The 72089-nt window shown below is 42.9% G+C and overlaps 1 protein-coding gene across 1 annotated transcript; it reads right to left on the bottom strand.

Annotated features, from left to right (window-relative positions):
- Positions 1 to 45460: 45460 nt before the first annotated feature.
- On the bottom strand, positions 45461 to 71748 carry IL20RB (interleukin 20 receptor subunit beta; the record flags this gene model as incomplete). The annotated part of the gene is made up of 7 exons (XM_084232604.1): positions 71670 to 71748; positions 60979 to 61105; positions 59333 to 59523; positions 54663 to 54787; positions 52667 to 52817; positions 49410 to 49552; positions 45461 to 45568 (listed from the first exon to the last, which is right to left on the bottom strand). Exons 1-7 carry the CDS (start codon positions 71740 to 71742, stop codon positions 45461 to 45463), a joined length of 918 nt encoding a protein of 305 aa, XP_084088730.1. The 5' UTR covers positions 71743 to 71748.
- Positions 71749 to 72089: the final 341 nt, after the last annotated feature.

Below are 72089 nucleotides of genomic sequence, written 5' to 3'. Positions count from 1 at the left end.
CACACACTGGCACATGATAGCATACTTCTTGACTTTTCAGTAGCGTTATTCTCTGGTTTCCCAGTATGAAAAATGAGACTTTTTTTTTACCACTTTCTCCAACCCTACCACACACACATATTTCCTATCCCCATTCAGCCAATGGAGTTGATTTATAATTTTAGTTAAGTGTTATCATTTTTAAATTATTATGACATAAGTGCTATTCACAACTGAATCATGGGATTTATAAACTAAGATTACTTTCTAATACATATTGTTTTCAGTGGAGTTTATGATTGTCTTGGTCTTTCATTTGCAAAATTTTCTGTATCCTTATTAATTCGACTGTGAACTCTTCTTCATATATGTAAATCTCCTCTCAAACCCATTAGCCCTTTTATCCTTATTATCATCTTGAATAATTCTCTCCCAATGTTCTGACCCAAGCCAGAAATCGGAATCGTTTGCTTGACTGCAATCTAGGGATTTCCTTTTGTCATCATCCTGGGATTCCTTTGTTTCTCTTCTGTGTTAGCGTCTGTTTCCCATGTCTCAATTTGTAGAGTCATCTTCCACTTCACCATTATTTGTATAAACACACTCACATACTCTTCCTGACTTTTGCTGCTGGTGCTTTTGCTTCCAGCACAGCAGCTCTTGTTCAGGGGACTGCCCTTGGGCCACTGCAAGTGTTTTGTCTATAGCTGAGATTAAAATATCTTGGAATTTTCACACACACACACATCCCAGACCACAAATCCCCAGAGAAGCTCTTAACTATTGATGGACTAGTGTGGGAGTAACAAGCCACCTCTGTTGTTTAGGTCTGAGGCAACTCTAAAGGAACTTATCCTCAGGATCAGACTGAAGTCATTTTTCGTGAAATTCTGCCTGAAATAACACCTTGTTCTATTTCCTCCGATCCCTTTGAGGTCTTCTTAATAAATCATTTGCTTAAGATTTATCAAGGTCATCTAGGTAGACCAACCTGAGATGCATCTGTCTTTTGCTTGTTGGAGCATGTCCTGGAGTAACTTTCTGAGAAGATTGTATAGCATATAACCATCTTGCAACTTTCCATACCTTAGGTGGGCCTCACCCAATCAATTGAAAGGATCTAAGAGCAAAAACTGAGGTTTCCTGAAGAAGAAGAATTTCTGTCTCAAGACTGCGGCAGTAATTGCTTCCTCCATCTCCGGTCTGCCCTACAGATTTCAGACTTGCCAGCTTCCCCACATTCATGTGAGCCATTTCACATTAACGTGAAACATTTATGTAAATATTTACAAGAATACATTTGTATGGTGTCAGTACCAGGCTTACACCAGCAGGGGGACCTGGGGTGGTGGTCGCTTCCGCCCAAAGATGAGTCACTTCCGCCCAAAGCGGAAGCTGATGCAACAGTAACCGGATGTTGTAAATTCACGTAAAGCGCATGCGCAGGCTTTCCAAGATATATATATATATATATATATATATATATATATATAGCCCCTCCCCTTGAATAAAGAGAGTTCTGCAGCCATCCATGTGAGTAGAAGCGTCTTTTCATCCCCAGCCCCTCCGCCGTGTTCCTGAACCCCGTCGGCCTGCAGGCAGGGCCGGGCGCAGTGGCGCCCGAAAGTGGGACACGAGTACGAGGGATCCTCTGAGGGACCGATCAATCAGTAAGGTAAGGATTAGGTAAGTGATCGGCATCATGGGCAATACCATGTCCAAGGGCCAACTTGTTAGAGCCCTACAACTTCTGCTTAAACATTATGGAACTCCCATTAAGGTTCAGACCTTAATGATCTAGTCTCAGTCCTCGCAAATACCAGCAAATGGTTCTTTCAGCAGGACACCGGCTCAGTAAGAAACTGGGAAAAGGTCAAAGCAGACTTCCTTCTTTACAGGGACCTTTACGGACCCCAAACTATCCCCCCCCCGTATTTTTTCTGTGTGGCAGCTAGTCCATGATGCCCTTAGTGATGGGGGAGCAGCTGCTTATGAACTAGTGGCTGAGGTATTGCACTCTGCAGCTCAGTCCGAAAGCAAAAAGCCCGCCACATACTCGGTCGCAGCAAACTCAGCCACAGAAACCCCCCCTTCTCAATCCTCAAATCCGGGGGTAGATTCCTCTTCAGACGAGGGGAATGTGGAGGACAATACAGACTATCCACCTCCCCATGATAGACCACCCCCATCAACCAAAAATCGGCGGCATCCCTCCCCCACCACTCTCCCCTCTGCCCCTCCACTCAACTCCCATGGCTCTGACCCAGACCTTCCTGGGCTTATACAGTCCCTAACTTCTGTTCTTTCGAGATTTGTACCCTCCAACTCTGAAAATTCTCGGGAATCCCTTCTGTCCTGCCCGGTCTCAGTTGTTCAAAATGATCAGGGACAGCAGGTCCGGCAACATTCGGCACTGCCTTTCCAAGACCTCAAGCTCTTAAAAGAATCTATCAGAGACTATGGACTTCAGAGCCCCTTTGTTCACCAAATGTTAGACACCTTTGAAACCTTTATTATGACACCCAATGACTGGAAGGACACTTTCCGCGCGGTTTTGAGCCCAGGGGATTATCTTTTGTGGAAGGGTCAGTTTACAGAACTCTGTGACCAGTATGCTCAAACCAATATTCAAAGAGGTTTTCCCCAACAAACTAAAGAAATGTTAACCCGGGAGGGTCCCAATTATAGTACTAATCAGCAACAATGTTTATATAATCCTGCTGTTTTTGCACAAGTAGCCTTGGCAGCAAAATCAGCTTGGAAGGCACTGGGATCCAGGGGACAGCCTCACCAATCCCTTACAAAAATCCTCCAGGGCCCCTCAGAGCCATTTGCTGACTTTGTAGCTCGCCTTCTAACAGCAGCCTCTCGAATTATGGGTGAGGGCGAGCCTACCTCTATACTAGTCAAACAATTGGCGTTTGAAAATGCTAACAAATGGTGCAAGGAGGCCATTCGCCCATGGAAGGATAAACAGGATATTTCTGGGTACATACGCTTGTGTAAGGATATTGACGGGGCTACCGTTACAAGCACCATCATGGCGGCAGCTCTGCAGCCATCAGCCCAGCACCCCCCCCTCCTTTGCAACATGATTCATTGGACAATAGTTAATAATCCCCCTTTCCTTCTGCAAGTTTCCAGAAAGGGGGGTATTGTCCTGTCATTCTTGTCTACCAATTCCACCACTGGACTCCCTTCTATAGTGTTTTTCAATCTATCGTTCAACAAACAATCCTCCCTCAATTGTACCTGTCACCTTTCCTCTTGTTGGTCCAGAACCCTCAGCAATTCCTTTGTTGTCATGCGTTTCCCTAAGGTCATTATTATGCCTGTCAATGTGTCTGAGTCTACTTCTCAGGTAATCATCTGAAATCGACAAGCAGGTCCGGCATTGGTTGTTGGCGCCTTGATCTCCGTCTTCTCGACGCTGGCAGCTGCGGCCGCAGTGGTCGGCGGCCTAGATCTATCCAACTTCGTACTCAATGCAGATACCAACAACTATCTCCAGTCGGACTACTCCAGAGTCTCCAGCACCTTTCTCACACAAAATTCCATCAACAACGATCTCGCAGTCGGACTACTCCAGTTGAATCCACAAGTTTCCTTAATACAGGAAGAAATTGACTTACTGACTTTAACTGCTCATGTTCCTTGTATTCCTACCTATGCCTTCATGTGTGTTACAACTGCCATCCTTTTCAACTATTCCTTTCAAGTTCATACCCTTAATGCCTATCTGCGCGGCCCGTGGAACCAAACTTTCTCAATTTTACTGCACAATTGGCTAATCAAATTCTAACCATTAACAACATCCGTGCTTCAGTACAAAATCCTTGGGGGAAGCAATATCACTCCTAGGTACAATCCTCTTCTGCCTGGAAATCATTTTCTACATCCTGTGGTGCCAGTGGAATAGACGAAAAATCTGCAAGTAGCTCTCCAAAATGTGCGCTATTCTCCATCACAGCCCACTGAAGATCCCAGGGTGTGGACAAACATTGCCCTTGACCACCTGTAGGCCAATGACGGGTAAGATGGTGGTGTACCCGTAGCAACCTAAGACGGCTCCACTACCTTACCTAGGATCCTGGTAGTGGGTGGCTATGACAGGTAAGCACGTGAGTACGACTGCCACAACCTAAGACAGGCCCAGTGTGTGTCCCCCCCCATCAATAAAGTAAAAATGGGGGAGATGTCAGTACCAGGCTTACACCAGCAGGGGGACCTGGGGTGGTGGTCGCTTCCGCCCAAAGCGGAAGCTGATGCAACAGTAACCAGATGTTGCAAATTCACGTAAAGCGCATGCGCAGGCTTTGAGAGAGAGAGAGAGAGAGAGAGAGAGAGAGAGAGAGAGAGAGAGAGAGAGAGAGAGAGAGGAGAGCCCCTCCCCTTGAATAAAGAGAGTTCCTGCAGCCATCCATGTGAGTAGAAGCATCTTTTCATCCCCAGCCCCTCCGCCGTGTTCCTGAACCCCGTTGGCCTGCAGGCAGGACCGGCAGTATGGTGAATGTGATGTATATAGTCCATTGATTCTGTTTCTCTGAAGAAGTCTGACTGACACAGATGGGCATCACAGTCATCTCGTCCTAGTATTTGATGATGTAATTCTATCATCCTGTACTAACTCCCAGTGTTGCTGTTTAGAAGTTTAATTCTATTCTATTCCCGGTCCACACTATATAACCTGTTTTTCCCCTCTGAATGCTTATCAAATATTCTTCATCACCATGTGTCTTGATGTTCATAACAAACCCCTTTCAGCCACACCTGAGTTTATGGTAATGAGGTGACTTTTGAAAATCATTCAAGGGTGGGGGCTGATTGCCAGAGGACGCAACCATGTGATTGAACAGTTGGAACTTCTGTTCTTACCCCTGTAATCTCCAAGGAGAGAGGGGCTGGATGTTGACATCAATGGCTAATGATTTAATCATCCCGCCAGTGTATTGCAGCCTCCATGGGATTTAGAGAACTTCTAGGTTGGTGAGCACAACAGAGATTTAGGGAGAGTGGTGCACCCAAGGGAAAGCATAGAGACTCCATGCCCTTTTCCCATTCCTTGCCATGTGCACCTCTTCATCTGGCTTTTATACCAAATGTTTCTCTGAGTCCTATGAGCCACCCAAGCAAATTAATCAAATCCAAGGCAGGAATTGTTGGAGCCTCCCATCTATTGCCAGTCAGTCAGAAGTACAGGTGACAAACTAGACTTGTGATTGGCATTTGAAGTTGGTGAGGGAGGCAGTCTTGCAGGACAGAACCCTTAATCTGTGGGATGTGACACTATCTCCAGATAGATTGTGTCAGAATTGAATTGAATTATAGAATACCCAACTGGTATCAGAGAATTTCTTGGTGGTATAAGGAACCCCTCCCCACCCCCTCCATTGGAATTGGATATAGAATAAAGAGAAGGATAACAGCTTTTTTTGTGCTTTTTTTTTTTCTCTCTTTTAGTTAGGCAGAATTTTCTGGAACTTGCAAGCAAGTTACCTAAGAGTAGTACCTTGTAAGTATATACCAGACAGGAAGGTTGCTGGACCAGGGACATAAGGTCAGATCCACTCCCACCCAATCCAACCTTACTCTCACTCTAAAGTATCTTAGGTCCATTCTCAGAAACTTGCAATGGATAATTATTTAAATCTTCCTCAAGATTCAGAGAATGTATTAACTTCAGGGAAAAATGAGAAGATCATATCTGGAACAAGGTGAAAAGAGAGACACTCCTCCCCCAGTCTCCTTCCAGATCATCCACATACATTTGCAGCATCCTTATAATGGCTTGCTGGGCAGGTAGCAGGCCCTCACAGGTGATAACTCAAGTATAGCAATAATAATAACACAGAAACAGTGAATTAGCTCTCCAAGGAAAGTTAGACATGCCCTATGTGCTAGAAAATTTACTATATGGAGTCTATGTATAATGACATGTTCACCACCATTTCTTTGTTTTGTCAAATAGTAGGTGTTTGACAAATATTTAAATGATTTTATAGGAAAAATAGTGCATGAATTTTAAAACTCACAGCTATTTACATCCATCTACATTTTTTCCAGACTAGTCAAAGCCCAAACACCATGTCTATGAAACTGTAAGAGTGACTATTCTAGTGTGCATTCTGCTTTGCTTGCATTTCCTTTAGCATAGTGATATAGCTACACCTTCACAAATAACACAGTTCAGACTCTTCAGTTTTACTGGTCACAGGGAATTCAGATACACACCCACCAGATACTAAACCATTCCCACTCCCTGGGCACTTTGCTTACTTTCTGACTTCCCCTGTTGTGAACATGCTGCCATAAATATCTTTATATAAATGACTTCTTTTTTCATTTGGATTATCACCTTAGGGTATATTCCCAAAAGTGGGATTACCAAGTCAAAGGGTATAGATGGCTTCATAGTTCTTATTACAAATTACCAGCTTGTATTTCAGGAAAAAATAGCAACAAATTAGAGAGGTGCCAGCAGTTGTGGGTTTTCTGTGCAATAACTAACATAACAGGTTTTATTGATCTTATTTCTTTTCATTAATTTAATGTTGGTACTCTATAGTTATTCTAATTTTCCTTTAATTATTTTTCAAGCTGAACATGTTTCATGTTAGTTTACTTTTCACAAAAAAAAGAACAAACTTTTTTTTGGCATCTTTGGGTGATTTTAATGGTTTATGTCCCAGATGGGTATTAGCATATTGGTAGGATATGGTTAATTCTTTTAATAAAAGCAGCAGCTGGGCCTCCCCTGGTGGCACAGCAGTTGAGCGCTGGGCTGTGAGGCTGCCCGCCAGTCTCTGCAGCGCCAGTTTGTTCCCTGGCCACCGGCGAGGGTCCCGCAAAAAAAAAAAAAAAAAAAAAAAAAAAAACTAAAAGCAGCAGCTACTGGATTGACTTGAACTGTTTCCTTAAAATGGCAGATTAGTTTTACAAGTGGTTTTTCTTTTTATTTTATTATTTTCTTTTATATATTTTTACATTATTTTTCATTTTTGCATAATGCATTTTCATCCTGGTTATGGTACCCATATAATTCCCACCCCCACCTTGTTTTGATCCAACTCCCTTCTCTCTCCCCTCTCTGCACGCCCCCTCCCCGTAGTGTGTTTCTGGTTTATAGTTGCTTGTTGATTTTGATTTTTACTGTATTATAATTAGTATTTCTCCTGGTCCCTTATTTAGGTTTTCTAGATTCCTGCTATGAGTGAGACCATCCGGTATTTTTCTTTTTCTTTCTGGCTTATTTCCCTGAACATGATCCCTTCCAGCTCCATCCATGTTGCTGCAAATGGCATGTGTTTATCTTTTTTGAATGCTGAGTAATATTCCATGGTGTATATGTATCACATCTTCTTGATCCAGTCATCTATTTTGGGGCATTAGGGTTTTTCCATAACTTTGCTATTGTAAATAGTGCTGCTATAAACATAAGGGTGCAGGTGGAATTAATGTTTCTGTGTCCTTTGGGTAAATACCTAGAAGTAGAATTGCTGGATCATATGGAAGCTCCATCTTTAGTAGGTTGAGAAATCTCCACACAGCTTTCCATAGTGGTTGGACCAGTTTGCACTCCCACCAGCAGTGCAGGAGAGTTCCTTTTTCTCCACACCCTCCTGAACATTTGTTGTTGCTGTTTTTTTTAATATGTGCCTTTCTCACTGCTGTGAGATGGTATCTCATTGTAGTTTTAATTTGCATTTCCCTGATTGCAAGTGATGTTGAACATTTTTTCATATGCCTGTTGGCCGTTTGCATTTCCTCTTTGGAGAAGTTTCTTTTTAGCTCTTCTGCCCATTTTTTGACTGGGTTATTTACTTCAAACAAGATATTTTAATAGGGCAATTCTATGCCCTATGAGGATATGGCAACACATAAATTGTAAAGACAATACTAATAACAGATACTTCCTGTCATTCTTTAAACAGTATCTTCATATCTTTTAATAAATTATCAAATAGAATCCAGGTCTTAATCATGCATTTGTGTAATTCTGTGTCTGTTTTGAACCATAAACCTTATTCATAATAACTAATTTTCTCCCTTTCATTTCATTAACTTTTTCATTACCGAAAGTTAAAAATGTTTTATAATTGGGCCTTCCTGGTGGCACAAGCGGTTAAGACGCAATTCGCAGCCACTGCAGCACGAGTTCGATCCCCGGCCAGGGAGATACCCACATGGTGCAGCAGACCTCTCCTAGCTCACCCGCTGCTCCCCTTAGCAGAGTGTTTCCATCAATCTGCCTGTTCTGCTCCCAACTCTGTCTCTGGTGAATCCTCTCACCACCCCCACACACCTTTGGCCTGTACCCCAGTTGTTATATACATAAATAAATAAATCTTTAAAAAAATGTTTTATGATCGATTTTGTTCAACTTATTTCTGATATCTTCTATTGCTTTAAATATCACAAGCAGGGCCTCCCTGGTGGCGCAGAGGTTGAGCGCTGGGTTGCGAGGCTGCCCGCGGCCTCTGCGGCGCCGGTTCGATCCCCGGCTGCTCCCCGGCCACCGGAGGAGGGTCCCACATGGCGCGCAGACCTCTCCTGCCGCCCACTGCTCCCCTCAGCAGTGTACTTCGGTCCTTCTGCCTGCTCTGCTCCCCGCTCTGGCTCTGGTGAATTCTCTCACCCTCCCGCGCTTGACTGTACCCAGTGCATGTATAAACAAACAAACAAATAAATAAATAAATAAACATGCCTCTATTAAAAAATTTAAAAATAAATAAATAAATAAATAAATGAATAAATATCACAAGCACATTTTTTCTCCACTGTAGAAATAAATATGCTATTTCATTCTCTGGATTTTTTTTTTTATGGCTTGTTTCATGATAATTTGTAAGGTACAAACCTGAAGTAAATTTCATTACTTCCGGGTGTAAAGACAGGACTGGACACTGAGCAGGTTTTCTATGATCCAGCAGACCGGGTAAAGGAGGAGTCAGAGTTCTCAGGGGTTTTGCAGGCTTTTTATTGGGATTACCAGGTACAAGGCAGGCAGGGGTGCTGGGGGGCCGGGAGGCTGGCAGGCCTCCCAACCCCCAGCAAGTCTTCACTCTATCTGGGCTCTCCGGAGTTCTCTCTGCTTCTCTGCTCTTCCCTTCGTTCTGCTGCTTCTCTGCTTCCTTGCTTCTCTCTCGGCTTCTGCTGGCGTCCCCATGATGCCGCCCTTAAAAAACCCGTCTCAGCCCAGGTGAATCCCATCTACCTATGCCCACACCCTACTCTAGGTGCCCGCCATCAGGCATGCATTCAGGACTGCCAGGATCCACCATCTATCCTGATGGCGGGAGGGCAGAAAAGCCTGACATTTTTCCTTACCCTACACCGGGCTTCTGACATATGTGGCTAAGTTCTTCCCCTAAAACATTAACTGAGGATGAGAACACACAGCCATGTAGCTCTGCATTTGGTGGGCTGGTAAAGAGAAACTCAGCTTGGGCTGCTACAGCACCATAAATTTTCCAACCCCCTGCAAGATTCCTTACTAACCAGAAACAGTATGTATAAATGTGTTCACAAGCATCATGAAGTGAAGAAAATATATACACACACGCACACAATTTTAATGTATTTCTGTATTATTTCTTACAGCTGAATATGGGCTGATAAGTCTCTCAAAACAAAAAGGTTAACTGGGGGGGGAAACTTAAAACGCAAGAAAATTTAGCGAGATGTTTTCTTTTAATTATATAACTTTCCAAATCTATACCCTCTCAACAAAAATCCAGAAACTTGGGGCATCGTTGTTTTTTAAGATCAATTCCCTGATACCCAGGGCAAGGGTCTCCAGGTGAAAGTCTTAATCCTCAACCTCCCATTATTTGAGAATCAGCTTTCAAACACCACAATGCTAAGACCAAAGGCAGATTTGGGAATGATGATTTTTAACCAAATTGCCAAATATTTATTAAAAGTCACAAACCATCTTGCTTGAAAATGGGGCACCAGCTGTCAAATAAACAATTTGTAGCACAAAATAATCATTATTTTAAAGCTGCAGTTTCTTCCCATTGCTACCTATAAAGTTTAATTTTTGAAGCCAATCTGTCATTTTGGTAACCAAGTGGATTTGGCATCCTTAAATTTTAGCAGGAATTTATCCCTTTCTTCTGGAAGCATCTCTGTGGTGACCTTTTTAGTCATGCAGAAAGAGATGAGGCAATTTCTTACCCCTTTTTCTGCAAACAGCCCTGAACCTGCCTGGGCTCTAGTTGTTAAGTATTCCGTTCACTAATGAAAATTTGGTTTATATTTTAGCAAGACTGTGCTCTAGCAAATAAATTATTTTAAAATATGAATTTTAACTGTCCAGCTCCTAAAAATTATTGCTTGTTTATGAGTAGAATTTCTTTTTTATATGTCCCCAGTGTTTACTGCCAGCAGCCCATGCCAGTAACATCAGGCCCCAGGGGCTTTTCATAGTGAGGAAGGAGAACCAAGCTGGGCCTGGCCAATTGAGACCCCACACTCGGAACTCTGCCCCTGCTGTTATTGCAGACTGTATGCTGGGTTCTTGGACCCTGAAACCATGCAACTGTTAGGAGCACAGGTGTGAGTGAGTCTGATCCCCAAGTCCACCACTATGCCCCTATGTGAAGTTGGGCAACTCACTTTACCTTTCCTGACTTGGTTTCCCCATTTGCAAAGTTGGAAAAAGTAATCTCCCCACACCCAGAGCACCTGCACTCCCAACAACACACACACACACACACACACACATACACAGAGTACTCTGCCCAGAGCCCCTTTACAGTCCCCTGTGCCATTCCCCATATTCCTTCCCTGTGGTCTTTTTCTTCTAAGAGTCCTCATCCTGCAGTTTTCAGAGCACAGGCCCTGAGCTGCTGGAGCCTTCACTCAGATACTCCCATGGAGAGAAGTGCCTGGGAGTTTTTGCCCTGGGCTGCCCACGGCAGGTGCATGACTGATACTGTCGAAGCCCACTGCCTTGAAAGACAAAATGAGGGATAATTTGTGCTCCAAAGAATGCCAGAGGATCAGGGGCCTCCCCTGGTGGCAAAGCAGTTGAGCGCTGGGCTATGAGGCTGCCCACAGCCTCTGCAGCGCCAGTTAGTTCCCGGCCGCCAGGAGGGTCCCACAAAAAAAAAAAAAGGATGCCAGAGGATCAGACTGAGCCTGCAACTTCACCTTACTTCTTCCTCATCCCTCTCCTCATTCCCCTCCCATGCTGCTCAGCCCTGGGAGCTCTTCCCTAACAAGTTGTCTGTTCCCTCTCATCTCAGAATTGGTTTCAGGGCAAATGGGCCCAACACTCACTTGTCACATTCTCTAATGAATCACTGGGTGGCTGGCCTGAGCCCTCTTATCCATGTGTGTGTTCTTTGATGTGTGTGTGTTCACATACCTGTGCACATTCATCTGGAAGGGATATGAGAATAGGCGTGTTGGTGTGTGTGTGTATATATGTGTACATAGGTATGTTCCTACAGAATGAGTATACACATATTCTGGATGGCATGTTAGCTTGCCTGCATTTGTACATGTGTCCAGATATATGTGTGTGTTCTCGCTTGTAAATGTAGGTGTAGGTTTGGAATGTGTATTTACTAATGTACGTGCAGGAAGGAGTGGTGTGTATGTGTACACAGGCACATATATTTTGTCTAGTCCTCCTATCTCCTACCAAGGGGTCAAGAGCAAAAGTAACTAAAACATCCGAACATCTCCACAGCCAGCAGAGCGTGAATCCTCCTGGTAGCCCAGCAAACACTGGGGCCCCAGGCCACTGTGATTTCTCCATAATATAGTCTCATCTCAATTAAGCAAACATCAGATCCACTTCCACACGATGCACTGACACATAAATGAAAAACTTAGAAAAAAGGGGGATCCTGTGATAAATGAACCACCAAGACTAAAGACACCCAAACCATTGACCACTTTCAGCACATTTGGGTGCCTGGGAAACTAATCACCCCTACTCCCACTGAAAGGATTTGGTAATCTCCCACTTAGTTTTATAAACTTAGGCAAGTTTCTCATCTCTTGTGTGCCTCAGCTTCCTCATCTGAAAATAAAGATAATAATAACATCATTGGGTAATAATAAGATACTTACTGAGCTCTCTTGTTGAGGCTACCAGAACAATGAAATTTATCGTCTCATGGTTCTGCAGCTTGCAAGTCTCAAATCCAGGTGCTGGCAGGGCTAGTTCCTCTGGGCCTGTCTGCTTGACCTATAAATGGTCATCTCCTCCTGCTGTGTCAGCTCATCGTCTTTTCTGTATGCATATCTTTATGTCCAAAATTGTCCATTTTATCAGAGAATGAATTTATTGGGATGGGCTCTAATCCCAACTAGTATCATATTGGATTAGGGTCCACCCCAATGCTCCACTTTAATTTGATTGTCTCTATAAGACTCTATCACCAAATAAGGTGATATTTTCAAGTACTATGGACTAGGTTCAGGGACACAACCCAAGGACTAACACTCACCTTATAGGGTTACTATGGGGATTAAAATGAGTTAGTTTTTGTAAAGGGCTTAGGTCAGTGCTGACATACAGTACGCCCGAGATACATTTTGCTATGATGATTAATCATATCAACTTCTGAACTTTTGTGCTGTGTAATAATAAACTATAGATGTGGTTGCAAAATAGTTGTAAGGCACAATATAAAATTCTTTATAATACAAAAAAAGGTGCAAGAAAAGACAAACTCCATCCAAAGCGTTTACTCTCTCTGTTTGTTATAAGACCAATTTCCACCTGTTTATGGGGTATTTGAACTTAATTTGTGTGCCACAAAACTGAACAGACAAGGTGGGTTGCTCTTACAACAAGTGTTTATACTATCACATCTACAAGATACACTTATCTGCTGCTGCTCCTTTTAAACAAGCAAAATCGACCCCAGACTGAAAATCATCAGTAAAGTGACAGAAATTGAGGCCTTGCCTCAAGAAATCTTTTTTCATTAATTCACAGTCCTGAGATCACAGAACCCAAGAGAAAGGAGAAGAGATCTTGGAGTGTATTGTTGCGTTTCAGGCTCAGGGGAGCTTGTAGGATAAATACTATAATTGTGTGTTTATATTTTATGGGCCGATCAGGAAGCCTGGCGTCCACTACCGGTCAGAAGAAAATGGAAAATACTTCCTCGCCAAGGCCGGCCAGGAACTTGGAGGCTGGGTTTGCTGGAGGAACTGCACAGGGTGGTGCTCCACGGCAGATCCTGGAACTGAATTCCAGTGTGCTTCATCCACAGCTCTTCCTCTGATCACTGGCCAGCACCCCTTGTTTATAACTATGGGTTTGAGGCACATTTGTACCCACAAGTCGGGCCTGGTGCTCAGTGTGGCCTTAGGCAACCAATGTGTCAAGGTTTGTGTGAATATGAATGCCGTTATTGAACGCAATTTTTTTTGAAGATTTATTTTTTTATTTATACAATAGCCGGGGTAGAGGCCAGAGGCTTGGGAGGGTGAGAGGATTCACCAGAGACAAAGTGGGTAGCAGAACAGGCAGACAGAAAGCACTGCTGAGGGGAGCAGCGGGTGAGACAGCAGCGGTCTGCTGTGCCATGTGGGAATCTCCCTGGCCGGCCAGAAATCGAACCCGCGCTGCAGAGGCTGCGGACAGACTCACAGCGCTGCGCTCAACCCACTGCACTACCGGGGAGGCCCGAACACAATTTTTAATGTCAATGGGTTATTTAGGATTTAGATAAATATTCTCTCAGATGTATTCAACTATAAATAATAGAAAATCTAACAGATTCAAATACATGCAGGCATTTATTATTTGCTAACAAGAAAATGGAGACGGCTGATCTTAGTGTTAGTTGGGCAGCCTACCGAGGCCATTGAGGAACTAGAAAGGTTACAACCTTTCCATGCTCCCATGCTTAGTTTGCTGGGTTTTGAAGCTCATTCTTTCAGCCTCACAGGTGCAAGTGGTTACCCTTGGAAACACCACCTCCTCCCTATGTCCCTCCAACCTAGGGGTGGTAGCAATTCTGCTACTTGCTAACTTCTGGGTTGTTTCAAACCACTATTTGTCTTCTCAGCCACTCTATCACTCGTTTAAATAATTTCCTGCATTGGCATATGAAAAACTGTTCAACATCACTTGTAATCAGAGAAATGCAAATCAAAACTACCATGAGATACCATCTTACACCAGGGAGAATGGCATATATTAAAAAAACTAGCAACAACAAATGTTGGCGAGGTTGTGGAGAAAAAGGAACTCTCCTGCACTGTTGGTGGGAGTGCAAACTGGTCCAACCACTATGAAGAGCTGTGTGGAGATTCCTCAATCTACTAAAGATAGAGCATCCATGTACTCCAGCAATTCCACTCCTAGGTATTTACCCAAATGACAAAGAAACATTAATTCAAAAGGGAGCCTGCACCCCTATGTTTACAGCAGCACTATTTACAATAGCTAAGCTATGGAAACAACCCAAATGCCCAAAAATAGATGACTGGATCAAGAAGACGTAGTACATATACATAATGGAATATTACTCAGCATTCAAAAAAGATAAGCTCATGCAATTTGCAGCAACATGGATGGAGCTGGAAGGGATCATGCTCAGCGTAATAAGCCAGAAAGAAAAAGAAAAATACCAGTGATCTCACTCATAGCAGGAATTTAGAAAACCTAAATAAGGGACAGGAAAAAGACTAATTATAATAAAGTAAAAATCAAAATCAACAAGCAACTATAAACTAGAGACACACTACAGGGGGGTGGGGGATGGGGAGGTGGGGAGAAGGATTAAGGTCAAAATAAGGGGGGTGCAATTGTATGGGGAATATAACCAAAACTAAAATGCATACATTGTGCAAAAATGAAAAATGATGTAAGAATTATATAAAATAAAATATTTAATAATAATAATAATTTCCTGCATTAAATTCCTTCTGTTGAAATAACTTAAGTGATTTTGTTTTCTCAGTTAAAACCCAGGGGGTCACGTGGCTAGCACAGTAACAAACACATCCCTAGGAAACTTTGAAAGTAGACATTTAAGAAACACACTAATAATTTTTGGTAGAAGTTGACAAAACTCAAGCAGGTAATACAAAAATGATACTGAAAATAAGACATGACTTTCTTAACAATGAGAAGAAGAGAAAGGCCAGCACCCCTTCTAGTTGGTTCTGCATGGACAAGGGGGTAAAGGGACCTCAATTCAGCCTATGCTTCCTTCACCATGCTATGCACCATGGGAAAGGCACATTTTTATGCACAAAATTTCTCTATTCCCATTGGCTTGTAATGACCATGTCTAGAGTTTCCAAAATTTGTGGCAGGCAGGAGAATGAAGAGAAACACAAAGAAATATCAACAGAGAATAAAATTAGGCCAACCTAGACCCCAGAGAGTTTTTAAATTTTCATGTCCCAAGACCACAAAGTTTGGGGACTTTTAAGAAAGAGGTTCCCTGTACAAAGACAAGGCTGAGCTATAAAATAGAAAGAGACCGTTCCTAGGAGAGTAAAGATGAAATGCTTCTGTAGATGCTTGTTTAGAAGAGACTTGCACCATTGACAAGTAACCAGCTCCCCAGGGCTATAACCCTCATTTCATTTCTTTTCTATTCCCAGCAATTTGGGAGGATGACCCTAAAAACTTAGAGTCAACTTTGACCACTCTGACAGACCTACAGTATACTCAGCTGCATTTGGAGGTCCTCAAAGGGAAAGTGCTGTGTACTTATAAGTTGGTCGATGCATTTTTCTACCAAGCCTCCTCCAGAGCCCACTTCTCATTTGTCCAAATCCCTTGCCCATGGAGCTACTTACAGAAGCCTTGCTTCCACCAGCCCACAAGGAATGCCCCCTTCCATGTCCTGGCACTAGAATGGGTGCTCCCAAAGTCACCGTCTTAACTACCCTCGCTGTGCTAGGTCCCATGCACATTGTGAACTGGTGTCCCCAGCTCTGTGCATCACCTCATCATCCAGGTCCCAAAGTAACTCCACCAGCACCCAGAGTCTCATCAAGTAGCCCTGTTTGAGTTGTTGTTGTTGTTGTTGTTTTAAAGAAAAGTCTTTTTTAAAGACTCACACACCTTGTGAAAAATCCTATTGGATGCAAGTCCAGAAAACTGTCAGGAGGACCACAAATGCTATAAATGGGAGTTTAAAAAATCTCTCAATCAATGTTATAAACTCAGTATTATATTCAGACTGAAGGGAGCTAGACAGGAGAAAATTACTCCTTTATAACTGGGAAAGGTCCATCCTAAGGATTTCTGGGATCGACAAGGAGGAATGCTTCCTTTTTATGCCAGGAAAGACAGACTCCCACCCTATCTAGAATATACTCATTTTCTCCCTCATACAAAGAGGCATGGTCTAGGATCTTAGAGAAAGGTAAGCACTGGCTGAGAGTGTGAAATTTCCCAAGCTGTTTATAAATACTATTAAGACACATCCTGGATAAGGTGAGCAAGAGTTAACAGCATTTATTCCAGTATAGGAGGAAGAGCCAGTGTTGGGTAAGCAAAAGCTAGTAGACTCTGCCTATGTTCTTAGGTTTCTTTGAGTTTTACCCTAACCTTAGCTAACACCCATATGTTGTATTAATAAGAGCTAACAATGCAATGCCTTTGGTTTTAACAGAGCATTGGTAAATCTTTCTGTTGAATCCTGTGACTCTGGTAGTCACCTGAATTGGAAACACCCTGCTTTTAGGAAGATGCTTAGAAATGCCCTGTGAACCTAAGAGGTAGCAGCAAATAACACAATAGTACTCCTACCTAATCAAGGCTTGGAGAGGAGGAGGTTGACAGTGGGAGGGGTCAAGAAAACAGCTACTTAATTAGACCCACTGACAACACATGTCTTGCTATTGATATCCCAAACCTGCATCCACCCATGCCTTTGGATTAAGAATAATATACAGAACTACCTTCTGTCAATTAATTCCAGAGTATAATTTGTAGCCTGGGCCCATCCTAGAAGATCCTGGACTGCTAACAAACCATGACACTGCTTTAATTTCTGCTTTGCCCCCATACTTTATTAAAACCTGGAGTGGATTCCATCAAATATCCCTTCAAGGGAAAAACAGACGAGAAGAGAAATAGAGTAACATTTGTCTCAATGCAATATGAAAGATTAGAGTTTGCTGGATAAAGAGGGAGAAGGGAGGGATAGGAATTCTTGAGAAACACATGCACGCACAGACATACACACACACACACACACACACACTCACACACACAATTTCTCTTTTGCAATGACCTCCTTATGCCCCATCCATCAGCCTGAGGTTGGCTTATTCTAACTAGCAGATTCCTTTATTCTGTATAACAGGCCCATCAGACACAATCTGCATGCCAATTACTAGCACAGACCCCTTGATACCAAAAAATGGAAATTAGCTGTCAAGGAAAGGCTTCAGCTGGCCAGGTCTCTTTCTCGCTGTTTCCAGCTCATATACACACTCACTCTGCTCTGCGCCTGGTTCTCACCAGGGAGTCCCCAGTGGAAAAAGTCATCTAAAAAATACAAACATATTTTATTGTTATTAGTATTAGTTGCTGACTTTCTCAGTACAATGTGAAATTCACCAGTGGGCAAAAGCTGCTTAGGGCAGAAATGGGTGAGAGAGGTTGATTTCTGATAATTGCATTTCTTTGGGAGCAGATCAAGGCGTCCCATGAAAGGACATTCAAAGAAATGTGAGGATAAGGGCAAAAGAAAACAGACAAGGAATGGGATTCTGTAACCAAGATAACAATCAGAACTTTCACACTTAGGAATGAGCCTAGGCAGAGTTGAGGGGACAGAGGTGAGACAAGCTCTATGAACAAGCCCACATTACTGCTTTGCATCTTAATCAGCTCTCACAAAGCCAGGCTGTGGCCAGCCTAGAGGGCTTCCTATGGACACAGAAACACTCCAGTATATTTTCAACCCAATTAAAGCATGCTAGCCACAAGGTTTCTATCCCGTTGCTCTCAGAATCTCTAAAAGAACATGTCTATTATATAATTCCTCTTCTCTTCTCTTTTTTTCATAATGAATCAGAGGGAGAGAGTTTGTTTTCCATTGTCAAAAGTTCAGGGTCCAAGTTGAATCAAATTTGGTAGAAGAAATGTATCCATATGGATTGCTCTGATTTCAGGTTTGTGCCCTGAAAAATTCAGAGCATTCCCCTTCACTCAGGAACATATCGAATACAATGTCACAGAGGTCTTTATGCTTAGATTTTTCAGCAAGGGCTATCCTTGTGTTTTATAATTGTCCACAGATAACAAGTTTAGCTTGTATGGATCCATCCTACAACAACAATTTTTTTTCATTATCACACAATTCAATACTTGATCAAAATCTGGGCATCTTCATTGACAAATGAACATACCTTTATTTCTAAGCAATGTTTCTCTTCTTCCCATTCATTCTAGAAGATTGTCAACCAAGCAAATCTGGAATTGCTCAGAAGCACAATTTTCAGAACATGTAAAAATGGTTAAAATGGTTTGATTCTTTAAAGATAAATAGACAGACAGATAAATAGATAAAATATGTATTGTATTCTGGCATCTACAACAAAGATTTGTGGAGAGAATGAATGAATGCCAGGCACTAAAAATTAGGTTGAAACAGGTTAATGAATAAAACACCTGCCTTGACCTTGAGAAGCTCAACTAGAGAAGCTAGTTGAAATCACTTATAACTTATTTCTTGTGCTCATATGTATTTCATCATTGATGTTAACAAATGATACTCCTTGGCTTCCACTGGAGGATACCTTACATGTTTCCTCACCTATTTCTTCTCCCAGATTTGTGTTATTGAATTTCCAAAAAGATATTTACTTTCTCACTGCCTTTAATTGCTCCTGACATCAAAACAAAAGCCACTTTGTTTAGGATCTTATGACTTTTTTTTAAAGATTTATTTATTTATGCAAGAACTGGGGTACAGGCCAGATGCGCGGGAGGGTAAGAAGATTCACCAGAGACAGAGTGGTAATAGAACAGGCAGACTGACGAAATACATTGCTGAGGGGAGCAGCGGGCGAGACAGGAGAGGTCTGCTGCGCCATGTGGGATTCTCACCAGCTGGCCGGGATCGAACCCACGCTAAAGAGGCTGCGGACAGCTTCACAGTATGACGCTCAACCACCTGCGCCACCAGGGAGGCCCATCTTATGTTAATACTTTTTTTTTACTTAGCATTTGATTTCTTTTTTTTTTATTAATTTGTTAACCTATTTGAGGTAACATGCACACTCATCAAAGAGTACCAATAGAGACAGACAATTCTTCAAGCATTAAATGCTTCTAAACCCATACCCTTCTTTTTCTTCATCGATGCTGCAGAAGACATTCCTACTTTTCTTCCTCTTCCCTGATCTTTCTCATTCTCCTTTGAAGATTCTTCTTCTCCTTAACAACTGGCATTTCTTGGGGCCTGTCCTAAGTTCTCCTTCTCATGCATTTAGCCTCCAGGACAACATAGAAGGCAAAGACAGTCAAAGTTGCTGGTGTGCAAGGTTGACATAAGATATGGGGCTGATGAGGTGGGGGAGGCTGGAGACAATCAGTGTTATGGCACAGAGACACACCGATGAAAGGGACCAGCTTTTCCCAATGATATCTGTGTGATACTCTAATGAGATCCTGGCCTCCAAGAAGCAAAGATTCAAGGCTGTCCCCTCAGTTTTGACCAAGTTTTCTGTCATTTCTCATCACTATCTTTGCTGGAAGTGTGGGTCTAAAAGAAATATTGAGTTTCTAAAGTCAAGTGAAACTTGAATATGCCATGTGCACTTACCGTGTGGATGTCAATCCAGGGTTGTCAAGTGGACACTGGCAGAAAGCACACTTCTCCCCCAGAGAAAAGAAAGATGTCAGTGAACATATCATGGGCTCCATGATAGGTGACATTAGTACAGCCAGACTATACAGACTACACAGCCTCAAGTGCCAATTTACATGCCAGCTTCTGTTGTACTAAATGAAAATCCTCCCCTTGTTGTGTCAATTATGTGGGTGAGAAAACTCCTCCTGCCTTGGGTCCAGCACGGGGTTGAACGTGGGCCCAGGGGCCACTTATCTACTTTCAAAAGTGGATTCTTTGCTGCTTGGCTCTAGAGGAAAATGCATCTTACATAAGGTGCTGCTGCATAGATAAGTCTGTTGTTAATATCCCTCAGACTGTCTTTGCCATGGCTATTATCACAGATACATGCGACGTACATCTTTTTTATCGGTGTGTATTGTATTTGTGGTAAAAAATAAAATAAAATAAATATAAAAAAGGAAGAGACCACAGGATGTCATTTGTTATTTTTTTAAAGAAAAAGAAATCACTCTAGATTCAAGCCATACCACATCTTATTCCCAAAGAATAAAGCTGGAACATGAAATATGCATTAATTCATTTATGGGTTTGTCAGAATGGACTTTTCCATAGTCCAGCATGATTCAGCAGTACTTGCAGGCCATCATGCCTGAGCTGAAAGAATTTGTTAAATACTGCCTCTTAGGAGTCTACCCTCTCATTATTGTTTAAAATATATGTTGTGCAAATGTTGGCGAGGTTGTGGAGAAAAAGGAACTCTCCTGCACTGTTGGTGGGAGTGCAAACTGGTCCAACCACTATGGAGAGCTGTGTGGAGATTTCTGGACCTACTAAACATAGAGCTTCCATATGATCCAGCAATTCCACTCCACAGAAACATCAATTCCAAGGAGCACCTGCACCCCTACGTTTATAGCAGCACTATTTACAATAGCTAAGCTTTGGAAACAACCCAAATGCCCCAAAATAGATGACTGGATCAAGAAGAAGTGGTATATATATACCATGGACTATTACTCAGCATTCAAAAAAGATAAACACATGCAATTTGCAGCAACATGGATGGAGCTGGAAGGGATCATGCTCAGCGAAATAAGCCAGAAAGAAAAGAAAAATACCGGATGGTCTCACTCATAGCAGGAATCTAGAAAACTGAAATAAGGGACCAGGAAAAAGAATAACTATAAGAAAAAAATATCAAAATCAGCAAACAACTATGAACCAGAGACACTCTATGGGGGGTGGGGCGGGCGGGGAAAAGAGGGATTGGGGTCAAAATAAGGAGGTTGTAATTGTATGGGGAATATAAAAATAAAATTTAAATTTAAAAAAAGCTGAAAAAAAATAAAATAAAATATATGTTGTGTTCCTTCCCCCACACACACAAAAAAAGAAATTTGATAAGGAAATCTTTGCGCTGAGGGAATGGAAGAGGACAAGCAGTGATGTGAACCTGGGTCATTTCTTTTTTAATACCCGGGCACTGATTAATCCAGGGAAACTGAGGCAGTTTGGCCTGACATTTGTTCCCATAGAAGCCAATGGCTCATTGTTAGGAAAACTCCTTTTCCTTCTTTGGAGACCTTCACCTGCCTGGGGGGAGATGGGGGAGGCTCAGAGTTGTGGGAAGCTGAACGCAGTGATCGGACAATAATATACTTTCCCATTTTCCTGCATCTGGGAAGGCAGAAACTTGAATGATGTCCAGTGATGACACCAATCAGGAGAGCCAGCGCCAGGTCCAAGGGCTCCTGGGACTGAGGAAGTCCAGGTTAATTAAGAGCATCCATCTCTCTAGACCTTAGTGTCCCCATCGATTAGAGGTACGGAGTGGAGTGAATGACCAATGATGTCCTCTCTACTGGTTATATGCATACAATGCCTAATAGGCAGGCCTGACCATCACGTTAGTTTGTCATCTCTGGGCTTCTTCCCTCATCAGGGAGTTGCTGAAGCATTGACTGGAGATCTCACATGAGTTCTGGCTGAGCAACCACTCCCAGGAAAAGCCCAGAATCCAGACTAGAGTTGGTCCTGAGAGGAGGGTATCTTCCCTGAACATGGAAAGTCACCTGTCAGAAAGCCCTAGAAAGGTAAGCCTGCACACATAGCTAGAGTCTGGAAAGGCAGGCCTCCAAAAGGAACATGTGCCCTCAGTGGCATTGGCCAAGAGTTTTCTTCATCCCCTGTCCCAGGCAGACGTGTGCTAACAGCTCCAATGTTAAACATGCACAAGGGCTAAGGGGGTGCACATGAACGGAAACTGGGAATGCTCCCAGTGGGATCTCTTTCACCAGCCCTATGCACCCCTCTCCTGGCTTAACTATGTTTTTGCTCTAATGGCTAGCATTCTACTTCTGGAATTCAGATCCTTCTAACAGAGATGAGTTTACAAGTCCTGGACAGGAGTGAACTCTAGGAAGACATCTTAGATGTTTTCCAGAACTTGATCCAGACCATCAGAACTCTCTCCAGCCTATAAGTCATGTATTCCCAGCTTTCGCTGACCCTCTCACCTCTGTATTGACCCTATGGCCCAGTGAACCATATTTATGTTGTTATGAGACTGAGCATAGAATGGTTATATCAGGAAGTCCACTACACACAGGTGCATATGCATGCATGCATGCACACATACACAACACACACTTCCTTACCATTAGCATATTTAACGGTGTCACACAGAAAGTGCCTCATTACCTGTGTTTTGTCTCAGAACCAAGAGGAAGCTTCATGTACCCAACATAGTTTAAAATGTCCCTCCAACCACAGCTTGCAGCTGCAGAGAACACTGAGTAGGGCAGGAGACCCAACACGGAGCCCAAAAAAGTGCTCAGACTTAGAGAGGAGGGGCCAGGGAATAAGAGAAAGAATGTGAGCAGGAAAGATAAGGAAGCATACACTGCCCTCTCCCATCAAGCCATCATTCTGCAAAGTCTGAAGCAAGGACCCTGCACTCATTTGCTCAGAAACAGAGAGAACTTGCTACGCACCCAGCCACAGGAACCAGTCTATAGAGTCGGTATTTGAAGATTTACTTTAAATGGTACAAACATGAAGAGCTTTCTGATAACAATAAAAGTAACAGGTCCAAAGTGAGTCCAAAATTTAACAAATTACGTTGGATGCCTTTAACTCCATTGAGTAAGGATAGCAAGTTACCTTGGGGTCTAAGTTACAGTAATTGAGCCATCATATAACATATTGTTAACTAAAAATCAACAATTAAGAGGGTAACCTCCCCCATCTCATCTAAGGGGCACAAACCAAGAGGCCTAGTCTTGTGAAGAAGTTGCAGTACCTGAAAACAGCTAATTACAAGCTAATCAATAACATGTAAGAAAGACAGGCTTCAGGTTTATGATGTTGCTAAAACCCCCAGTTCCCAGAAGATAGGGTTGAATTTAACAACCCTCTCTTTTTCCTCAATACACAGATGACATCAGATACATTAACTGATCCCCACCTAAATTTCCTTTGTCCCTACGGAAATCTTCAAAATAATTATACATAAACTTCACTATGAAGCGCAAAGTTCAGGCAACTTTCCCAGAGCTATCAGGAGCTGTACCCAGGCTTCAGTCCTCTGTTTTGATTCTTTAATAAACTTAGTTAATTTTGCTTTTTTTAATAGACAAAATATATTTTTAATTTATTTTTAATAGACAATATATATTCTGGGAGGAGATGCAAAGGCCCTATGGGGATATAAGGTAGACAATGTCTTATTGCTAACACCCTGGAGAATAATAGCAGGATTGTGTGGGGTGAAAGCTTGCCCCTGTGTGAGACCCCTAGATCTGTTGGGCTTCAAAGAAAAGTGGGCAGTCTATAGGAGGAGCCAGGATTTTCTGGGAAGAAAGATTCTAGGACATAGACTTGAGGCTAAGAAAGCTGCCAGGATAGAACGGTCTGTGGGAAGAGGAGCAAAATCTGGGGTGGAGCTCAGGCTCTAGCCAAAAAAAGGCTGAAGATCTAAGGTCTGAGGCCTTCTTTTTTTTTTTTTTTAATAATAAATTTTATTTTTATATTCCCCATACAATTGCAACCCCCCCATTCTGACCCCAATCCCTCCCCTCCCGCCCCCCACCCCCCAAAAAGTGTCTCTGGTTCATAGTTTTTTGTTGATTTTGATTTTCACTTTCTTATAGTTATTCATTTTCCTGGTCCCTTATTTAAGTTTTCTAGATTCCTGCTATGAGTGAGACCATCCGGTATTTTTCTTTTTCTTTCTGGCTTATTTCACTGAGCATGATCCCTTCCAGCGCCATTCATGTTGCTGCAAATTGCATGTGTTTATCTTTTTTGATTGCTGAGTAGTATTCCATGGTGTATATGTACCACATCTTCTTGATCCAGTCATCTATTTGTGGGCATTTGGGCTGTTTCCAAAGCTTAGCTATTGTAAACAGTGCTGCTATAAACATAGGGGTGCAGGTGCTCTTTGGAATTGATGTTTCTGTGTCCTTTGGGTAAATATAAGGTCTGAGGCCTTCTGAGGGGAGAACAGGATCTGGCAGAGGACTTGCTGGAGCCTATGCTGGACTCCAGGGGTGACAGCCGAGCAGAACATTGAGCAAAAATTGAGTAAATAACTTTGATACCAGAGTAAGCATCCCCTCTGCATCCATCCAGATAAGACCAGACACGGCAGAGAGTGCCCTGTTACAGGGACCATAGTAAGAACAAACTGTCTGTGGTCTTGGAACATCCTGATGGTGGGATACGGAGGTCCATCCCCCTAAGTCTGAGCCTGTGAGGGCTCACCCAGTTAAGCAGAAACATTCAAGCAAAGGGATAGAATTTTGTTTCCTATTGTTCATGTGACTCAGTAATAAGAATCTTTTTTAAAAAATTACAGTCTAGGGCCTCCCTGGTGGTGCAGCAGTTGAGCGCTGGGTTTCGAAGCTGCCCGCAGCCTCTGCAGTGCTGGTTCGCTCCCCGGCTGTTGGGCGAGGGTCCCACATGGCGTGCAGACCTCTCCTGCCACACCCACTGCTCCCCTCAGCAGTGTATTTCGTCAGTCTGTCTGTTCTGCTCTGCACTCTGGCTCTGGTGAATTCTCTCACCCTCCCACACTTCTGACTGTACCCAGTGCTTGTATAAATAAATAAATAAATAAATAAATAAATCTAAAAAAAAAATTGCAATCTAAATAAGACTTAGAACAAGCCGGAAGAAAAGAAGAAAGACTATTTTATGGGCAGCCCTGTTTAGGGGGAAGAGAGGCCTATCAGCCCCCTAGAAGCCTTCCTACCAGCTCTGCCCCACTGCCCTCAGAGGTCTGCTGCAGAGTAACATTTGCTGATTCTCACTCCAGAGTCCACTCCTCCATTTACCCTTTGTCATCTTCATAAAGTCGTGGAGGGAATAACTCCTCTCCATAAATTTAATACTGATTCAGTCTAGATTCTTGAATTCAGAGTAGCAACCAAGTGGCAACCCTTCCTCTCTCCCTAAAGCTCTGCCTGCTTGGGGGTGTGCTCCGCCTTCCAGCAAGCTCATCCGCATCTGGCCTCCCCTTGCAGCCCAGGGAAGAATCCGGATCCAGTGGTGCTAAGAGTAAACCGAGAGTGCCTGGCCCACCACGGCCTTCCCTCTCATCCTAGCTGTGTAGCCACCACCCTCTGCCAGGCCTCGCAATTCACACAGGAACCTGCATGCACGGCCCTCCGACAGCATCGCCTGGCCTGCATTAGCTCTCCATAATAATCTCATATATCAACGCTGGGAGAGACCCCTGCTCTGCCTGTGAGCGACTCTCTTAGACGTTGAATATCATTATCACAGAAACCCCTCGCTCCCTGGGCCTCATATGCAAACTCCACAGCTCCCTGGAGTCCGTCCGGAAGAAACTGCCCTGCACGACGAACATTTGTTATTTTGTGGGAGAGGATGCTAGGCTCCACCGGGACCGAACCAAATTAAGGGCAGCCTGGAGTGGGAGCCAACCAAGACTTAGATTGACATCTAGTGGCGTTTGGGGGAACTCAGTTGGCTTAGGCGGCTCCTCAGGAAGCCTCACTCGGAATAACAAAACCATGCCACCGATCTAGATTTTTACAAATACCCAGAAAGAGGACAGAATGGGAAACAAATATTCACCTATCCTATCCACACCCTTTGGTGATAGACAAACCCATACGTCACGTTTAAATATCTTAATTTGGCAAGAAGAGGGAGAAACTGAAGGCATAACTTATCCCATCTCAGGATAAAGCCAGGTCTTGGAGAAAGGTAAATGGAGGAGTAGCACAAAAATCACATACAGAATCCAATTTTACAGAGCACACACCCTCTGACGTAGGAATCTCTACTCTCTAGTCAAACAAATGGACAAAGATATTCATTGCACAGGTATTTGGAATGCAAAAAAAAAAATAGAAACAACCTTTAAAGTATGCATATATTTGTAAACTTTTAATCATGGTTGATCCTAAATAAAATTGGGCATTTTATACACCTAAACTTAATAAATTGAGAAGTTGTCTTTCCTTGCCTTGGTTTTTACATTTAGGAGCCTACCTTGTATCACATTTTAAGGAGTAAGTGTATGTTCCCCAAATCTCCACATGGGACTTTGTCATTGACCCCTCTCCTCCTGAGTACCCAGACTTTATCTGGAGAGTTCTGTGATACGTTTTCTGTTATATCTAACCCCCAGGTGAGAGCACAGGAGGCCCTGGCTGTTCTCCCATTACCTCCTCACTCTCTTTCCTCTTCCGCTTCCTCCTCAGTTTGATCCAGTCTGGGATTAGTAAGAGGGAAAATACTCCAAATAGCAGCAGAACTCACATCTATAGTGAAGGGTGAAGGGAAGGAAGGGAGGAACTTTTTGCACATCCTTCTATAGTGCTTGAACTTTTTACCAAAAAAAGCATGCATTCCTTTTGGATATAAATTCACTCAGTCTAAAAATTAAAGTTGAGAGGATAGCCAGATCTCTCTTGTGATTCCTCTTTCTCTTCTGTATATCCTTTGAAAACAGCGCCTGTGTAAGTTATACAACAGAACAATAATTAGAATGTGTCACAGAAGAGGAGGCATGGCTGTTTCCATGCTTGTCAATCCTGTCTCCATCATTGTCTCTTCTAGAAGAACTGAATTAGCAAGGACCTAGTCACAGAGCCATGCTTCAACACGTAAAGAACTCCTGGAGTAAGCCACCCTACCCTCTCACATGCTTGAGCCCTCAATCACCAGCTGCATGTGGATCCAAAGCAGCAGAAAGTCTTTTTTTAAGAACTGGGAAAGGGTCTATTTAATCTGTTTATGGAGAAAGAAGGATGCAGAACAAGATTGAAGAGCCTTCAATCACATGGCCCCTATTCTCCTACCTTGGATCAAGGAAGGCAGGACACAGGGGGGTGGGGGAGGATTCTTTTGATAAACATGTGATGGGGTGTGACTTTCACTGACACTGGATCTCCTTTTTATGTTACCACTGAGTCATGTTGATGCTTGGAAGAGAATGATACCAAAATTTCAGGTCTTCAGGCCTAGTCTCCCAGCCAGGAACGGATCCCAGGCTGCAGTGGCAGCGCTGAGTCCCAGCCACTAGACCACCACGGGTTGGTGTCTCACAAAGCCGCAGCAGGAACTTTGCGGGCGCTCAGGCAAGCAAGAGAAAAGAGTTAGATTTGTTTAGAGAAAGAAAAAGTTTATCAGGGGGAAAAGGAACAGAAATAAAGTGGGACTCCCAGGCCCATGGAACCAGGCCAGGGAAGGGCAAGGGAGCCGAAGTGGAGTTTTGCTTCAGGGAATATGTACCACCTTTCCCTGATTATTCTAAAGCTCCACCAGTCTCACTGTGATTGGTTAGTTCTCTGTGGTTCATTCACTGCCTAAATGTCTCTGTGCCCAGTACTAAGTCTCTGTGTCCCAGCCCTTATCTTTTTTTCTTCATTGTCCTCAATCCAGAATGTCCTGCCTGGGCTTTGCTCCCAAATCCTAAAAGCCTGTGCTGCAATTCATATATAGACACCTGCAAAGACTCCAGACAGCATCTCTCTCTGCTCTATCTCTATTTGACACTTCAAGCACCATTGGATCTGCTGGGTCATATAAGCAAAGTGGCAGAGCAGGTTGAACAGCAGCCTCTTTTGTTTCTCTGCCCCACTCAAATTAACAACTTTTGGGGTCACGTGGTAAATGAGCTAGAGTAACATACTCAAATGAGTAACAAGTTGCCTCCAAAATCAAAAAAAAAATCGACTAGGCATTGTGCCTCTCTTTTGGTTACGGGGGAGGCCAGGTGCCATGCTTCACCTTGGAAGGGATGTCACAACATACTTATACTACAGGAGCCCTAACAATTTCATTGAGTTAGAAGGCTCCTGAATTTTAATAATTTTTTCCCACCCTCTGACTTTTATATCTAAGAATATCAAGATTAACTATCCACTGGTCTCACATACTTTTGGCAGCTGAATGCCACTACTTCACCCTGCCATCCCAGGATCCAATTACTCCCATCACATTCAAGTTTCCCAGTTCAGTGACTGCAGTTCCCACTATACGGTCTGCCTTACAGATAAGAGCATACACTGAGTTCTTCAAGGATGTTGGGGTTCCCCACGCAAATTTATTTCCCACAGTAACGGTAAAAGTCTTCTGCACCAACCTGGGTTGCAGGGGGGAGGAGGAGATCTTAAATGACAAATCTACTGTAACATTCTAATTTCCTTAGGATTTTGAATCCCTTTCTCTACATTAAGCCAAAGCAAATCAAGTGTTTCTAATTTGCTCACTGTGGGCTACTCTTTGGCCCAAACAAATTATTAGAGCCCTTCCAACTCCTGCATCTGCAACATAAATGCAGTCTCCGCTGAATGAACCCAGATCAATAAATTTATATTCCTTCCACCATCATTTGTCAACCTCAATAACAATTTCCACACATGTTCCTTGGATTTTGGTTTGTATAAATTTATAAAATTAAGTAGCTATTTTGTAGTCTCTAAGGACACCCAGACATCTGTCCTTTTTAAATCTCCCCAAGTGACTCTGGCTGCTACTCCAGCCACTCTTGCGCTGGATTCCTGATAATTTTCTCCTGAATCCATGCTTTAGGAAGGAATGGGCTACCACCCTTCCTCTCCTCATCACACCAGCCCCTGCTGTTGTCATGAGCCTTCTGCCAAGCCCAGTAACCTCTTCTCTGTACAACACATGATGCTGACAATCCTATTCTCCTGCGGGTCAGTTCCCTGAAGTTCTAGGAAACTTCAAGAATGAAGAGAAAACAAATTCTGGTTGGCCTCAATCCTCTGCTCACACCTCCCTCCCTCCCTCCACTCATGCAGCCCCACCAACTGCAAGGATGGGCCCCATGCCCTGCGACTGCTTCTCCTAGTGCCTTCTGGACCATCAGCTCCCCCAAAATAACACATCCTCGAATAGATTAATTGTCCAAGTTCCCAAGCACAGGCCACTCAGGATCTGTCATTCTCCAAGTTTCTTAGGCCCTGGACTCAGGAATAATTCTTTTTTTTTTTTTAAAGATTTATTTATTTATACAAGCACTAGGTACAGTCAAAAGCGCAGAAGCGCGAGAGGGTGAGAGAATTCACCAGAGCCAGAGCAGGGAGCAGAGCAGGCAGAAGGACAGAAGTACACTGCTGAGGGGAGCAGCGGGCGGCAGGAGAGGTCTGTGCGCCATGTGGGACCCTCCTCCGGTGCCCGGGGAGCAGCCAGGGATCGAACCGGCGCTACAGAGGCTGCGGGCAGCTTCGCAACCCAGCGCTCAACCGCTCACCACCGGGGAGGCCCTCAAGAACAATTCTTAACTTCTCCTTTATTGCTTATACACATTGACCACAAGCAGGGCTGACTATATAACCAGTGGGACCCTTCGTGTATGAAGCAGAAAAATTGACATTAAAATAGTCTTTTACAGGGCCTCCCCGGTGGCGCAGCGGTTGAGCGCTGGGTTGCGAAACTGCGCGCGGCCTCTGCGGCGCCGGTTCAATCCCCAGCTGCTCCCCGGCCAACTGAGGAGGGTCCCACATGGCGCGCAGACCTCTCCTGCCGCCCGCTGCTCCCCTCAGCAGTGTACTTCGGTCCTTCTGCCTGCTCTGCTCCCCGCTCTGGCTCTGGTGAATTCTCTCACCCTCCCTCCCGCACTTCTGACTGTACCCAGTGCATGTATAAACAAAACAAGCAAACAAACCAGCAAACAAATAAATAAAGCATGCCTCTATTAAAAAAAAAAAATTAAAAAAAAAATTAAAAAAAAATTAAAAAAAAAAATAGTCTTTTACATAGAAAGCTCTTTCCTCACTTCTGTGATCCCTTTTTAGGTTTGTTATGGTGGTTTGTTTGTTGGCTTGTTTTAGTTGGTCCAACTTTATTGAAATCTATTACAGAAGACACAATTCAAATAGGAACCACTGTCTGTGGCTTCAATGCCTATACCTATGAGTTATGTTTTACCACAGAAGAATATAAAACACATTAATTCAAACTATGGTGAAAAAAACTAAATTAATAATATATCCTCATTAAATTAAATGCTTGCAAATGCTTTTTCCTAAGCACTTTACAAGTCATTATAGTTTTCTTAAAAATTCAAATAACCAATTTTAATTATTTGTTTACTTGTTTGTTTATTTATTTTTATTTTCTTACAACATTGGTCATTTTTTTTTTCAATAATTGGTTCCCCCTGAGGTGTAGTCCCCATACTTCTCCTGCCACCATATCATAGTGCTCCTACTACCCATGAATCACCATCATATTCCCTTGTGTTCTTACCAATTTGAATTTAATGAGAACATCTACACTTAACGTAACATGTAAGATGTTCATTCACATTGAGATGCTTCAGCCCCAACTTTCACAAACTATTGGAAGTCAGGAGATACTGTTTCTTTTATTTATGTTTTTATTTGTGGTTTAATGAGATTTTAAGTGAAGAAAGATTAAATTTTTTAATTATTAGTAAACTTACCATTCATTTTTGCATTGTGCAATGCCAATTTTAAATGCAAATATCAGCACATTTAGCTGTTGCATAGAGTCACCAGTCACACAATTTATATGTCCTGTCTTATCCCCAGAGCATGCCAGGAGCTGGCCAGAAAAGGCAAACTACATGCCAGACTCAGGAAGTTTGGAAGGCAAGAAGGAAACTTCAACTCCTAAGAATTGTCCAGGTGGTGTTGATAGATGAGTACAATCAGTAATACCTCAATAGAATTTTGATTTTTATGTGGCCTGTCTGACCCAAGTTTATCAATTACAGGGTCATTCCAGTCATAAAAATTTCTTCTGACTGATGTATTTGTGTTTTCTCATTTCTGTTTTCTTCATCTGTACAACAGACAGGACAGTCATACTGACATTACTTAAAATAACTTAGCAAAACACTTCTTTTTTTACCTTCTCTGAGACCACCTTTTTTACCATTTTATACTTTATATGGATTTATTATATACATATACCACTTTATACAGATTTGTTGTATGCCATCTGACCTCTGTTGATACTTCATTGCTGATGCTCAAATTGTCTCAAGTTTGCTACCAGGAGCTCTTTTAGATTCACTCCTATGTGAATTTCACTCTGCTCATTATTTTAACTTCCCTGTTTTCTGGCCTTGTTGTTCAGATCCATCTTGAAGTCTCAGCTCAAGGTAAGGGATCTGCCATTTCTCCCAATGTATTTTCAGTCAGAAAAGAGTACTAGAGACCAGAATGCGGGAGCTGAGGTACATTGTGGGGTGACACGGCATCCTGTCCATGTCAATGGACATGGAGACCAAAGGTATATATTTTTAATTTACTCCTTTTTTCTTTTAAAAGCATGAATTCATATTGATTTTTGCAGTCCATGTCTAACAATACAGCATTCCTACTCAAATTCTTTTTCCTATAATTTTAATTCTCTTTTTACTCTGCCAAAAAAAAATCAAGATTCCTAACAACAGTAAATATACTTATTTTCTTTGAATGAAAGGACAGTAGTCTTAAGATACCTTTACAACATTAAAGAAAATTATCCAATTACCTAATAAGTTTCAATTTTTCTAATACTTATTTTTGTCTGTTTTTATACAAGATGCATTCCACTAAGACTTTGCAAAAAAAAATTCTTTGTTTGAGAATCATTTATCATTTCTCATTCCATTTGACTCTGACTCATTTTTTCAGACTCTTTATCTGATGTACAGCTTTGGTTCAACTGTTTTCCTTTGTTTTTGTTTTTGTTTTTTAAGGTTGATTTATTTATGCATACAAGAACTGGGGTACAGGCCAGAGGTATGGGAGGGTAAGAGGATTCACCAGAGACAGAGTGAGGAACAGAACAGGCAGACTGACTGAAATACAATGCTGAGGGAAGCAGGGGGCAAGCCAGGAGAGGTCTGCTGCACCATGTGGGTAGCTCCCTGGCCAGGGATCAAACTTGTGTTGCGGTGGCTACAGATAGCTTCATAGGCTGCATCTTAACCCCTTGAGCCACCAGGGAGGCCTGATTATCAATATTTTCAGTGACTTTTCAAAGTTTTAAATGGTATATAATTCAAAGACTCTAATTTTGGAATACATATTTAAGGGAGGATGATTTTTCAAGTGAGTCTTTAGTCAAAGGAAAAGTGAGTTCTGCCCCCTACATGCATGCTGCCCATAGCAATAGCACACACATTTCTAGAACCTGAGCTTTTTGCTTTTAGGTAACATGTGTAAGACCACACCTCAGACCTAAGTTTCATATCAGTTCTGCAACTTGTTGAAGTTCTTCGGCTTGAGGCTTTTCTTTGCCAATCCAAAGTTAAACTTGTCATTCATGGTTTAAAACTATGCAAGAAAAGGAAAGTAAGAAGGGAGGGAGAGGGGAGGAAGAAAGGGATGGGGGAGGAAGGAAAACCTTGTAAATTAAACTGAGTTTACAGTTAAATTTAAATTTCACTATCTAAAATAAATAAAAAGAAACCACCATCTACTTGTGGCCATCTGCTAAACCAAAACACTTCATTTAAAATACCATATTTTGATTCCAAGGAGGCGGAGCAACATGGCGGCGAGGAGATGCTGCGAGTAAGATCTCCCATTAAAAAAAAAGTTAATGGGGAGGAAAAGCGGCAGGTCCCAGTGAGAACTGGGACACGGAAGATAAACGGGTGACTCCAGCAAACTACCCGAAGAAGAAAGTTGCCATGAAAGAGGACTAGAAGGGAGGAAAGCACAGAACCCTGCTCTCCTCCCCCACCCACAGAGTCAGCACTCTCCGACCAGCAGAGAGGAGGAAAAAACAAACTAAAACGACCAACAAGAACAAACTACACAGCAAGCGGGACTGTGAGTGGAAAGGAACTATTGCAGCCACCACACCCTGTGAACGGGAGCTGTGAAGAACGCTGCAGGATCCGCCACAGCAGTGAGCGAACGGCTCTGGGCGCAATTAGAGAACAACAGAGACCCCCGGAGGAGACCTGCACACAGCCCCGGGCCGGCCGGTAAGCTTGCACGGAAAAGCAGCGCACTTGAAAAGTAAATGCAGATCGCGGCTGCCCAGGTCCCCGCGGCTGTCCAGGTCCCCGCGCCTGCGACCTAGGCTTGCAGGGAGACGCGCCGGGGCCCTCACTGAGGTGAAAGTCCCTCACTGAGTAATCAGAAACCAGGCGCCCGGACACGGGAGTGGAGTGCAAAAGGCGCCATTCCTGCGGCCACTGAACTGGGCTACAGCCCACGTGCTGGTCCTGAGGGCTTTGGAACTGAGACCCGGGGCACAAAATTCGGGGTGTGGGTCATCCACATCGGTGGGGCACAAGGCAGACACAGCACCCCAAAGCCGTTGAGGTTTTCCCTACCATTCCCACTCTGTTCCCTGTCCCATGGGGTGAAAAAAACAGCTCCCCAAGAACAATAGGAGAGATCTCTGGTGCCACCTAGCTTGAAACCAGCAGAAGGCTCCTGGAGGAGCCTGTGGCCAGCTGGGAAGTTAGCCCACCCCAGGCCCCTTCAGACCAGCAGTCTGAGCCCACAGGTGGAGCGGGCACCCACGGCCTGGGCAGACCGGGCACACAGAAGAGTGTGCCTGAGACCGGATGCACAGGGAGTGCGTCCTGCATCGCCATTTTAGAACAGGGACATTTCTTCAGTAAAGACTGCCTGCAGAAGGCTCCCTCAGGAGCCAGAGGTGAGCGGGGAAGCTCGCCCATCCCAGGCCCCTTCTGGCCTGCAGTCCAAACCCAGAGGGGGAGCAGGAACCCACCACCGGGGCAGACAAAGCACACAGGGGAGTGTGTCCGCACATTGGAATTTTACAACAGGGACCATTCTTCAGTAAAGACTGCTTGAAAATGACAGATGGCTCCTGGAGGAGCCAGAGGAGAGCAGAGAAGCTCACCCAAGATGCCGGCCAGTCCCAGCAACACAGTGTCCCAATGCATACGACAAATTAGAAAACAGACAGTAGGGAGTAGAAGAACCACACGCAACCTAACAACTCCTCAGGAAAAAAGCACACCACAAAAAGAAAACCACCCCCCAGATTGCAACGACAGTAACTTGGAAGAACTTCTGAGCCTTCCAGAAGGAGAATTTAAAATTTCCGTGATTAAAAAAATGACAGAACTCATAAAGGAAAACAATGATTAGAAGAAGGAAATTGAGTCCCTAAAGAGGGAAAACAATGGTCAGAAGAATGAAATTGAGTCCCTAAAGAGGGAAGCAAAAGAAACGCAGGAGATCAAAGAATTAATGGAGGAACTAAAGAACTCTGGGAAAAGCAATGAAAGCAGAATAGATGAAATGGAAGGATGAATAAGTACTCTTGAAGACACAGAAATAAAAAGAACCAAAACAGAAAAGGAAAGAGAAGTACGAAGGAAAAAGAATGAAGAAAGACTTCGGGAACTATCTGACTCCATGAGGAAAGAAAATATAAGAGTTATAGGAATACCAGAAGGAGAGGAGAGAGATGTAGGAACAGAGAAAATATTCAAAGAGATAATTGAAGAGAACTTCCCAAATGTGAAGAAGGAGCTGAAAATTGATATACAAGAAGCAAGAAGAACACCAAACTTCCACGACAAAAGGAGAAATACAGCAAGACACATAATAGTAAAGCTCCCAAGAATCCAGGACAAGGAAAAAATAATGAAGCTGACAAGAGGGAAGAAACAGATAACATTCAAAGGAAAACAAATCAGGCTGACATCAGACTTCTCTGAAGAAACACTACGGGCAAGGAGAGAGTGGAGGGACATAGTCAACAGACTCCAAGAAAACAGATGCCAACCAAGAATACTGTATCCTGCAAAGCTCTCCTTCCTCTATGAAGAAAGAATAAGGACCTTCCCAGACAAACAGAAACTCTGGAATTTCATTACGACTAAACCCCCACTCCAAAAAATACCACAAGGAATCCTAAAACCAGAACCTCAGAGGAACGAATAACAATGAAAGAAGGCCAAAAAAAAAAAAGTTATTAAAAGAATAAATAAATAAAATCAAAGGAAAGACAAACACAATGGCAAATAAAGATGCTAACATATCAATATTAACTCTAAATGTAAATGAACTAAACTCTTCAATAAAAAGACACAGAGTTGCAGCCTGGATTAAGAAACAAAACCCAACCTTTTGCTGTCTCCAGGAAACACATTTGGCTACAAAAGATAAAAATAGGCTCAAAGTTAAAGGATGGAAAACAATCCTACAAGCAAATGGACCAAAAAAGTAAGCAGGAACTGCTATGCTTATATCAGATAAAACAGATTTCAAACTCAAAAAAATAAAAAGAGACCCCAATGGTCACTACATTATGATCAAGGGGACAATACTTCAAGAAGAAATAACACTCATTAACATATACTCACCAAATGAAGGAGCACCAAAATATATCAGACAACTGTTGTCATCTCTGAAAACAGACATCAGAGAAAACACATACATAGTGGGAGACTTCAACACACCACTATCAACAATGGATAGATCAACAAGACAAAAAATAAGTAAAGAAACTAAAGCTCTAAATAAGGACCTAGAGCATTTGGGCTTAACAGACATCTATAGAACACTAAACCCAAAAAAAACGGAGTACACATTTTTCTCAAGTGCACACGGATCATTCTCCAGGATCAATCACATACTGGGGCACAAGACAAACATCAACAGATACACCAAGATTGAAATCACACCAACCATCTTTTCTGACCATGAAGGCATCAAACTAGAAATAAACCATAAAAAGAAGGCAAGGAACTTTCCTACCTCATGGAGATTAAAAACCACACTACTGGAAGACCACTGGACTAATGAGGAGATCAAAGAAGAAATTAAAAAATCCTTTGAATTGAATGACAAGGAGGACACCAATATCCTAAATGTATGGGATGCAGCAAAAGCAGTGATAAGAGGAAAATATATAGCAATAGAAGCTCACATCAAGAAACAAGAAAGAACTCAATGAAACAACCTAATCTCAAAGCTCAAAGATCTAGAAAAAGAACAACAAAAAACCCCAAAACCAGTAGAAGAAAAGAAATAATAAAAACCAAAGCAGAAATAACTGAAATCGAAACTAAAAAAACAATCCAAAAGATCAATGAAACCAAGAGCTGGTTCTTCGAAAAAATCAATAAAATAGGCAAACCCCTAGCCAGGCTCACAAAGGAAAAAAGGGAGAAAGCACAAATAAACAGGATCATAAAAGAAAGAGGAGAAATCACAACAGACACAGCAGAAATCAAAAGAATAATCAGTAACTACTATGAACAGTTATATGGAAACAAGTTTAACAATCTAGAGGAGATGGACAAATTCCTACAACTCTACAATCACCCAAAGCTAGATAAAGAAGAAATAGAACACCTAAACAGACCAATTACAATTAGCGAAATTGAAATGGTAATCAAAAACCTCCCCAAAAACAAAAGCCCAGGACCTGATGGATTTACAAATGAATTCTACCAAACACTCAGAGACGAATTAGTGCCTATCCTTCACAAACTCTTCCAAAAAATTGAGAAGGAAGGGACAATACCAAACACATTCTATGAAGCCACCATTACACTAATACCAAAACCAAACAAGGACAACACAAAAAAGGAAAACTACAGGCCAATCTCCCTAATGAACACTGATGCAAAAATCCTCAATAAAATTTTAGCCATTAGAATCCAACAATGTATCCATAAGATAATTCACCACGACTAAGTAGGATTCATTCCAGGGACACAAGGATGGTTTAACATCCGAAAATCAATCAACGTCATCCAACACTCAACAAAAAGAAATATAAAAACCATATGATAATATCAATAGATGCTGAGAAAGCTTTCGACAAAGTACAACACCCATTCATGATAAAAGCCCTTGAAATTCTTGGGATACAAGGAACATACCTCAATATCATAAAGGCCATATATGACAAGCCAACAGCTAGTATCATTCTCAATGGTGAAAAGCTGAAAGCAATTCCATTAAGATCTGGAACAAGACAAGGATGTCCACTCTCACCACTGCTTTTCAATATAATACTGGAAGTCCTAGCCAGAGCAATAAGACAAGAGAAAGACATACAAGGAATCCAAATAGGAAAAGAAGAAGTCAAACTATCACTATTTGCAGATGATATGATAATATACATAGAGAATCCAAAAAACTCCACAGAAAAACTAATTCAACTCATCAATCAGTTCAGTAAAGTGGCAGGATATAAAATCAACAAGCAAAAGTCAGTAGCCTTCCTATACACAAACAATAAATCTGAAGAAGAAGAAATAAAAAAAAACCCTTTTATTATCAAAACAAAAAAAAAATCAAATACTTGGGAATAAATCTAACAAAAGAGGTAAAGGGCCTATACAAAGAAAACTATAAAACACTGTTAAAAGAAATAGAAGAAGACACAAAGAAATGGAAAGACATCCCCTGCTCATGGATTGGAAGAATAAACACTATTAAAATGGCCATCCTACCAAAAGCAATATACAGATTCAATGCTATTCCAATCAAAATTTCAATGTCATTCTTCAAAGAAATAGAACAATTATTGATGAAATTCATATGGAATCACAAAAAAACCCGAATATCCAAAGCTCTCCTGAAAAAAAATAAGGGAATGGAGGCATCACACTCCCAGACTTCAAACTCTACTACAAAGCCATAATCATCAAAACTGCATGGTATTGGGGGCCTCCCTGGTGGCGCAGCGGTTGAGCGCTGGGTTGTGAAGCTGCCCGCAGCCTCTGCAGGGCCAGTTCGATCCCCGGCTGCTCCCCGGCCACCGGAGGAGGGTCCCACATGGTGCGCAGACCTCTCCTGCCACCCGCTGCTCCCCTCAGCAGTGTACTTCAGTCCTTCTGCCTGCTCTGCTCCCCGCTCTGGCTCTGGTGAATTCTCTCACCCTCCCGCGCTTCTGACTGTACCCAGTGCTTGTATGTATGTATTATAAATCAATAAATAAATAAATAAATAAATAAATAAATCTTTAAAAAAAAAAAAAAAAAAAAAAAACTGCATGGTATTGGAACAAGAGCAGACACACAGACCAATAGAATCGAATAGAAAATCCAGAAATAAACCCACAGATTTATGGTCAACTAATCTTTGACAAAGGAGCAAAGACTATGCATTGGAGCAAAGAAAGTTTGTTCAATAAATGGTGCTGGGAAAACTGGGTCGCTACATGCAAAAGAATGAAGCTTGACCACTACCTCACACCATACACAAAAATCAACTCAACATGGATTAAAGAACTAGACATAAGACCTGAAACCATAAAATACATAGAAGGAAATATAGGCGAAACACTACGTGATATGCACATCAAAGACATCTTTACAGACACATCACCCAAAGCAGTGATAGTGAAGGCAAAGATAAACAGCTGGGTCTACATCAAATTAAAGAGCTTCTGCACAGCAAAAGAGACAATAACAAAAACAAAGAGAAAACCCACTGACTGGGAGAACATTTTTGCACACAACACTAATGATAAAGGACTGATCACAAAAATCTGCAAAGAGTTGATGAGACTCAACAACAACAAAGAAAATAATCCAGTCAAAAAATGGGCAGAAGAGCTAAAAAGAAACTTCTCTGAAGAGGAAATGCAAATGGCCAACAGGCATATGAAAAAATGTTCAACATCACTTGTCATCAGGGAAATGCAAATCAAAACTACCATGAGATACCATCTTACACCAGTGAGAATGGCACATATTAAAAAAACTAGCAACGACAAATGTTGGCGAGGGAGTGGAGAAAAAGGAACTCTTCTGCACTGTTGGTGGGAGTGCAAACTGGTCCAATCACTATGGAGAGCTGTGTGGAGATTTCTGGACCTACTAAACATAGAGCTTCCATATGATCCAGCAATTCCACTCCTAGGTATTTACCCAAAGGACACAGAAACATCAATTCCAAAGAACACCTGCACCCCTATGTTTATAGCAGCACTATTTACAATAGCTAAGCTTTGGAAACAGCCCAAATGCCCAAAAATAGATGAGTGGATCAAGAAGATGTGGTACATATACACCATGGAATATTACTCAGCATTCAAAAAAGATAAACACATGCAATTTGCAGCAACATGGATGGCGCTGGAAGGGATCATGCTCAGCGAAATAAGCCAGAAAGAAAAAGAAAAATACCGGATGGTCTCACTCATAGCAGGAATCTAGAAAACTTAAATAAGGGACCAGGAAAATGAATAACTATAAGAAAGTGAAAATCAAAATCAACAAAAAACTATGAACCAGAGACACTTTTTGGGGGGTGGGGGTCGGGGGGTGGGGGCGGCAGGGGAGGGATTGGGGTCAGAATTGGGCGGTTGCAATTGTATGGGGAATATAAAAATAAAATTTATCATTTAAAAAAAATAAAATGAAATACCATATTTCTTCCACTCCACTGGTCCTCCATAATCTGAGAAGAGGGAGCTATTCCATTTGGAGCTACTTCCAATGGCAAGACTAAAATTTAAGGTGAGACAGTGGCGCTGTTAACTTCCATGTAATGGGCTTCACCTGAGAAAGCCCTTCAGTGAGGTTAAAGTAGGCTAAAGTCCCTGTTTCTGGGATGTGACCCCTAAGGCCAGACACCCAAGGTGATGTTCATAGGCTCCGTCTTATACTGACCGGGCAGTTTGTGGACTTGCTGGCATCTCCAGGAAATTGGGAGGTCTGTGGTCACTTCCTAGATGAGTGGTTTGAAGTACAGAGTTAAAATACAGAGCTTGAGGCATTCAATTTTTCAGCAATCAGGTTTTTGGTGTTTTGGTGTGTTTTTTTGTAAGCATTTTTAAAATTTCCCCACTGGGGTCTGATGGAAGGGCCAGGGACATGGGCTCCCTCCACGGTGGGAGAGTTCGTACTTTGGCTCTCGGAGCGTTTTGCAAGTACCCAAGAAGGGCTTCGCCTCCAAGGTCTTTAATGGAGCTTGCCACCTCTCTAGAGGGCAGGAAGGGCTGTGACTTCCTCTCGAGAACCTCCTCCCAAGTGTATGTCTCCCTCTGGCAAGGATGGGTTTTTCCAGGGGCCTTGTTGTTGCTGGTTGCTTGTGTTTTATTAGGTACTTGAGCAACTGACGGTCTAAAAAAATCAGCAAGAGAAAATTAATTTGGGGTCAACACTTTTGTGCCAATTCCAAAGCTCAGCCCCGGCTCCACAGTGGTTTATGGGTGGGTTAATGTACATCCCCAGAAAGTCTGCCTAGCCCAGGGGTAGGCTCAGAAATAGAACATGGGGGGGATGGGGTGGGGAGGGGGGTGGGCAGAATGAAAAAACTCTTCTGTTAGGCGATGGAGAAGAGCTGCAAAAGAGCAAGACCCGAGAGTGAGGCAGAGCCCAGGGCCCTGGAAACAGAGGGAGGGGCAGAGTGAAGCCACAAAAGACTTGCTGGGACAGATAGAGCACTGGTGAGGGGACAGCGGCCGCTAAATTCTAAATCTATTAAAGACAAGGAAGGTTTGGGGCCTCCCTGGTGGCTCAAGGGGTTAAGCACCGCATTATGAAGCAATCCGCAGCCTCTGCAGCACTAGTTTGATCACCGGCCAGGGAGCAACCCACATGACACAGCAGACCTCTCCTGACTCGCCCACTGCTCCCCTCAGCAGTGTATTTCAGTAGATCTGCCTGTTCTGCTCCCCACTCTGTCTCTGGTGAATCCTCTCACCCCCCACATCTCTGGCCTGTACCCCAGCTCTGTATGCATAAATAAATAAATCTATACATACATACATACATACATACATACATGCATACATGCATACATGCATACATGGAAGGTTTGTTAGAAACCAAACTCATGGACGTTTGTAATGGAGTTCTCACTCTAAGAAATTTCTCTGGGCCTCCCCGGTGGCGCAGCGGTTGAGCGCAGGGTTGCGAAGCTGCCCGCGGCCTCTGCGGCGCCGGTTCAATCCCCGGCTGCTCCCCAGCCATCGGAGGAGGGTCCCGCAGGCGCGCAGACCTCTCCTGCTGCCCGCTGCTCCCCTCAGCAGTGTACTTCGGTCCTTCTGCCTGCTCTGCTCCCCGCTCTGGCTCTGGTGAATTCTCTCACCCTCCTGCGCTTCTGACTGTACTCAGTGCTTGTATAAACAAAACAAACAAATAAATAAATAAATAAACATGCCTCTATTAAAAATTTTTTTTTTTAAAAAAGATATCTAAAAAAAAAAAGAAATTTCTCTGGGTTTTCCCTAGCCAGGAAGTCCAGGGTTTCGCGTGACTAAGTCAGTAAAAGGAATTTTCCCAGAACTTAACACAAGGTGGCGCCAGACACCCGCGCACGTAATGAGGTCCCCTCGGTGGACTCCAGAAGCAGGCGCGAAAATTCCCTGAAGGGATTGTCAGGCCAAATTCAAAAGAAACTGAAAGGTCCCAACCCACAAAAAGTTAGTATAACGAAAAGGTAAGGTAGCACACAGAAAATCGTGGTGGTAGAGGGTGTGTGTGTGTGTGTGTGTGTGTGTGCACGCGCACATGTGCATATATGTATATATATGTGTATATATATATATATATATATATATGCAGTCCCAGACCATTGAATAACTAGACAATAGTAATAATCTATTCACCTTCTTTGATAATGTACTGTATTCATTTTGGCTTTTTTTATGTATGGTGGACTCAGGACTTTATAGTTTTATTGTGTTGAGTCACGTCTGCCAATATTCTCCTTTTGATGTTCAGGTGGTCCTGAAGTTGGCCTGGGAAACTTTAAACTGATTCTTGTGTCATTTTGAATGATCCCACTACTTAAACTTTGTTTCAGGCCCAACAAGGCACTGATGTTCTCGGATTGTCTTGTGCCCTGGTGCCCTCAGACCAGACATGGAATCAGACATTGTTCAAAAAAACCCCGGCTCCTTTTGGGAGAAAAAAAATGCATTAGAAACTAAAATCTGGGTGCAGCGGGTTGAAGCACTGTGAAGCTGTCCGCAGCCTCTGCAGCATGGGTTCGATTCCTGGCTGGCCAGGGAGATACCCACATGGTGCAGCAGACCTCTCCTGTCTCACCTGCTGCTCCCCTCAGCAGTGTATTTCAGCCAATCTGCCTGTTCTGCTCCCTGCTCTGTCTCTGGTGAATCCTCACACACACACACACACACACACACACACACTTCTGGCCTGTACCCCAGTTCTTGTATAAATAAATAAATCTTTAAAAAAAAAAAAAGAAACTACTGACATCTGGGTTCATTATGGGGTGATATTGCTACTAGACCATTTTAGTGAGGGAAAAAAGCAGAAAAGGAAACACATTTTTAATGTTTTATAAAAGTATGACTTCATATATTGACATGCACAGCTCAGTTCTAACAGCCCACTGCTCCTTCCCAAATTTTTGGTTCTACAATTAGCCTTCCCTCTGACTAATCCTATAATCTAGGTTCCCATTAAAATAAACGTAATTACTTACTTGCTTTATCTGACAACTCAACTTAAAGAATATCTACCACCACCCCAAAATAAAAACAATCAATAAAACAATAAAAATAATAAATAAAATTGTTTTAGATCACGCACTCCTAAGGATTTTTACCAAATCACTGTTCCAGAGTCACACCGCCCACATGTGTGGCTATGTAAGGACTTACTTGACAGACAGTTGTGGTTTAGTTGTTCCTGTTCATTTTCATTTGGGGAAGACTGCAATTTACCCCACCCCCCACTTTCTGCTCTACCTTTTCCTCTTTCATAGGAATTAGAAACTCCAACATAGCAGATTCACTTAATAATAATGTTATTATTATTTCACTTCTATTATTTTATTATGATGATTTCACCATTTACACACAAGTGCAGCAGGGGGATTTGCTCATTGGACTCTGGCAGTTGTTCCTGAATGTAGAACTAAGGAAGCTGGGCTTCATTCTGGGGTCAAAGGTTAAACATCACAGGCTGCAAGAGATAGTCTTCCTGTCTTCTTGTATTTTTTTTTAAAGATTTATTTATTTATGCATACAAGAACTGGGTACAGACCAGAGGTGTGGGGGGTGGGGGTGAAAGGATTCACCAGAGACAGAGTGGGGAGCAGAACAGGCAGATCAACTGAAATACACTGCTAAGGGGAACAGTACCATTTGGGTAGCTCCCTGGCCAGAGATCGAACTTGTGCTGCAGTGGCTGCCAATAGTTTCATTGGTTGCATCTTAACCCCTTGTGCCACCAGGGAGGCCCTTCTTGTAGTTATTAATGGCACTCCTTTTCACTCACTAGAGTGACGCAGTTTAGAGGGCAGATGAGATGGGTGATTCAATTGGAGGAGAAGAGAGGGAGGAGTCAGAATATAAGTGCTCTAGGAGAGAGGGGATCAGCCTCTATGGAGGAGATAGCCTACTACTCTCAGGGACTAGCTGCATGCCTGGTGCATGGTTGGAGTTCAATAAATGCATGTTGGGGATATGGAAAGACAACAGAATAATGAAGAGACCTTTCTATATACCTCTACATGTCAGCAAGGAAAGATAAGCAGAGGGACTAATTGTGAGAGGGACTCAAGCAAGGGAAGTCAGGGGTTATTTCTGGGTTCTAGGCCTGGGCAAGTAATAGAGGGGAGGTGGCCCAGAGTTGAGGGGGAAGGGAGAAGAGAGGGGAGACTCATGATTTAGTATACTCTTACTGTGGTAGTAGGATAATCTTTATTTTTGCAAAATGAAAAAATGTTTCCAGCTTAGGTCTAATACAAAATTAACACATCCTCTTTGTGAGTCAAACAACACAGCAACATACAAAATAATATAAAAGAAAAGATCATCAGCAATCTCATGCCCTGAAAAGAACCAACCCTCTGTCTATTTGAAGCTCTTTAGGTGGAGAGGGGATTGAGGGTTCTGTCTTTGGAGGGAAACACCTAGTTGAGGCAGTTATTTGTCTCTACCTCTGGGCTGACTGGAAGGGGCCCAGGAAGTGGGGGTGGAAACAAGCCAGCCCAGAGCTCCAAAGCTGGGAGAGGTTGGGGACTACAATGGGAGGTACGGGCCTTGCCCATCAATCCCTCACCCCTCTAGAAACTTCTCCCCTTTGTTTCTTCCTTGATTCTTTCCTCACCTGGTCAGTGAGAGGAGCAGGAAGTTGTCTCCAGAAGAGGGCCCTGATGAGCACACCCTGAGTGAGCTACCTTAAGGAAAAGAGAACTCCAGAGGGATTCCCATGGAGTGAGGCCTCTGGAAGACCCAGGAGCACCATAACTGAGACATCGGGGTTCTTGTGTGCCCAAAAGCTGCTCCCCACTCCATATTTCCTACTTGGGGTTGTATCCACACATCCTGACCAAAGGCCATTGTTTCTAGACCAAAGGCCTTCATGAACCTCTCTGGACTTAGGTTGATGATGTTAACTAGAAACTTAAAAATTGCTATATGGGAAGAAACCAAAAGGATGACCCAAGTGATCCCTTTTTATTTTTAATTCTGTACTTCAACTTTGTAAGAAAAAGGGACACAGCAAACAGCATATTAGTTACTCAAAGCTTTCTGCATGCTCATCTCAGCACACACATGCCTACTCTCCTCGGTGTGCACTATTTAGCCTTTACGGTACTTAATGTACCCAAAGCACTCATGAATATTCCACTTTCAGTGGGGTTGGGACCTCTCTCCAGGTTATGTTTGGTAGAGCTCACTGAGCCATTCACCTCTGCATAGGTATTTGCCTTGAAGTGAAATCAGTACCTTCTTTTCTCTTCAAGGTTTCCTCAAGGAAGGTGGTATCTCCAAGCCAACAGTTTGTGGAGTTTTTGATTCTTCTTGTTACACATTTTCACACTGCTCTTCGGAAAAGCTGAGCCAATTGCAATGTAGTGTCACCAATCATACAATGATATTTTACATTTATATATGAATGTGGCTTAAAGGTAATGTAGTTAATGCCCACCCCCATTGTATACTTGAGAAAACTGAGGACCACAGAGATTAAATCAGTTTCCCCAAAGTCATTCAGCCAGTAGATGACAGATCCAGTTCTAGCGGCCATATCCTGATCCCACTCTCTGCTCTGTCGGTCCTCAGTCAGTGCTCTGTTCTCAATGCTCTGGCCATTGTTTCTAGACACGGACGCAGAGGCTCTTCTTCCTTCCATTGCTTTTCTTCTCCCCATTGCTCTTTTTCCTCCCTCCTTCCAAGGGGAGGAAAACAGAAGCCAGTCCTTCCCCCTCATGGCTCCGGTGACCTGCAGACCATGTCTTCAGCTTCAGCTGGGTCTGTCCCCAAGCCCACTAGGTCCAAGTCCTGAAGAGCTCCTCAGGAGACAGCACAGCTGTGGCACAGGCTTCTACCTCTTCTTTTTTACAGTTGATTAAATTCTGGGGTAAACTGGCTATTTTCTGAAAAATAATTTTCATTAATATTCATTAGATGAATATTGGTGGTGGTGGTGGTGGTGGTGGTGGTGGTGGGGAGTAGCAGAAGTTGTAGTAGTAAAGAATATCACAAAAAATCCCAATTATTTGATGAGTTAACTTGCAAAAAAAAGCCCAAGGATAATTATAACCCCAAGATCAGGCCCTTGCAACATTTATTAAGGTTCTCTCCCATTTCACTGGCCAGCTGATCCCTGCTTTGTCAACATTCCTATCTTTGAGACACTGCCCCTCAAAAGCCCAGAATTTAATCCTTGTAAAAGTTCTAAAAATAATGACCTAGCCCAAGATGCTTTACATACAACACCTCCCAGTCAAACTCCCATAACTGGGAGCCCTCCCCCTAATCATATTTGATGTCCCTGAGATCTTCCCCCAGCCACCCCAAATGTAATGAAAGTTAGTTGTAAAAATGCAGGCATCAGTTTTTCAGAGGGACTCTCCAACTTTTACTAGGCTGCTCTCCTTCACCAAATTCTGGGTTCTTCTAAGTTATCTCCCATAGCCTCCCCACCATCACCTCAAAGAGCAGCACATGGGCACAGAGAAGGGGGTACAATGGTTTCCCACACCTGATGCCCCAGGAGACATCAGCTTTGTAGAAACAGTTGACCTTGTTCTTTGTGAAACTCGACCTTGGGGCTCACTTTTCAGATCTATGGGCAAAGGACAGTGTAGAAGTAGGGCTCACTGAGTGGGGTGTTATTGTTGTTCCCAACACCAATTCACTGGTACTGTCTAGCCAGATTCCCAGTGCACTGGCTACCCAAATGTGAAATGATTATACCTGATGATTTTTCAAATTCTAGAGTAACACTACTGAAAAGAAGTACAATCTGGCTGCATATGAAATTTAAAATTCTTTGGTAGTACATTACAGGTGAAATTAATTTTAATAATATTTTTTATTTTGAAAATCAAAAATACTATTTTAACATGTAATCAATGTAAAAATATTAAGGAAACATTTTATATTATTTTCCAGTAGTGAGTCTTCAAAATCTATTGTGTGTTTACAGCACACCTCAATTGGGACAAGCTATATTTCAAGCGCTTAATTGTCACATAGGGCTAGTGGCTACTATATTGGACAGTGTAGTTCTAGAACATCAAAGTAAAACAACATAATCTCAAAATTTGAAAAGGTGCAAAATAGCTATTGTCTCACAGGTTAGAACAAACTGTCAAGCAAGGTTGAGCTGATTTTTTTTAATTCATTCTCAGCGTTTAAAAATCAGGAGCGTTCTTATGAAAGTCTGGATTTCTGGTTTCTTGTTTAAAACTGGAAATCCAGTAGCACTAGCTCATATTCCCTCATGGCAAACAGCTGCTAGAACTGACAAGTGATTGCCTTCTTTACTTGGAACAGGTTTGCCATGGTCTCCAACAAATCTCCCTACTGAATTGCATTCAATGCACTGCACCTTCTTGGGACAGTCCATTGAACAATAACTAATTTGAAACCATCATTGAACTTATTTCCCATATTACTTACAATGGAATGTGACAGCAAGAAGAGAAAGAATAAAATGAGTCACAAAAGGGAGAGGGAGACCCTGTAGCACCAAAGCCTCCATCCCTATGAAGCAATCAATTATGGGTAAAGGACAGGAAAAGAAACTTTATTTTAAAACAGGGATTATACTCAGAACAGTCTTAACATAAGTTCCCGTCTATACATATTTTCACTTTCGAGTGTCATTGGAGATATAAATTTGAATGCAAAAACATTCATAACGGTATGTTGTAGAGTGCAACCATCACCAACTAGAGCCACAGATGTAGGCATGAAATGTCTAATTCAAACCAATAAATTAAATACTTACAAACTCAATATTGCTTTTTGAGTAGTTCTCAGGGATTTCCAGTTGGTAATTTTCCATGACTTAATTGGAAAGATACATGGTTTTTTGCCCAAAAGTTGCTTTTGTAATGGATTTTTGCTTTTTCAAAATCATTTTGGAGGATTATCTATAACTAATATAAATGTAGAATGCTGTCAAGGTTGAGAGAAGGCGAGATAGTGGTGATGATGAAGAGTTCTAGCATATTTGGGGGAATTAATGGGCACTAGTGCTCTATTTCTCCCACAGCACTGTAGAAAATGCATATACTCAGAAAACTCATCCACTTTGAAAATATAGGATAACCTGAATAAAAATTAAAAGTCTAATGGAAAGGAATGCATGCTGGAAGGATGGTAGATGTGAACAGAGAAGCAAAAAGTATTCAAGAGCCGTGGTACATACCTACCTTGGGTGGAAGTATACAGTTCTAGAAATTCCTATCGATGGTGAGAGTTGAGTGGGTTTTTTTTTTCTCCAAAAGCTATTTTAGGTTACAACTAATAACACTGTAGGACTCCTAGGAATTCTAATCATTTGACAGTCTCCTTGCACAACTAAAATTCTATAAGGAACTGTTCCCTTTGTGGTTCTTTCCATGGCCCTTTATTCGATTGCTCACTAATAAGGTACTGGGTCCTGGTGTCCTGAACCTGAGGTAGGAAGGAAATACTCTCAAACTTATTGACCTAATCAATATTTATAAAACACTACCCCCAACAACTGCAGAATACATAGTCTTTATGCCTCTGGGAACTTTGAGTGCCTTGGAATTTTTGCTGAAGGGGAATGAAGGCCTGCCCTGTCTCTCTGCCTCACCACAATGACTTTCTGTTTAGCAGTAAGCCAGTTAGTCATCCAGAATAATGAGAAGTATATCGGTAAGTGTTATGAAAAGAGCGAGATGAAGTAAATCGATAAAAGTAAATCTTAGAACAACACCTGGTGCTTAGCTCTATAATCATGTCAGCTAAAGTTTTGACTACCTGAAAGTACTGGGAAAGACAGGACCCAACAGGATAACAGGGTGGAAGGGTGTCCTGAGTCTGGGTTACAGGGAGGATATTCCTCCCACGTTCTCAGGGCCATGCAGATGTCACAAGAGTAACTCCTTCCCCAGAAACTCCAAGCTGGTCAGGAACTTGCAGAATGTATAAATTGTAGGCAGTTCCCCTGACTAATTGCTTCTGAGGAGCTGCCTGCTAACGCCCCTCTCAGAACTGTGGGGGGAGAGTTTACTCTTATTTGTCTTTGTTGCTGCTACTGCTTCTGCTACTGTTTTTCATTGCTTTGAGCGTTGAGGTCTGTGGGGCTGGGGCACAGGAGGTGTCCAGATGGAACATGGTGGGAGCTTTGGAGTCCTGCTTTTGCTTTTCCCCTCCAGGCTGGGGCACAAAGCACTGATCCCCATGGGAGAGATGCCAGTGTCCTCAGGAATAAGATAAGAATCTCAGGGCATGAGAAGTGCCTGTTCCCCACCAAAAGGAAAGCACAGTCCAGGCCTCCCACATTCACACATATGTGCTTCACCCTGAACACCAATGGGGCTCTTGACATGTGGTGAACATGCTTTCAGAACATAGCCACTATCAGAACATGCTGGTTGCCACTGTTATTATTATGAAAAGGAGCCAGAATGCTCCATGGGTCTGTCCAGGGGATAAGACTGTGTATGACTCCTAAAATGCAAATATCTGGACTGTAACACAACTGCTCTCTTAGCCATTCCAGACCCCTGGGGGCAGCAGCAGTGGCCTGGTGGGAGTCTGAAGAAGGTCCCCACAACTGGAAAAGGGAGGTCTCTTTCACCCTCTCTGGTTAGAAATGAACTCATAGCTGCTCCTCTCCCTTTTTTGTGCAAATATTTGTAAACCCACAAAATGTATGCCTCTACCCAGCTAAGGGCTGAATGCCAACCACCTGGTTGGTGTCAGGCTGACAGGAGAAGAGATCATTCTTACCAGGGTTTCGGGGAGCACCACCACAGGACAACACGAGTGCCGGAGTAGCCGGCCCATTCTCCACATGGTGAGCGGCACGACCACAAGGATTAGCATGAAGCCAACAAAGGCAAACAAGGCCAGCACCAGAGGGAGGGCTTCTCCTGAAATGAAAAGATAAGAACAGGCTCAGGAGACCAAGGTGCAGGTGCAAGCTCCCATCCTGGGCCTGGGGATGGCTCTGCACATCGGCCAAGGCAGCAGATACCAAAATCCTAAAATGGGATATATGTCCTAGAGACTAAAAGTACCACCACTAAAACCATTTTTCTAGAATCCAGACTAAGGCATGATTTCCAGAAAGCCCCAGGGAAGATTAAAATCTTTTTCTAGGCAAGGGGAAGGGAGGGGCATCATCTGTTAAGCCACTTGCTGTGTTAGCACGTAAGTTGGCCCAGCTGCCAGGAGGAAGGCAGAGAGCCAGGCCCAGTGCAGGATGAGGGGTAGGCACTGACAGCACAGAAGGGATCTGGGCGGTAACTGAAAACAAAGTGTGTTTCACAATTTGCTCTTGGCATTGACTCTATTATGGAGGAAAATACTGAGTTCAGACAACAGTCACGTTACACCTATAATAATAATATATCATGCCTCTACCGTGGTTAGGTGACTTACCCCAGGTCACACAGTTAGGGCTGGTAGTACAGCCCACAATCATTCTGTTAAGTAATTGTATCAGAAAGTGCCAACTCCTAGCATCTGGAGGTGCCAAAGGGGAAAAGTGTTACTGTCTCACAACTCTCTGTTCCACATAACCTTAAACAACTCATTGAGCCCCTCTGGATCGGGCTGCTCACCCCCACTAGGGAGGGTGGTGGAACAGTCACGGAGGCTGCAGAGAAGCAGGAGGACTGACATATGTGCCTGGGCGCACTCTACACTGTTTCAGTGCTTTTGAAAAATATTTTGGCAAGACACATCAGGAGATACACAAACGTTCATACCCTTTCATCCACTCCTGTGAATGGATTCCAAAACAATAGTTCCAAAGAAGGAGACAATTGCAGGTATAAATCAGCTCATAGCAACATGTGAACCAGAGCAACAGCCTCTTAACTGGTTGTCGCCTTTGCCTGAAGTGCCATATCGCCACCTCTCACACCTCATAGCATATTCAGCACATTTTCTTCATAATTTGTATCACAAAGTGAGACTATTTCATTTGCTTACTTCTTTGTAGTCTGTCTCCCCAACTAGAGTTTAAGCTCCACAAGGGCAGGGACTTCCCTGCCATATGGCAGTGACTAGGCCAGCACTTAGCACATAGTTGACCCTCAATCAGCACTTCTAATCAGTAAATCAGTGAACATCATCTCCAAAAGCAAAGGGAAATTAGCTAAATACCCCCAAGTAAGGGATGATTTACTATGTTATGGGACATCAGCATGCAGTTTAGGAATTCAGTAATTAAAATGAGAATTAAGGGCCTCTCTGGTGGCACAGGGGTTGTCTCAGCACTATTACCACTACGGCCTGAGTTTGATCCTGGCCAGGGAGGTGATCCACATATGGCGCAGCAGGCCTCTCCTGTCTCGCCCGCTGCTCCCCTCAGCAGTGTATTTCAGTAAAATCCACCTGTTCTGCTCCCCACTCTGACTCTGGTGAATCCTCTACCACCCCCATACCTCTAGCCTGCACCCCAGTTCTTCAATGCAAAAATTAAAAATAATAAAAAATTTTTAAAATGAGAATTAAAGATATATGAGCTTGTTCATTACAGCATTCATACAGATCTATAATGGCAATGGAAAGCACAAAATACACCCATTAATAATTAAAATACACCCATTAAGCGGATGGTTTTGTATATTTTTGTACATCCACGTATTGGCATAAAATGTATCTTCTTTTAGATATATATGTATTGGCATATAAACATGTTCACAATATACTACTAAGTGTATACAAGCAAGATACAGAAGAGTGAGCACAGTCCAAGTGTACTTGTGAGTATTAGATTCACATGGTGACAGGAAGATTAAATGCCAAACTTGCCAAAGGAAGCCTCCTGAGTGGTGTGGGGGAGAAGAGAGAACCTGTACCTCTTACTTAAAATACTTTTGTATTGTTGAAATTTTTAAAAAGCCTGACTTACAGAAAATATAATAAGTTTGTTTTTAAAAGTATTAAATGGTAATTAGAAAGTCTACACAGAAAATGTTACAGATGGATTTGTAAAAAAACAGGTACCAGGCCTCCCTAGTGTCTCAAGGGGTTAAGACACAACCTATGAAGCTATCCACAGCCACTGCAGCATGAGTTGGATCCCAGCCAGGGAGCTACCCACATGGTGCAGCAGACCTCTCCTGACTCGCCTGCTGCTCCCCTCAGCAGTGTATTTCAGTCAATCTGCCTCTTCTGTTCCCCACTCTGTCTCTGGTAAATCCTCTCACTGTCCCTCACACCTCTGGCCTGTACCCCAGTTCTTGTATGCATAAATAAATAAATCTTTAAAGCACTAAAAAAAAAAAAAAAAAAAAAAAAACAGGTACATTGTGTGTGGGCAAAACAACTACCAGCTTGGTCTGCACAGGGGCAATCATGGAAGAATAACACTCCTCTGGAGGGCAGTTTGGGAATGGTGGTCAAAATTCACATGTATGTGCCTTTCACCAAGCTACTCTACTTCTAGAAATTTATTCTTCAATTATACTAGCAAAATTATCTATGGACAAGGTAATTATTGGGTTGTTGGAAGTCATGATGTCTTTTTTTCTATGTTTGTCAAGCAAAAATGCATCATGACTTTTCCAACAACCCAATAATTAAAGCATGAACTCTAACAGCAAAATATTAGGAATAAAAATAAATGCCCATCTGTAAGTTCTCTTCCAGCTGAAAGCAGCTCTGATGTACCTTGGGATGCCTCCTCCCAGGTCTGATGCTCTTGCCCCTGGTGCCTTTCCTATAATCCCCCCTCTGACTTGCAGGCAGTTACCATTTGGTAAGCCAGCCTGAGATATTCAGTCTTGGGCCTAGGGAGGTTTCAGTGGAAAAGTGTTCCAGACAGCTCAAGGGAATCCTGCCCAGCCCAAGTGGCTTTTTGTCTCTAGAGGAATTAAAGCAATGCATACTTTCACCACAGGAACCTACCCAGCATTGGGTGAAAGCAGTCAAGGGGAGACTCAGAGCCAAAGGAACTCAGTAGGCAGCCAAGCGTCCACTAGAGAGGGCCCTCACCTGTGCAGAGTTTCAAGGAACAGGCAGGCCCTTCTTACCTTGCACCTTGACACATTCTGCCTGGCTGAAGGTGCTGTGCCTCCCAATGGCCCTCACAAAAGTCTGGGCTTTCACACAGTATGCAGCCCCTGGCTTCATGGTTTCCAGATGCACTGGTGTGCCCCCGCTCCTCACCATTTTGATAAGTTCCTTTAGGAAACCAGAAACCAGTTACACCGTGAGGGAAGCAGGACAGGAAAGGGCAAAAAGAATCAGGAAGGAAAGCTGCAGATATTTCCTTTACAGGATGCATGCAGAATGTTCCCTCTCATTCATTCACTCATATTTATTTATTAAGCACCTACTATGTGCCATGCACTATTAAGACACTGGGACATAACTTTAAACCAAAAAAAATCTCTGCTGTCATGGGACTTACGAAAGGTAAAGCAGGGAGGAGGGTGTCAGACAATATATAATACATGTCAGGTAGTGATAAGATCTGTGAATAAAAAAAGGAAGCAGGGCACAGAGGTAGAGAGTGATAGGAGGCACTGAATGGAGTAGCTAGGGAAGAACTTCCTGATAGGATAGAACTTGGACAGGGATCTGAGTGTCATATATCTGACTGGGCCCGAGGCACAGCATAGCCACTGTTGTGAGGGGGGATCAGGGTGCAGGAGAAATGGAGTGGGCAGTGTCTCTTTGTGCACCATCCATCCACCCATCTGTCCATCCATCTGTACACCATCCACTTCACAGCACCTGCGGCCTGCACTCCATGTCTAAACCTGTGGAGATTTGTGTGGGCCAAGCCCAGATGACTCAGGTACATGCTCCTCTTTCTACACTGGCCCTGCTAGTTACCAAGGGTGGAGAGTAGGCTCCATGCCAAAGAATCTGAGGGAGATGCATGCTCCCTCCTGCCTGGGCCCTGTCCACCATGCCACTCCATCTGCCTGTTTGGCAATGTCAAATCCTACCACTGGGCCCTGACCCAACAGGAGTAAGTACTAGAAACCATTGTAATTGCTGGCCCTGCCTAGCTGCATAACCCTTCGGGGGAAGTTACCCAACCTGCAGTCCTGTTGAGCAGGTGGTAGAGCATGGGCCCTGCCCAGCAGACCCTGCTATAAAGTCAAAGTTACCCTGGCTTAGAAGTTTCATTCAGAGGCCAGCCAGCAACCTGAGATTGCTATGCTTGATCAAGATAAGCAGGACCATTCAGATTTCGTCCCCTAGGAATTTATCTGTGGAAACTGACTACTTGGAGCTAGAGGCAGGGACAAGGGGAGAGACACAATGAAGGGAAATCAGGCCTGAGCATTTAGGGGCTGTAGAGACATGGCCCTAGGCATGTGCAGGAAAGAGTGATTGGGTTTGGGGAACTAGAGTGTGCTGGGGAGAGAACCACAGAAAGAGTGCAATAGAAAGACCCAGTGGAGGGAGGCAAGGACTCGCAGGATAGTATCTGTGAGTCTGTGCTGCAAGCTTTCCCTGGACCTGCTCTGTTCATGGATTCCTGTGCCCTATCAACTCTTCTGATATAGACTATTTTTTGTTGTGCTGCCTGGAGCAGGTCTTATCATCCGACAGCATGGTTAGGCCTTCGTAGGTCTGACTGTCCCCTGGTTCCTGCTCAGGCTGCCCCCTTTCTACTGCTGCTACTGCTGCTTGTTTGGCTACTTCCTCTGGGAGGGTTGACCTCCCAACATACCAGCCTGAAGCACAGGGAGGGACAGTGCCCCATTTGAGAGGCTTTGTGTAACCAACTGTATTAGAATTTAGGACAGGGAGGCAGCCCCCTTACTTCAGCAAATTTGGCCTGAGAAGGCTGCCTGCCCATGCCTGGGTGGCACCAACATAGTTCTTTGAAGAAGCTGCTGGGATTGTCAGCCTACTTCATCTCTTCTTCCCGCCCTCACCCAAGCCTGCTCACCCTCAAGCTACCACAGACAGCAAGCACAGCAAGGGCCGACTCCCCTCACCCAGGTCTCAGAGGTGTGTGCCTCCATATCCAAAGCCAGATTTAAAGGTCAAGCCCAGAAATCTCACCTTGGCACCAGGTTCTCTCCTCCAGTAGGCCACAAGGAACTCAAATTGGGGCCCCAGGTTCTCCAGTTCAATGACCAGGTGGAAGCCATCTTTCATGACCTTCATCCCAGGTGGGGTGAGGATGGCTGTTGGCAAGACAAGAGGAGAATCAAAACCAGTCCCAGACTGGACTGATTTCTGTCCTGAGAGACAATAACCCAGTCCCAGGTAGAAGCAATTCAGGCTCGTGGAGAAGGGAGGGGCCTGATCATAAATTCATAGTATGCTGAGCACGTACACCAGGACTCTTCTGTGCTCAGCAGGCACTCTGTAAATGTTTTTGAGTGATAGCAAATGAGGGGATGGGGGGAGACAGACTTACTACAATTCCCTTTTGACTCCTCTTCTTGACTATAATAAAGTCCTCTCTTCCTCTTTGAGGAGATATACACACTCAAGAAAGGTGACTAAGTACTCAGTATCTCTGTTTTAAAATTTTATAACCTATGTTCCTCGTTTTATTCATCTTGGCAGAAACTGCTCTGCACCTTGGCTCATCTAAGTGAGCAGATGCTATATCTTAAGCCCTGCCAAACACCTACATGAGGTCCGATCTCTGCTGAACACAGCGGGGCCAATCTGCACGTTCAAACAAACATCCCTGGCAGAGGCATGTGTATCCTGTGGCTAACCTAGATCAGAGATCTGTACTGGCGCTGATGACTTTCAAACATCAGCCCATCAGCAGCCTATGGGCTGGCCATTCTAGTCTATGCCCAAGGACTCTTCATCTCACATTGGAAAGTCAGAGGGTTTTACAAATTATTAGAAACATCTGTAAAAATTACAGCATAAGCATAAATACCACCTTTCACATTGCTAGATCCCAAACAGAAAGACCAGCAGCCCCAGGAATACTTTCCCAAGAGCACACTAAGAACCAAAGGGCCCACACTGGTCAACTCTCGGCCCTGGCTACTGAAGATGGAGTCAAACTTGCCTCTCAGATTCAGATAATGCAGGACGAGAAAGGCCAACCAATCATTGGCCTTAGCTTGGCAAGTAGAGTGTGGTGTGTTCTAAGTCAGATCCCCCTGCTTTGGGATCCATGGATACACAGAAGAAAGATAGTTCCTGGAGAGTGTTTTCAGGGAGTCAAGTTCCTGGTATTTGAAGAGTTGCCTGGATAAGGGACACAAGGGCTTGGGGAATCAAGAACCAAATATGGAAAATATACCCAGTTCAGAGACTTCATGGGGCAATACAGGCCCACTAGAAAGCAGCATCCCTACCTCTGAAACACCTCCAGAAGGAAAAGAGAGCTTTCACTTCTCCAGTTTTAAGTCAAATATAACTAAAATTGGATCCTCTGCTCTCCATCATTGGAAATAGAGGAAAAGACTGTTATTTCAGCTCAGAGGAAAATTTTTTGACAGTGTGAAGGCAGGAACCTCTGTCCTATACACTCTGCATATTTAATTTCATTTGATCCATCCAGCATGTTTTAGAAGGGAAATAGTATCCCGACTGAACAGATGATGGAACTAAGCATCAGAGAGGCTGAGTAATTTTCTAAGATTCACACAGTAAATGAAAAAATTTGAGACCATTTCTCTCCACACTTCTAGACTTAGGTGTGTGGGGTGTTTAGCCTCTGTACTAGTAGATTTCCACCCTGCTGATTATGAGAACAACTGGGTAGGAGATTTTAAACATCCAATGAACAACATACACACAGATCATTTAAGTCAGACTCTCTGGGGATGGGCCTCAGTCATAAGTGTTTCTAAAACTCCTCTATGACTCAACCATGACAATGAGGTTAAGAATCTCTGCTCTCAACAAGACTTCCCTTTAAGAATAGGTGAGACTTTGCAGGTGAAACTTAAAACAAGATTTTTCACATCTGTGGGGGAAAATTAGCATGGCCTTTTTCAAAGGCAAAAGAATAAATGTAACGCCCTTAGGAGTTATGAGTCCATCCAAGTTCTGAAGCTAACTCCTCCTGCACAAGTTCACACAGGACGCATCTTCTGCCCTCTTGGGTGAAGGTGCAGAGTCGGCTGTTCCTCAGCATCTCCTACAGCAAGACCTTTTTCTGTTTATATTGGCCTTCTCAAAAACAAGTTGTTACTACACACTGCTGCCCACAGAGTTTTGTAGGCATTTCCTTATCTCCCTCTGACTCTGGCCTTTCTTCCCAGCAATAGTGCCAGCAAGCAATGGTCTTGGCTGGAGCACCATGCTCCAGGGCAGGTGGTGCTGGGTGCTGCCTGAGCTCTACCGGCAGAGGTAGAGCCGCACATCATCCTTCAGCCTGGCACTGGAATCCCACTGCTTCTACTGTGTCCTCCCAATGCCCTGGAAAAGAGGCCTGGGCAGAGAAGCCCACAGTCTGCTCTAAAATTCCTATTGGTATCCCATTCCAACAGTCCTGTAGGGGCAGGAATGGACATAGTGCAGGTTTTCTATGCTCCAGCAGACCAGTTAAAGGAGGAGTCAGAGCCCTCAGTGGCTTTTTGCAGGCTTTTATTTAGATTTACCAGGCATATGGCAGGCAGGGGTACTGGGGGGCCAGGAGGCTGGCAGGCCTCCCAGCCCCCAGCAAATCCTCACTCTATCTGGGCTCTCAGGCATTCTCTGGGGGTCTCCTCTCAGCTTCCATTCGTTCTTGGCTTCTTCTCGGCTTCTGCTGGCGTCCCCGTGACACCGCCCTTAAAAGCTCAGTCTTAGCCCAGGTGAATCCCATCTACCTATGCCCACACTCTACTCCAGGTGCCCACCACCAGGCATGCATTCAGGACCACAAGGATCCATCATCTATCCTGATGGCAGGAGGGCAGAAAAGCCTGACATTTTTCCTTACCCTACAGGTCCCTTTCCTGGCCCAACCCCTTCCCTCCACTGCTCCTGGCTCTCAATTTTGGGCATAGCTTGGCCAATTATAATATAATAATAGTAATAGCAATTCTTAGCAGTAGTTGAGTGCTGTGATCAGACAGCCCTGCACTGAGCATTTACACATTTCATCTCATATAGCACAACTATCCAATGAGGCGAAGTGTGGCCCTTTATGAAGTGGCTGAGCAGGGATTTGAACATCTGTCTGATTCTAGAGAGCTAATGGCCTCTTGAAACCTATCTCTACCCATCTTTTGCCCCACCCTACTTAGTTAAACCTCCCCCCTCTAAACCTTCCTGATCTCTACCCAATCTCATACTCTCCTCAGTAAACTTTGGCTCATCCCATCACTGCTCCAAGCTTTCCTCTGGCCTCATTCACAGCTGAGGATCTTCTGCCACATCAAGAAAACAGAGGTCACTAACGGCCTTTTCCATGCCTTTTCTGCAGCTCCCAACTGGTCATATTACCACCCACACCTGTCTCAGGAGGAGCTGCCTTGCTCCTTCTCACCTCCCCCGAGTCCTTCACTCTGGCTGCCTCACTGCCATCCCTACCGTTCCATGAAGCCCCTTTCTCAGGACCCAGCCACAGCCCTCTCTTGGGCCTATCAACAGTTCTTCTATTCTCCTTTCCATGACCCTCAACCTGCCCAGCCACCACTGAGTGCTCAAGGTTTTCGAGGATCCTTCCCTGGCTTCTTATCTTGTCCCTGGACAGTCTCATCTGCTCCCAAGCCTTTAGCTGTTATCTTTGTGCTGTGTGTCTGGTCCCGATCAGTCTGAGTCCCAGCTGTCATCAGACATCTGTGACATGATATGTCATAGAATTCTCCCCAAGATTAGTTGCCCCTCCTGGGTTCTCTTGGATAACATTCTCACCAACTAAAAGTTGGACACTGTCACTGCTTCTTCCCACTCCATTTTCACCCAGTAAAGTGTCCCTGGGCTCTGTCCTTTTTGACTAGTCATGTCTCTTGAATCTGTCTCCTCCTCATCTCTCCCCAACTCCTGGGATCAGGACCTACGTTGGCTCAGCTAGAGCGTTAGAACTCCGTCCGCATTCTTCCCCTGCCCTGCCGATTTGTCCTCCTCCCATTAACTTTTCAAGCAGAAGCCAGACCTGGCTAGAACCACTCTTTTTCCATAACTCCCCTCTGCTGGTTTCATCAAGCTTCATATCAAAGCTCATCACCATGTGACCAACTGGCTATCCAGTCCCTGCTCCCAATGTCCCCCAAACATGTATTGGCCATTGCTTCCATTCTGCCATATTTGGCTACATAGCTGGATTCTTCCAGTACTCCTTTCTCAATCATTTTCCAGGTACAATTGCTAGAGAAAGGTTATTTATTTCCCAATGTCTATGTCTGGTGGCTCTACTATAAATCTTATTACACAAAGAAGCTGCTCACAGAGGCAACAAATATGGCATTAATGAAGTACCAGATGGGAAGAAGTATAAGGTTTATTTAGGCAATATCAAGGTAGAAAGAAGCAGCCATAGCCCCACTTCCAGAGCAGCTTTCCTTCCAGGTTCCTAAAATCAGTATCCCACCACCTGCAGAAACTGACAGAGACAGTCAGGAATGGCTTTCAAGGTCCCTCTCAAAATGAGAAAGACAGCAGATGGGAAGCAGTTGGCAAGTTTTTAAATGAACCAGTTAGGGTTCACAGCACTGTTGCTTTGCAAGACTAATTTGATGCTAAAAAGAATCCTGAAAATCTCAATAAGCATGCTCCCTAAAGGTGAGGTTCACAGGAATGGGAGAGTAAGAGAAGTGCCTTACTTGAGTTTCGATTAAAGGGTTGGTTCAGGGTGCTCCAGGCTGAGGTCTGTGAGCCCAGGGAGGCACTGACACGGAGGTTGTAGGGCACAGTGGCAGTGATGTCATCAGTGATGTCGCATTCAGGACCTTCAGTGGGTGAGCACCAGCTGCTGGGGATCCAGATGTGACTTGTGTACAAGCTCTCATACTCTCTGCTCAAGGAGAGGAGGGCCCAATGTCACACCAGTCCCTTCCATGCAGGCCCAAGCATAGTTGCAGATAGCTGCCTTATTCTTCTACTTTTTATGGATCCACAAAGTAAGAATCTGGTCCCTCCATCTCCATAATCACCACCCCAGTCATAGCCACTGTCATCCTTATCTTCCTGTGAGCATCTGATGGATCTTCCAGCTTCTATTTCTGCTTTCCTTCAAAGCATTCATCACTTAGCAGATCATGACATTTCTCTCTTAATGGCTTTCCAAAGCATTTAGAATGGAATCCAAACTCTTTGCCATGGCCAACAAGAGTCTCTGGTCTGCTCTCTCCCTCTGCCCCTAAACACCACGTTCTCTGAACTGGCCTCTTTATCATTGCTTCATCATGCTGAGCTCTTTTACCTTAGGACTTTTTTTACTAGTTGTTCACTCCATCTAACATTTTCTGCCCTGCTCTTCCTGTGGCTGGCTCCTCGTGCCCTTCAAATATGGGCTTAAATATTAAATGCCCTCAGACAGGCCACTGTCAACTCTATACTGCCTCAGCTTTTTAACTTCTTCCTGTCAGTGATTACCATCTGAAATTGCCTAGAGTGGTGGTGCCCAGAACTTTCTGTAATAATGAAAATATTTTATATGGGTGTTGTTTAATAAGGTAGCCAGTAGATACATGAGACTATTAAAACCTTGAGATGTGATGAGTGTAATTGGGGAACAATTTAATTTATCTTTAATTCATTTCAATTTAAATAGCTGGTTCCTACTCTAGACAGTCCAGACCTAGCATATTCATTTCTTTAACTTTTCACTGTCTGTCTCCCCCTCTAAATAAGCTTTTAAGATCCAGTAACTTTGCAGACTATGCCCCAAGCTCTAGAAGGATGTCTATTCATGTGACTGCTCAGCTGTACCCTTTGTTAATGAAATACCTTGCAGAACTTCTGTGTTCCTATCACTCCCCAACAGGGCCTGGACACCTGGAGAACAGAGCTGGCATGGCCCCAGAGCCAGCTGACCTTTAAGGTCACAATTTGTTTTGTGTCCAGAAGGCAAGCTCATAGTCAGAAAAACTGAGGCCTGGTCTAACTCCACCTCCAAGGGCTCTGAGTCTCCAATAATTTGTCACCTCAAGTCAGAGTCAAATTCATTTCTTAAGATTTCCTTCAGCACAGGACAGTCGATGCACTATTGAAAAGATCCACCAAAAGGTATATATAGACATGTGTGTTCCTGGAGAGGTCACTGTCACATCCACAAGACAATTCCCTTGCTGCTTCAATTCTCCTAATACCCATGCAGACAAAGGAGCGAATCTCTGGAAGTCATCTATCCCTGGGATCTCAAAGCCTCCCTGAGTTCTAGAGGATGACTGTGCCTCCAGGAATCAACTACTGTTAAAGGGAGGAAAACTAACAACAACACACAAAAAAAAAAAACTAAAAAACTCACCCCTGGTACTCAACAGAATAGTGTATTATTTCTCCAGGCACAATCACTGGGCTCCACCTGAAGAGATGCTTCATGTTGGTTGATTGTACAGAGAGGTTCTGAGGGGCAGGCAGAACAGGCACTCCATCTGGGATCAAGGCAGATAGACAGGCTGATGAGTGGGTTCATAATGGGGAATCCCACAGCTACACATTCTTTTACAATAAAAGACTTCACATTTTGAATCAGAAACAACTTTATAATTTTATCCTATTTGCGTTAATCCTAAATTTTTTCTATCATCATTATAACTATGTTTTTGGTGATAAAATGGCATATGAATGTTATACAAAATAGCAGTTAATGTTATTTTTTATCATATCCTGTCTAAGCCATGTACTAGATTGTTACATGATTATCTCATTTGATCCTCAGGACCATGCTGGGAGGTAAGGACCTTTAGTTTCTCTGTTGCTCAAATGAGATAACTGAGGCACCTTGTTTACAACTGTTTTTTCTAAAAAAGATTTTTTTATTTATACAAGAACTGGGGTATAGTCCAGATGTGCAGGAGAGTGAGAGGATCCACCAGAGACAGAGTGGGAAGCAGAACAAGCAGACTGACGAAATACACTGCTGAGGGGAGCAGCGGGCAAGATAGGAGAGGTCTGCTGCGCCATGTGGGTTGCACCCAAGCCAGCCAGGATAGAACCCGTGCTGCAGAGGCTGCAGACATCTTCATAGTGTGGTGCTCAACCACCTGCACCACCAGGGAGGCCCTTGTTTACAACTCTTATAGCAGAAAAACCTAGATGCAAGCCTGACTCTGCCGCTTACAAAATATATGACCTTAAGCAAGTTATATAAACCTGAGCCTCCCACCCCTACATGGCAAACCCATGTAGGCACCTGCCAACTTTCATCACACCCCTCTTTTGCTACTGCCATCTTCAAGTACCACAGCATGTTCCTTCACATCCCCCCACAAGGCCAAATGAGGCATTCGCCACCATCTGAGAAGTGCAAGTTTCAGTCTGCTGTGCAGTCAACCCAGGGGGCACCAAGCCAGCTCGGAGACTCCACCCCAGGCAGACTGCAGGCCCTTGAACCAGCCTGGGGCATTGGCATCGCTCATATAGGTATGTGTGGTGTGTGTGTATCTATACATAGTGAATCTACACAGGGTGAAAATGGCTGGTGAAGCTGAAACTGCACTCATAAGGATTTTGAGCAGCCCAGAAGCTCATCCTTGCATGTACCCGGGGTTGTATTCTGGACCCTCTACTATGGCCCTTCTCTCCCCACTTTCACATGTTCCTCCTTTAATTTGCAACACCTGCCTCCTCTTGCTGTTACAGTAGCAGTGATAACATCAACACACAGTGTGGGGGGACTGAAACCCTTGCCCTGAGACTTTTCATCTCTGTGCCTGTCTCTATATTGGCACCTGCTGTTTGTTATCATGCTCTGGAGGGGATCAACCATGAGGGGGTGAGGCTGTTGGGGACACCGCGCCTGGTTCCCCTGCTTCTTCTTTAGTGTAGGACCCTAGTGATGTACCTCCATCCTACCCTCCAGCTTCCCATAGTCTGCCCTATGAGGAAACACCTGGGGTACCCACAAGAGGGGCTTCCTGTCCTCCCCACCCCTAATCTTGCAATCAGCCATGGGATGAAAAGGAAAGGGGCAGCTGCAGAGGGCTGACATTAGAGGATGTCTTTGACATCCTTCCTTTGGTAAAGTCTACAAAATATTTCTCTACTCAAGTATGTGGAGAATGTAAGGCTGTGTAAATATAAATATATATGTTATCATTTAAAAGCTTTCAAAATAGAAATTTCTTAAAAATAAAATGGTTTCATTACAGAAGGCTACTAAATATTTGAAGAAAATGTATCACCAATTTTACACTCTCTTCCAAACAATGGAAGAGAATAAAAACGCTTTCAATTTTATTTTATGAGGCCAGCATTATCCTGATATCAAAATTAGGAAAAGGTAGTAAATATTTTTAAAAACCAGAAAACTACAGAACAATGTATTTCATGCAACTAAATGTAAAATGTTCAACACAATATTAGTAATCTAAATTCAATCATGCATAAAAAGGATTACATACCACAGTCAAGTGGATTAAAAAAAATCAATTAATGTAAACCTCCATATCAACAAGCTAAAGAAGAAAAATCATATGATCATATCAATTGGCACAGAAAAAGCATTTACAAAACCAGACACCCATTAATGAAGTTTTTAAAAAAAAACTCTTCAGGTTAAGAACAGCAGGGAGGGCCTCCCTGGTGGTGCAAGGGGTTAGGACGCAACTTATGAAGCTGTCCACAGCCTCTGCAGCACGGGTTCAATCCCCTGCCAGGGAGATAATCTCTTGGCGCAACAGACCTCTCCTGGCTCACCCGCTGCTCCCCTCAGCAGTGTATTTCAGTCAATCCACCTGTTCTGCTCCCCACTCTGTCTCTGGTGAATCCTCTCACCCCCCCCCAACTCTCCAACTCTGACCTGTACCCCAGTTCTTGTATGTATAAGTAAATCTTTAAAAAAAAAAACAGTAGGGAGTTACTGAACCTGATAAAAATAACCTACAAAAAATCTATAGCTAGTATCTTATTTAATAGTAAAAACTGAATGTTTTTCCGTAAAATAAGGAACAAGGCAAGATTGTCTGCTCTCACCACTTTTATTCAACATAGCATTAGAAGTTCTAGCACCTCAATATGGCAAACTAAAGCTGTAAAAGACATTCAGATTGGAAAGAAAGTAATAAAATCCCTCCTGTTTGCAGGCAACACAACATTTTAAAAGTTCCTAAACTAATGGGAATTCAACAACTTCACAGGCTACAAGAAAAACACAAAAATTAATTTCATTTCAACATGTTAACAATGAGCAGTTACATGCTAAAATCAAAAATACCAGTTACAATCACACAGAAACAAAAAACAAAATACTTATTGTAAATCTAACAAAACATATCTAGGACTTGCATAGGGAAAGTACCACATTCTGGAGAAAGATATCAAAGAAGATCTATATAAATGAAGAGACATACTGTGTTCATAGATAGGAAGACTGTGTTCATAGATTCAACATATCTAAATGGTTATTGTCCCAAACTTATATACAAATTTAACACAATTCGTATCAAAGATCCAGTAAGGATTTTTTGTGGATATAGACAAGTTTTTTTCTAAAATTTATATAAGAAAGGAATCAGAATTAAAACAATTTTGAAAAAGAGTAAAATGGTAGGAATTTCTCAATCTTAAGATTTAGGATAATTAAGATTGTGTGATATTGGCAAAGGAAGAAACACATAGATCAACTGAATAGGATAGGGACCCCAAAAATAAACCCACACAAATATGCGCAACAGATTATTTGCAAATGTACAGAAAGCATTTTAATGGAGCAAGGAAAGTCTTTTTAACAGATAACTTTAGAACAATTGGACATCTGCTGGCAAAAAAAAAAAACCAAAAACTGTAAGTGGATCAAAGAATTAACATAAAATGTAAAACTCTAAAACTTTTAGGAAAAAAATAGAAAATCTTCAGGGCTAGCCAGAGAGTTCTTACACTTAACAACAAAAGCAAGATCCATAGGGGAAAATATTTATAATTGACATCATCAAAATTAAAATCTTTTGCTGTGAAAAAGAACAGTAAAATTTCAATAAAAAAGTACGACTAAAACATTATCACACCTAAAAAAAAAAAAGAACTGTTAATTCTAATTATCTGATGACAGGATATATAAAGACAGGATATATAAAATATCATGATGGGATGATGAAAAAGATGAAATTCTATAATTAGGTCCAGTTAATTATCTCCATGAGGGAGAAATGTGTTAGGTGAGACACCTGAAGGTAACAGCATTTAAGACTTTAAGCAGCACACTCAGAGGTTGAATTATTGGCTATGTCTTTCTTCGTGAGGCATGCTGGCAGGAAAGCAGAAAGGTGTCTCACCTTTTAAATAGTAATAATTTGCACATGTGACCCTCTCTTCCTACCTGTGAAGATCTAACTCCAGGATACCCCAAATATTCTATCTCATTCTGTATTGAAATAAAAACTGCTGGGCCTCCCTGGTGGCCTAGGCATTAAATCTCAGCACTAACACCACTACAGCCTGAATTCATCCCCCAGCAGGGAGCTAACCCACATATGGCGCAGCAGACCTCTCCTGTCTCGCCTGCCACTCCCCTTAGCAGTGTATTTCAGTAAATCCACCTGCTTTGCCTCCCACTCTCTCTCTGGTGAATCCTCTCACCCTCAATATCTGGCTTACGGCCCAGTTCTTCTACATAAACATAAATAAAATCTTAAATAAATAAGAAAATTAAAATAAAAACCGCTGCCCCTTTCTGAATCCTAAGGCAACATTTCCAGTGTTGTTACGCTCTTTGGTTAGCATATTCCAAATTTCATCTTTGTTCTGCCATGTTTATGTAGTACACACACATATATAGGGTATGAGATGGCAAAATAGTAATGCTCATGAACTATTGATGTCAGGGGATGTTTAGTGGGGTTACATAGAAAGTGTCATGGCCCCATTTGATGGGGTCTACTTAGGGACACTAAGTAGGAAATGACTCTCCAGATAGGAACTATGTCATCTCAGACTCCAAGATAAAAATGATTCTTTCCACCTACAAAGGATCTAAAACTCCCCTCCAGTTGTAAGAAAAAAGTGGTTGTGGTCTTAAGAACATAATTAAAGGGAAAATAAGAAAAATTACCCACACAGCACTCATGAATAACAAATATCACCATCACCACCAGAGTAGTGGTGATAATTAAATATCACACCACCAGAGTAGTGTGTGTTGAGGTTAAGTCTCTGAAGTAACTAGTTTATACTCTACCCGAGGTAAAAGTACAAATGCAAATATAAAATATAGTCAAGGGGAAAGGCAGAAAAAGCTGAAGAATGGACAGGAAGGGCATATTGGCCAAATGAAGAGGATGCAAAATCTCAGTCACACCTGATGAGGCTTCTCACCAGAACTAGAGAGAGAAACTGGAAGCCCCTGTATAATCATTTGGTTCCGTGTGAATATGCTTTTATTACTGTAGAGAATTGTATAATTCCCCCTTGTAGCAGTTTCACTCAGGCCTCTCAACAAGGTCCACCGGCTAGAACTTCCTTGGAGGTGTTTCCAGTAGAGACTTAAGTTGGGTGACCATGACCTGACTGTTAAGATTCTGGTGCTCAATGTGGGCAAAACTAGTTAAGCAACATCCTTTGCATAGAGCTGCCTTCACGATGTTGGCCTCTCTCTCCCTTTCCTTCTCCCCCTCTCTTTCGCTTTTCTCTCCATTCTACTTTTCTATTGCTGTTGTAATTACCACAAATTCATCATCTTAAAATGACCAGATTTAATCTCTTACAGTTAGAGGTCAGAACTCTCAGTCCCAATGGGACAAAATCAAGGTGCTGGCAGAACTGCATTCTTTCTAGAGACTCTAGGGGAGAATATGTTGCATTGCCGTCCCCGGCTTCTAGTGGCCACCTACGTACCTTGCTCAGGACCTCATGCCTTCACCACCTTCAGACTCAACAATGGCTCTTCCTTTCATCCTCTGAATTTCTCCTGCCTCATCTTCTGTCCTCCCATCTCTCTCACTGAACCAGGAAAAGTTCTCAGCTTTGAAACACTCATGTGATTAGATTGGGCCCACCCTGATAATCCAGGGTAATCCCCCACTCTCAAAGTCGCATAACATTAATCACAGATTGAGAATCTCTTTTCTATTAGAGACAACACATTAACATTTCCAGGGATTACAGTGCAGACATCTTTGGGGGACCAGTTTGCCTATCACATGAGCCTTCCACTTCAGGGGATATTGGCATTATAAACTGCCAGTGTACCCTAAAATTTTGACCTCAAATATAACAAATTACTCAATATATTTATCTTCTATGTGACCAGAAGAAACAAACAAGGCAGAGCTAGAACACAGCTGTTAAGTAGGTTGCTGGCATTGCTCACTACCCAAGTAACTGGTGCCCACCTCCCAGCCTCAAATTTCAAATTCATGCTTCAGCTAAGACTTCAAGCTCTTCATACATGGTCTTTGGATCAGCAGCATCACATTACCCAGGAGTTTAAATAGTATTTTATTTATTTATTTATTTTTTATAGAGAGGCACATTTTATTTATTTATTTGTTTGTTTGTTTGTTTGTTTATACATGCACTGGGTACAGTCAGAAGCGCGGGAGGGTGAGAGAATTCACCAGAGCCAGAGCAGGGAGCAGAACAGGCAGAAAGACCGAAGTACACTGCTGAGGGGAGCAGTGGGCAGCAGGAGAGGTCTGCGCGCCATGTGGGACCCTCCTCTGGTGGCCGGGGAGCAGCTGGGGATCGAACCGGCACCGCAGAGGCCGTGGGGAGCTTCACAACCCAGCGCTCAACCGCTGCGCCACTGGGGAGGCCCTACCCAGGAGTTTATTAGAAATGCAGACTCTCCAACTCCACTCTACACCACATTGAACCAGAAACTGCTTTTTAATAAGCTCTCCAAGTAAATTATATACACACAAGAGTTTGAGAATCACTGGTCTAGAGGCCATAATGCCCATGGTTTTCAACTTTTCTGCACGGTAGAATCACTGGGTGACTTTTTTTTGTTGTGTGTTTTTTTCTAAATTTTATTTTGCAATAGTTTCATACTTACTAAAAAGTTGCAAAGATAGTATATAGAACTTCCATATACTTTTTAACTTTGCTTTCCATATATACATAGTAATGAACGCTTAGGAAAACTAAGATATTAATATTGGTGCAATGTCATTAATTAAGCTTCTATATTTACTTGATTTCACCAGTCTTTCTCCTAATGTCCTTATTTTTTTGTTCCAGGAACAAGTCAGGATCCCACATTTTCTTGTCATATATATTAAGCTCTTCTAGCCTGTTCATATTTTTGTGTTTTATAACCTTGACATTTTTTGCAAAGTAGTGGTCGGTTGTTTTATAGATTATTCCTCAGTTTGAGCTTGACTAATGTTTTCATATAATTTGATTATGGTTATACATTTTTGGCATGTTCTCACATAAAATACATGATGTTAATATGTCTTATTACTGGCCATGTTAACCTTGATCACATAGTTAAGATAGTATCTCAAGAGTAAAGCACTATTGGGGCCTCCCTGGTGGCGCAGCGGTTGAGCGCTGGGTTGCGAAGCTGCCCGCAGCCTCTGCAGCGCCGGTTCGATTCCCGGCTGCTCCCCAGCCACCAGAGGAGGGTCCCACATGGTGCGCAGACCTCTCCTGCCGCCCGCTGCTCCCCTCAGCAGTGTACTTCGGTCCTTCTGCCTGCTCTGCTCCCCGCTCTGGCTCTGGTGAATTCTCTCACCCTCCCGCGCTTCTGACTGTACCCAGTGCATGTATAAACGAAACAAACGAACAAACAAATAAAAATAATAATAAAATAAAACATGCCTCTATAAAAGAAAAAAAAAATTAAAAAAAAAAAAAAAAAAGAGTAAAGCACTATTGGGCCTCCCCGGTGGCACAGTGGTCGAGCGCTGGGTTGCCAAGCTGCCCACAGCCTCTGCAGCACCGGTTCGATCCCCGGCTGCTCCCCGGCCACCAGAGGAGGGTCCCACATGGCGCACAGACCTCTCCTGCCGCCCGCTGCTCCCCTCAGCAGTGTACTTCGGTCCTTCTGCCTGCTCTGCTCCCCGCTCTGGCTCTGGCGAATTCTCTCGCCCTCCCGCGCTTCTGACTGTACCCAGTGCATGTATAAATAAATAAATAAATAAATACATAAATCTTTAAAAAAAAAAAGAGAGTAAAGCACTATTTACCATTTGTAACTAACAAATAACTTAGGAGAAATACTTTGACACTATGCAATTGTTTGTTTTTCCTAAAACATTCAATCATTAGTTTTAGCATGGATATTATTTGCAACAATTGTTACTGTGATGTTCTAATAGCAATTTTCTATTAATTGGAATTCTGTGAGAAAAAGCAATTCCTTCTCTACCATTTATTTATTCAATTATTATTTATGTCAGTTTGAACTAATGAATATTTATTTTATACTTTTTTTTTTCCTTTTGCTGTTTTTTATTTTTTGTTTTTATTTTATACTATTGCTATTTATTATTTTTTTACCTAAATGATCCAGCTTTGGTCACTGAGAGCTCTTTCAGATTGGCTCCTGTGTCCTTTTGACATATTCCCATCCCTCACTTTCTTTTTTCATTTTATTTTTATAAATAGACTTTTTTTCCTTTAAATTTTGTAAAGAAGTAACATTACATTATAGCATATATAAATTTCAGGCATGCATCATTATAAATCAACATCTGCATATACACCATTGAGTTCACCACTAAAATTCTAAGTCTATCCTTCACAGACAATTGATCCCTTTTGCCCTTTTTACCTACTCTCCTTCCTTATTCACTTCTAATAACCATTAATATATTTTTTGTATTTTTAGAGTAATTTTAGAATTACTAAATTTTAGAATTACACAATAAAATGCAAACAGTAAACAGAGTTTCCTATATGCCCTTCAGCAGCCTTCCCTAAAGCTAATATCTTTCATAACCCTCATGTATTTCTCAAAAACATGGCACTATTGGTACATTACTATTAACTAAACTCCAGACTTTATTTGGATTTTGCCAGTTTTCCCACTAATGTCCATTTTCCATTCTGGGATACTTGTTGCTTTAAAGACTGCATCCCTTCTCAGCACTTCCATTCTGTCCAGTCCTGGAATACACCACTTCCCTAAGGAACCCCACCCAGGGAGTTTTAAAATATCAGACAGTACCATGGATTGCTTAAATAAGATTCTCTGACTGTGAAATCCTGGGGATTTGTAGTTTCAAAAGCTCCAAGGTGATCCCAAGGTGCATTTGAGATTGAGAACCATGATATAGATTGTACCTATAGTGGCTAAAGAACTGTTCAAAGTCTGAACGGTAAATCCCCAAAGGTCAAAAGACAACTGTACATCCAGCCGCTCCAAGTTCCCTGAGGACACTCTAGTTCATTTCTAATAAGAACCCACTCCAGAACCTAGCACATAGAAGGTGCTCAAAAATGCTGGATTAATGAAAACTAGTGTACGAAGTCTTAGCTCACTAAGTGAAATTAGTCTGACTTCTTGTACCCTAATCCCTATTTATCATAAATTAGACCTTTTTTGCTCCCTGAGGTTTACGCAGGACACCTGTTTCCTAAAATCTTGCGTTAATGTTGAGGAAGCAGCTTAAAAGCAGCCCTTAGGCAAACTTCCCAGGCAGGAAGTTCTTATGTTTCCCACCTGGAATGATGCCCTCACTGGTTCTACTGTCAAGTCCCCTTATTTGGGTCCTTTCTTATCACCTTTAACTCTAAACCCTTTGGCTTAGAAGGAATGTGTCCCTGGCAACTTGTTTGTTCTAACAAGTAATCAATCAAATAACAAACAATTAATCAAATTGCTTAGTCTATGCTAAGGGCTGTGGCGCTAGGAGGAAAGCCCAGACCCTGCCCTCAGGTCAATGTAGGAAATAGAAGTAACCCACCAAGCCAGAATACATAGGATCAAGTGTCAAAAGAAAGATAAGTCTGGAGAGGGTCTGTAGGAAGAGCAACCCATTTGGAATTGGCTTGGGATGGAGAAGAGAACTGGATATGAGGCTTCGGTGGGGAAATTCCAACAATTAACACCAGGAGGAGGAAATGTGAGTACAATATGCCAACTGAGAAAACAGCAGCCCAGAGTGGTTTGTGTTTGTTTTCAAGGAGCAGTGACAGATTAAATCAGAGTCTGAATGTGTTAGGTCATGAAACAAATAGCAGATTTGAAATTCATTTGATAAGCAATTGGAGCTGTGAAGGTACACTACAAATTTGATGTTTAAGTCAGTTCTAAACATTTGCAAATCGCCTTAGCAGTGATCTGCTTCATGATTTAAACTAACTAGAATAATTTGTACTCTGTGTTTAAGAAAAGGAAATATTCAGGACTTTCACCAATACTGCAGAGTGCCCAGCACCTTAGAGTTATTAAAATTAGAAATTTCTTTCAAATGTCATTTGACACAATAAGACTTCAAAGGCTAAGGAAATTCGATTTTGAAACAATAAAGCATGTAATGACAAGCAGCCAAGACTGAAGCAGAGAAAATTACGTAATCTTATTGGCAGGAAAAAATGCTCTAAACCAAATACTTTTAAAATTCTATGGAACACTTGATTGCCATCTTTTCTGCAGTGACCAGGAAAGAACTCCAATTTCCATAACTCAATATCAAGGTTGCAAATTTTTCATTCATGTGTATTTTGTTAGATTCTTTATTTTACTTGTCCTTACAGTTAACACCTCAGAGGCATAAACAAAGAGAATGAGATAGCTATGTTGCTACTTTTAGAACCAGATGAGATAAAAAACAAAATGCATGAAACTCTGCTAGTCTTTAAATCATTCATTTTGATGGATTATCTTTCTAGATTGTTCTACAGACATTAGGAGAGAGCCCTCAAATGGAATGGCTTTTTCTTTTCTATGGTATGTGGGGATACAGGTTTAGGAGGTGAGAAACCTTTCTTAAAAGAGACATTAAGATATCCTATGCATATATTTCAGCCCCAAACCCTGGGAAAGTATTGTTCACACTTTTTAAAATCTATATTCAAGTCCCAGACTACTGACTAATTCATACTTACCTACAAGCAAACAAGGGATCAAGGCGTAGAAAAACCACATGATAAGACTTGTCGAGATTTCTTCTAGAACCATTGTGAGGGTCTGTGCTGGGCAGGTTCAGCAAGACATGAAACACTGTTTCTTCCCAGAATGAAGCATTCTGTCCATTCTCCTTCAGAATGAAGATGTTGGAGCTGAGATCTAAGTCACTGAGAAGCCTGAATTGCTCTGGAAAGAGGCGTCACCCCTGACAGCTCAGAAGGGGAAGGCTGTTCAACACCCTCCTTTCTGCCCAACATAGACATTGCATCAGAGGGAGTGGCCTAGGAGAGTCCCAGAGAAAATATAATTCTGGAGAGCTTGAGAATCTGCATGAGGAAGATACTTGTACCAGACTCTACCCTGGGGGACACTGAATGTCCCTAGAGGTCCCAATGGCA

This window comes from Talpa europaea (genome assembly GCF_964194135.1).
Source record: "Talpa europaea genome assembly, chromosome: 4".
In the NCBI taxonomy this organism is placed as follows: Eukaryota; Metazoa; Chordata; class Mammalia; order Eulipotyphla; family Talpidae; genus Talpa; species Talpa europaea.
This window is presented reverse-complemented; position numbering and strand designations above follow the sequence as displayed.